Source organism: Columba livia, chromosome 19 (assembly GCF_036013475.1).
Source record: "Columba livia isolate bColLiv1 breed racing homer chromosome 19, bColLiv1.pat.W.v2, whole genome shotgun sequence".
NCBI classification, from domain to species: domain Eukaryota; kingdom Metazoa; phylum Chordata; class Aves; order Columbiformes; family Columbidae; genus Columba; species Columba livia.
The window spans coordinates 6,476,052-6,548,140 of record NC_088620.1 but is presented as its reverse complement, the minus strand read 5'-3'; the positions used below and the strand labels follow the sequence as shown (position 1 = coordinate 6,548,140).

Sequence of the window (72,089 nt, the reverse complement as noted above, 5' to 3'; positions counted from 1 at the left end):
GGCAGCTTTGTTGGCCCCCATTCCTCTGTATCCAGATGGAAAAAGCACAAAGAGAAGCAAATAATGGGGTTGAGTTCACCTCTAGTCATGCTGGTCACATCCCCAGGCTCTCTCAGTTATTTACCCCCTAGCCTCTGCTGGGCAGGGGTCTTTTCACCCTTAAGAGACACAATCAGAGGAGCACTGGGCACCAGCAGTAACACCATGGACACTCTTATCAGTTCCACTAAAACTGTTCATGTTTTGCAAAGACGTCACTGTCCCCTCATTAGCCAACATTCATGGCTAGCTATCCCTGCAATGGGAGTTTTAGAGCCACATAGCAGTGAATAAATCTGGACTATGTTTGAGTAAGTCCTCTGGTAATGTAAAGCAGCACCACTCCATTGCAAATCCTTGTTTACTTTCCTCAGTGTTTGCTCCTGGTGATGCATTGTACTCCTAATCCATCAACGAGGAGGTGGAGTGAAAGAGGGAGAAAGAGCTCGGGAGAGGGAGGGGACAGATGAAGGGCAGTGTTGCAAATTACAACATGAAAGTGATTTTTACCTTTATTGTTCAGTGCTTTTGCCTTTGACACAGATTATTATTTGGGTCTTACTTTGCTTCCAAATCCAATCATAAATGACTGGGTGTTGTAATATAGAACAAAGTGTTCATACCTGATAAATCCTGCTTGGCTCAAGTACCTGGCTCAGTTGAAAGCATGCCAGCAATACTGAGAGCAATTAGTCAAAGTCTCTTCTCTGACCAATCATTTATGCAGGACTAGAGGAAATGTTTGTGACACAGAAGTCATCTTAGTGCTTTCTGCTCCCATCAGCTGTAGACATGGGTGCATCACAGGATCTGGATTCTCCAGCATTTTCATAGTATTGCCAATCTGGACCGAGAGAGACAAGACTCGTTCTCTGCATTTTATCACAGGCTTCTGTGTGCTTGATCACCTGAAGACACAGAAATACTCAGATAAGAATGCAGAATGATCTGTATTCCCAGTACATCTAGTATGCACCTGCATGATAAACAGATTTTTGACTTTTCGGTATGTATCACACAATGAGTATCGTAGAACAACACTATATTGCCCAGAAGGCACAGATTCACAGTAGAAGATCACCATTAATATGATCACCATATGTTTTTGGCTTCCCAAAAGACCTATGTCTTAAGTTCCCCTGCATACTTCAAAGACTTACGAATAATCCATGCTTATAGATGTAGTGCTTAGTGCAATGAAAAATCATCAGGATCCCAGGGGCAGATTCGTACCTCAGTGCTGTAACACCTGAAAAAACAAGTGCCTGAAGAAAATAGAGACTCAAGTGATAAAGCTCTGTCCCCTCTGTGGTGCCAGCTCATGCCACACGCTGCTGTGGAGGGCTGAACAACTCTTTTTGAGGCTTTGGATAAGATCGATCAATCCTTCTCGCTAATTCCTACACATGCTGTCTCTGCAGTTGTCCTGTTTGCTGTTTTGCAAAACTAAGGTCCGGGATTGATTTCGGGTTAACCCACCGCTTGTATAGGGTCTGTGTTTGGTTTCGGTCTGTTTGTTTTCGATTCCCAATTAGTTTTGGTTTAAGTTTACATACACTTAGAGTTGTTTTGGGGTCCGTGACACTGGGCATAGATGTGGCTACAGATATGTTTACAGTCATGCTAACTCGTGTTACAGTTTTACATGACATGCATATATGCATAGCCCATAGTGCATGCACATCTTTCAGCCTGATATTTATATGTGCAATAGTGATCTGGGCAAAACATGCATACACCTGCCTCTTCGTGCTGCATAGTTTAAAATAAACATACACAAAATCCACTTATAAATAAGCACAGGAAGCAAACCTGTACTTTTCCTCTCACACAGATATACACCTTTTCTATAGACGTGCAGCAGACACAAGCTTATGTGTATAATCAATGACACACAGGATCCTAATTGCTTTTGTGAAGCCAGATGCCTGCAGACTCAGCACCTCCATAAAGTATCCAGATCACACCAGCTTTTTCTGCCCGTAGCTCTCCCAATTCCCTTTGTGGAAAGCAGGGCTGCATTAAGAGCTCTCAGAGAGCAGAGCTGTTACTGCCAACAAAATTGTAGACATAGCTTTGCAAGATGTCTAGCAAATCTGTAGCTAACATACAAATCTCCAGAGCACTGGTAAAAAAAAAAAATAAAAATCAGATTTATTTCCAGACCTAGAATTTTGGGATGAGCTGCTAGATAGTTATTTCAAGGCTAATCAGCTGGAAATGATCAGTTTAAGGCATTTTCAGTCTCTGAGTCACAAAGAGGCTAAATACTTCCACTTGTTACATCTGAGGGGCTTGGGTTGGGGTTTAGCCTGCAGAAAAGGTCTTTCAAATTGAGCACACAGGCATTGGGAGGAAAAGCTGCTTCACCTGTCATTTTTGTTGAGCTTAAAGGAAAGATGGGGCAAGGAAAAAGGAAGCCTCTGTGATCACAAAATCAGCTTGTAAGATGGATGAGGCAGAACAGCAGGTTAGATGACTTCTGGGGCCAAAATGGAGAAAACCTGAACTTGCAGTAGCTGGTCTCCTCTGCCTCCTGCAGAGGAGCTGGGAGCATGTGGACACCTTGGGCTTCACTGCGCAATTACTGCCTCTGGTTGTGTGTCCCACACTGGCAGCAAGGACCTTCTCCCCAGATCTTACTTAGCCCGAATCTTGTTTTGTCAATACCATTATCTTACAGCAGGGAATTCCTCGTTTTCTTGTAAAACCCCTGGTATTATTTCTTTGGTCCTCTCATGAATGCTTTTTGCAATGAAAGCCCCACTCTCTATAAAATTATTGTAGTAGGGGCTTATTCAAACAAACAGCATGGAGAAAACCTATCCCTCTCTTACTTCATTCAAAGCACATTGCTTTGTCCTTGCCCACTGTGGGCACACCCGTGGGCTGGATTTTTCTTTCTACTTTATTTATTTTAAGTTTTCATTTGTTTGACTAGTGTCGGATTGACCAAGGAGCAATTGAGTTCCCAGTGTGGCTTATAATACTCAGCAGTGTTTTATCCTTTCACTTAAGGATCAAATGCAATAACCAGGGGACTGAAAAGGTGGGGAAGGATTTAATGGATACTAACAGCACTTGTAGCTAGCAGTGGGTCCTGGTGGCAAAATGTTCCAGATACCAAAAATACAGAAAACCGGAGGGTGTTCTGGGCTGCCGGTGGGGTTTGCTGTACGGTTAGTTTTAACCTCTGCCAAAGCAAAAGACATCAGAGTTTGAAGGCATTAGTGGATTCCCACAGGGATCAGGAAGTAATTTCTTTCCATGCATCGCACAATTAGTCTAGTGAAAAATGGCTTGGGGGTAGAGGTCATTCTCCTCCAAATCAGCACAGACTGGCCACTGCCAAAGGCAGGAAGAAATGCAAAATGCATGGGTGATCTCAGGAGATGTGCAAATCCTGCTCTCCCACTTAATGCAGTAGCCCAAGCTCTCCTGGTAGCTCCCCCAAGGAAAGTGGAGTTCAGCACGATTTCCACATGTATTCATATTCAATAATTGATGAGCTCAGTGAGTTCCTAGAAAAGTAGCTGCTTCCAGCCATTTACTTCATTTAAATGTAATTGTTTGTTTAAAACCATAAAATGAAAGCCCAGAGGGAGCAAGGGAGTTTGACCTACTGGGCCCACTGTAAGAGATCCACAGCTGCAGCAGGGATTTCGCTGCTCTGCAATGCTGACACTTTCCAAAAGTTGCTGTTAAGCCCAGGACTAAAGTGCTCCCCCTTTTGCTAAAGGAGTCTCCACGACATCGTGTCAAATCATGTCATATAACATCCATGTAAGGGTCTTTGTTCTGTTTAATAAGGTTCACCCGTTATATATATTCACCGTCCCCAGCCATCGTGTAGCAAACCAAGCTTGCCATGATCCCAGAGGAACATGTCAGACAAGTGAAGAGATTGGATGCATCATGAAGTCATCCAGATGATCTGTTGGAGCCTCTCTGTCTCATCCTGAAAGTGTGTCTAGTCATGATCCGCTGTCAAGGGACAAAGGCCAGAAAGCAAGGGACAGACACTAGATACCTTCCCTGTGTGACCTTTGTACTGTGATGAGCACGAGAAGCCTTGGTGGTTACATTCTCCACGCTTCCAGCATCTGCAAAGGTGAGATGTGTACAGAAAATACATTTCATCACAAGCTTTCTACTGCTTCCTGCTGGCCTTTCTGTATGGGCTGGAAACACTATGAAAATACCATTAGAAATATTTCAGTCCCCTGCTTTTCATCTGGATCTGAGAAATACAAGGTGAGATGAAAGCAGTGCATAAAACAGAAGTAGTTTCGTCTCCCCATTGCAGGAGTGTGATTTGGATTTGGCATGGGTGAGATGTGCAGGTCTGCAGCAGACTTACCCATCAAAATGCCAGGTGTGCTCCATGTCAGAGCTCTCTGCAGGTTTGCCCTGCAGCCATCATCTGGTTCACTGGGCTCTGGGTCATCCCAGGAAGATGCACCCACTTACCCACGTGCTGGCTGTCCTCTGCTGCAGCTCTTACAGGGATGTCCCAGCAGCACTTGGCAGTCCAGTGCCTCCCCACATCCCCCTTTTCCAGGGCATATCCTTCACCAAACCCCTCCTGATCAGTGAGTGTTCGCCATGCAAACCCCGTCCTCAGGAAACAGGTTCTGGATACACACACAGTCATGTTTCTGGGCTCATTGCCTTTGATTCAGGAGACAGCAGCTTCCCTTAGGAAAAATTAGGCCTATCTGACCAGTCCAGGAGAGTGAAACGTGCTGTTTGCTTTGGCCCTAATGCTGCAAAGACTGAGAGGCGTGTTAACTTAATGCACTGCAAATAGTGCCACCGCAGCTGTTACAAAGGCACACGGTTTATCTTGCTCCTTGTCCTTGCTTTGCAAAGCAGCTTGACCCTCTTTGCACTAATGCATCCCAGACTGCACCTCCAGGTCTGTTCCCGAGCATGTTTGTAACTGAGATAAAGCCTGGCTGGGAAGGCAGGAGCACATCTGGCTGCGGGATGCGTGTAGCACCTGAGGCAAACCCCCACTTATTGTGTGCGTGTGCTTAAACCTGCGCTGTGTGTGCTTGATAGCTGGGTATCAGCTAGGTATATGGCTGTGTAATTATACCGCAATTAAATTTAATAGCTTTGCTAACAGCTCAACTGCAGGAGAGTTTGTCTAAGAATTTTTGTACTGGGATTATTAACCTTTTGATGGCTTCATGCATCTATTTACACTTATATACTGTCCCCTAAAACAATATTTACATTTCTTCCAGAGGTTTATAAAAACATTTTTGTTGTGATTGTTCTTCTACAAGCCAGCGCTGCTCAGTGCAAAACTAATCAAGCAGGGTGTGTTGCACCAGTGGGACGAGTCCTGTGTGCTTGTGTCTGTGATGGGAAGGTCTTGGTCCCATGAGCTGGTTGTTTCTCTGGATGCAGTGGGCTTAGCCCTCCCAAAACACAGCAAGGAATATCTGGGCTTCCCCCAGGAAAAGACACAAGGTAGCATTGAGATATTGCAGAGGGAGGCAGTAAAAGGCTGCATAAAAGCCTAAATGTTGGTTTGAGATGAGTACTTTCCCTTCACCTGCTCTGTGATCTCTCACCTAGTAGACTGTGGTGGGACAGTTGGTGATTTCCAGTGTGAGGACCAGGACCGAACCAAAGCCATGTGCTGGGAAGAGCTACCAGTTGGTCTGTGGCAGCAGCAGGATCATGAGCAGTGGCCCAGGTTTCCATTAAAGAAGATGCTCCTCTCCAGATAATTCATCGCTTCAGTAGGTTCTCCAGGGACACAGTGGAATGTGTCTTATCTCCAAGGCTCAGACTTCCATGCCAGTTTAGCCTACAGCGAGTTTCCATCTTTTTTTCTTGCTCAGTTTACAGGACTCTATCCATCTCTCTATTCTAACCTTTTGTACTGTGTAAGGTCTGTGTTTAGGTGTCCTCATTTCTCTCTATTTATTAAGAGCAATGATTTCTGGCTTGCAGATTGGAATCTGCTTAAGCTTTCACTGTGATTTATAAAGTACTGTCTCTTTCACCATGCCAGGTTTTGTTTTTCTGTTTTAACTTGTTTTCAGCTTCATAATGATTTTTAATCAGACACCAATTAACGATGCAAATAAGAAGAATGGACACTGAGGGATTTTTACATCTACTATATTACAGTTATTTGGATTTTAATAGTTCTGTCCTTTTTTTTTTTTTTTCTTGTATCGTTTGAAGTCCTATTACCACAAATGTTTAGCAACATGTTTAATAGCCAATGTGGAGAAGCAGAGTCAGTGGACATGGTACGGTCCAGTGCAGAGAGCTTTGTCCTGGAAGTCATGATACATTAGGTTTTTATGCAAGTGGTGTTTATGGGCAATTAAATATATTAACCTTTACTCTGTCACTGCATAATACTAAACAAGAAGACGGGTCAGGACTTTGGCTTCAAGAAGTCTTTAAGACTAAGATCCATTGCAACAGCCCTTTTTCAACAAAGATCTAAGCTTTGGTAAACGTACCAAAAAAGAAAACAATAAGGAATAGTCTTTTCACCTTAGCTCTGATGTTAGTTTCCATTTTTATGCATCAATAGTGTGACAGTTTTTAGAGAATATTGGAGTGTTAGGAATTAATCTTTTCGGGGAAAAGAATGAAGTCACTTGGTGATATCATCTGTTTGACTCCAGCTATCTCCTTGTAGAAGATACTGTGTCTTCCAAGCCATTCCTTAGCATATGACCACCCCAGAGTGTGGCAGGTGTCACCTCCTTTCATTAATGTAAACTGTGCTGGAGAGCACCTGCAACACTGGAGGTTTTATAACCAGTGTGCTGATCTGTGCTTCAACTGCAAGGCATGGGTGACCTGGAAGATGTTTTCAATCTTCATATTTGAGGCAACCCAAAGAAATACCATGATATTGCTCTCTGAGTGCTCTCTTCTAATTGAAGCGGAATTCTTGGAGGCTTTTCTCCTCACTCCCATCTATATAATGCGGTTTTCCATGAAATGTATAAAGATGCGTCAATAAATCACTAGGCAAAATAAATATGCAGATCTTCTAGTCATGAATGTTGCAAGAAATAAGCCTTTTTGTAATTGATAATTAATGTCTTCAGGATCAATATCTGGCAGAAGCACCTATAGAGTAAGTCTGAATCATCTATGACTACTCAGGAATAACCGATGCTTTAAAAACAAGCTTGAGTACCAGCCAAGTGTATAAATTATAGCTTTAATATAAGATAGATACCCAATGGCTTGAAATGGGATCTGGTAGTGGCAGGCACTGGCCATTTGGTGCTTCATGAGCACTAACACAATCTTTCATCATGTTGAGATAGATATATAGAGTGAAGAGTATTCTTCCAGCTTGGAATCGTATCTCACACAATTTGGAGGTGGGCTGTCTTGCTTTCTCCTGCCCTTGGTAGTCCTGGGAGGTGCAGTAACTAAAATAATGAAGATACAAAATCCATTGAAAGAGGGTGCAGGAGTGGGCCTTTGGGATGTATTTCTACATGTGTGCAATTAATTCCAATATTCCAAGTAGTGACTGTTGCAGCCCACAAATAGAGCAGGAGCTCCTCTTATATTGTGAATCTGGTGGTGGGGAACTGGTGTAAAGAGCAAGTGAAATAACCAAACTCTCCATTCAACCTTTGAAATTTAGGTATGAAGCTACACCTCACTGTGGAGATTATCCTGTCCAGTATTTTTGATAGATCTCTGTTCTGTGTGTGTGTGGATATGGATATTAGATATTACTTTGTCTCTACATTGATACATGCACAGTAACTGAAAGGACAAATGTAAATATATAAACAAACTCCGTCAGCTCAGATTATGTGCTGAGGCATCCAGTTATCATAAAAAGACCAATAAGGAAGAGTATAAGGATGTTTGACTGCTGGAATGACTCTTGTTTCCTTTTCATTATTCTTAATAAAAGGAGATGGTTCCAAAAAATTGTGTTTCCTTGGTTATTTTTCCCAGGGGATACTTTATAAAACACAGAATGTATCACAGACTGTGTTGCAAGCAAATACCTTATAAAGTGAATATAGTTAGAAAGAAAGAGTAACACAAATGAACAGTAATATTTTTCCCCTTTTACACTTGGTAAAAAGCGCAATAGCTCTTGATATGGATTTAATAGTAGCTGCCCTAAGACTGGTGAGAAAAATAATCTCACAACCATGGTGTATATAACAACTTTTTAAATAATAGTACTGGATCATTAGCAAGCAAATAAGATTTCAACTGTGAGGTATGTTAGTGAATAGAAGGCACATCAGTTAGGTGCCCTAGGTTAGCTGAGAGGAATGTTAAGCTTTGGGTACTAATGAAAATCCAAACCAAAGGGCTAACTAGGGATGTGCTTGTCCAGTGTTTCTCTGGGAGGGAATTTTCAGGTCCACATCCACGGGTACAGCTGCTGACTGGATGCATTTGAGTCTGTAAAAGAAAAACGTTGGTTGACACGAACTTATCAGCAGCATCAACATGGTTGCCTGATGCTCTCATGATCCAACACAAAGGTTTCTGTGTCAGAAGGCAAAAAGGGCATCCTTTGGTGAAAAGCCCACTAAAGCAGGACAGCCTCGTTCTTTCATGACAAACTCCACCAGCCAGGGAATAAACCTGAACAACAGAGATAAAGTTGTATTGTTTCCACTGATGCTAGATGACTTGTTTCAGTAGAAGCCATCCTATTCAGTTACATTATTTTTTACTATTGTTTTTTCCTCAAGGATTTGAGTTACCTTCAAAAAGAATCCTCCCCCTCCTTGCTGCTATCATTCTAGCATCAGTCAGTAATGCCTATAAAAACAACAACAAAACCTGTGGAGGAAAATCATTTTTTTTAAAGAAAAAATATTTTTTTAAAAAGGACAAAATCAACCAGAACTTTCATTTCTTGTTGAGTAACCATATTCCATGAGGCATGGCGAGCAGACATTAAATTCTCACTCGACTCAAAGGCAAACCATTATTCTGTAATTCTGTATGTAAATAAGATGTATTAGGAAATCACTCAAGCAATTAATTAAACAGCTGTTACAGAATAAGTGATAAAGGAAACAGGGGGATGAATACGCGGAATTTTCCTTGCACAGGCATCAGTATGCATGTATTTATTTATTTCTTTACCACTTGTGTAGATGTGCATTACAATTCCTGCATACCGTGGTATCAGCTCTGAGTGTCGTCGGGGGGATGTTATCCCATGTTGTTGGATCCTGACTTTGTTCCTACAAAAGGAGCGGGGAATGAAGATGATTTAGAAGGGGATGGGCATCTGTGGTTGTTGCCGTATGAGGCTGTTGGTGGCATGACCACCAACCTGCATGCATGGCCTACACTTTAGGTGAGGAAGGGACTTTATTAGCTTTCAGAAGCAATCTTTTGTCTTTGAGGGGTGTGATGACATCAGTCTTGATGTCTTCACATGAATGCTTGTTTGGAGAGAAACCTACTTCTTTTTTTTGACCCAGGCCATGTATTTCACACAAAAGCTATGTACAGGTAGTAGGGGAAACAGTCTTGGGAGAGTGAAGCTCTCCAGGAGAAATACCAAAGGATGTTCAAGCCTCAGCCACAGCTGAGGTCCAGGTAAAGCAATGCAAAGAACAGTGGGGCTGATGAGTGATTGAGATGGGACAGATGAAAGGTAGAAAGAAAACAGGTAGCACAGAGATGAGATTTTGCTAAACACAAAAGAAAGGTCCTAAGCTGCTTAAAGACCCCAAGTCTGATATTTCAGATGGACTGTCCTTTCATTAACCTCCCTGGAAACACCAGCTTTGCCCCATCAGTGGGGCAGGATCAGGCCCTTGGCAGGTCTTCCCTTGACCTGGTGCATGCAATACATTTCTGAGGTGTAACAGGAAGAAACTGTAAAGGTTGGCCAGCATGAAGAGAATGCAGAGACATAAAGCTCAATCGACAATTTTGCTCTGCTCGTTCTGCTAGTCCCTCTTTCTTTGCATAGCATTTGGTCTGAATCCTCCTCCTGGAAAGTCTCCTCTCACCCTGAAAAGTCTGGTTGACAGGTATGTTGAGGATGCTGGCTGCTTTCTGACAAAGCCAAAGCAACTGTGGATGCTAGTTATGGTCTTCTGCTCCTATCTCATACTCCTGATGTTCCTCACTAATGGGACTGGGCTCAGACTCATCTCACGTGCACATGTTCAGCACTTTAGGTACAAGACTGCTGTTTCCTTTTCAATAGTCTTTTCATTGCGGTAGCAGGCTTGGCAGGCATCTCCGCATCCATTTCCATTTGCAGTGAGAGCAGCTTGTACCATGGCCTCGCTGCAGGTCTGTGATGGATGTGGCCCAGCTCCAGACAAGGTCCAAACTGGACAGAAACCTTCTAGCTTGCGTGGTGCACTTGTGAGGAAGGGACACACAAATGCCTTGATGGCCTTGAAAGGCAGAGAAGGGCTTGGAAGGAGCAGCATTAGGGGCTATATTCACCCCTCTGTAGGTGACCCTTTGAGAGCCTCCATCCTTTAGCTCAGCAGGATGAATGAGCTGGGTAAGCAGCTGCAGCTGAACCTTGTGTAGAGATGGCAGTGTTGTGGAAATGGGGCCTTCAGAATACCCACAGCAATTTGCTTGGCTCTGGGACCGTATTGTGTCATGTTTCCAGCCTTATTAAAAAGAGCTCGCTGCCTCTCCAGTGTAGGAGAGCTTGAAGACATGAAGGATTGTTCTGGCTAATCAAGGAAGTAATTTTAATTTGCAACATTCAGCTTCCAACTGTTTAACAATAGCAAAAGTTTAACAATGTGGAACTGGGTCTTGCTCAGAAGAGACGCTTTACTCGGTTGTGCACATGTCGCTGTCAGTTTTGGGGCAGGTCTTTTTTCCTGCTCCCTCCTCCCCAGCTGGAGGAACCTTGTGCCCCAACTCCTGCCCCTTGGCAATGCCCTGGGCTCCTACCTGTTGGCAGCATCAACGGAATTTGAACCTGAAGTCAGTAGCAGACTTTTGTGTCAGGGAAAGAATAATTTCTGAAATCCATGTCTGAGTCTCTGCTTTGGGAAACCTGGGGAAAGGAAACTTCCTGACCGTTTGTCACTCTGCTCTGGCCTCGTGGCCTCGTGGATCTGGAAGATCCAGATTTCTTTCTCCGGTCCGCTGAGATTGCTCTTGATTGCAACTCATTATCTTAACCTAGGTGACTTTTAATGTCTTACCTTTCAGACTCTCACTAAAAGAAGGACCCTGTGTATTAAATCAACCAGCAGAACAGATCCTTCTAGCACACGACACCTCTGAAACTTCTGAACAAGAGGAGATCCCAACACTCTTTCTCACCACCAACTTATTCCACCTTCACTTTTTCTGCTAGAGATATTGCACTGTTCTAATGTCACCTTTCCAGGGACTTTAGAAAGCATGAATTGGGCCATTTTCCTGACACGCTCAGCCTTTTGCCTACATCACATTGCAAAGCAGCTGCAGATCACAGACACCACTGTCACCTCCTGGCTTGGAAATGCAGCATTTTCCCCATTTGCTCACTTCCAGAAGTAGGAGAGAAGGGATGCAGCATGGACTGTGACTCCAAAATAACTCAGGGGCTTGTTCTCATGTCAGATCACCTGATCTCCAATTAACAGTCCCAAATAAAGGAAGGACATGGATTTTTTTTTCCCTCTGTCCGCACTGGATAATTATTTCAACAGCTGTCCTGGACGTGGCAGATTTAATAACTGCAAATGAAGGACATTTATCTCTGAAATAACTGTTTTGATAAAAAAATGGTAAAATCAATGAATTCATTACTACACACTGGCAGTAATATGTCGGGGGGGGGCGGGGAACAAGCTTGTGCTGTTATAAATGATTGCAGTCTGCTGGCATTTCAGTGTTCAAGGAGTTGTTTGTGTGTAATGGAAACATTTGTGGCCTTTATGTGGAATTGTAGTGGTCTTGTATGCAGAGCACACCTTCTGCAAAAACCTTCTGCAAAAGGCTTCTGAGCCACCTGCAATTTCTGATCTACCCTCAACAGCAGAGTTTGTAGGAAATTATACCCAGGAAAGCAGTCACTGAACATTTCTTCTCTGCTCACACAATGAGGGAGGCATGGATGGAGAGCTAGGATACATAAACCTTCAGCATGCAAATAAGTTAACCTAGCACAAATCAAATTTTAATGAAGTGACTGAGTTAACTGGTTCTGCTAGGGTTAGTCACAGCAGCAAGTGTGTGAGTAGATATTCCTGCAGAACTGAACTTTCACGTACTTTTTCAACATTTCATTTCATAATAGGTCCAGCTTCAAAATTTTTCTCTGTGCTATTGAAAAATAGCCACTGAAGAAACATAGAAAATATGGTTTTCTTTGCAAAACCTTTGTATTTGTCATTGGGAAATCCTTGCAAAATATTTTCATTTCCAGTTTTGCAACTGCTGTATCTTTCCTCTTCTTTCCCTCCTGAACTTGCCACTCAGGATTGGAGGAGGAGAAATAATTGTTATTAGGTCAAACTTTCATTTACTTTTTGCACGTTACTGAAGAAAGTAAGAATAGCATTTCACTTCTAATACAGATTTTTTTTTGGACAGAACAGAAAAATCAACTAGTTCTGTTGCTCACTTGAGATTTCTTGGGCCACCCAAGTTTAGACAGAACTTGAAGACTTTCATCTCCTATAGAAGCAAAAAGGTTTACCCCAATTTAATTTACCATTATGTGAGGTCAGAAATATGTGCTAAAAGTGCCATATATTATGATCTACCATCTTGAGGCCTTTCAGCTGTCAAACTGTATAGAAATAACTCAAAACATTCAGCACAGCAGGTTCACTGGGTGTTCAGTGTAAACAAACACTGATGGGATTTATGGATGTACCTTCCAACTCTTTTTTTTTTCCTTCCAAAAAGCAGAGGTGGATTTTGTGACATAAACCTGAAAGCCCCTTGTGTGCATTAGCAAAAGTCATTTAGTCCTTGCTCATCACACCTGTGACACTCGACTCCAGCTTGGCAGCTTCTCTCTTCTCATCTGGTTTTGCTTTTGATCTCAATATTCCTTGACGGGGATTTGCAGTGACTGCCTCTCCAGGCTGTTCACAAGAAGCCAATATATGATGTGAAAACTCCAAGCCTGCAGATCTGCACAGCTATGCAGCCATCGATGGACTGGGGCCATCTGACTCCAGTGGAGGATCTGGCCCATCACCGCCAGCCAGACAACCAGTGATGGGCAGCTCTAGACTGGGCCAATTGACCAGACAGCTGTATCGAGGAACACAAGAGCTTAGATGCAACACATAGTCTGAATAAATCTGTGTTGTACTCACCATACATCTGCCCTAGAAAAAACAGCCTCGTCAGAGCGGAGTGTACTGGCAAGAATAGCAAAGCATCCGACATGATGAATAATGTTTACATCGAGAATCCAGATGTCATTTTCCATCCTGTAGCTTTAGAAATAATGGCCTGTTACTTCTTATTAAATCAAGGGTAATCCATTCACCTACAGGCCCAATGATAGCTGTCTCTGCTAATCTCCACTCAGGGAGCTATATTCATCAACAGGAAAGGCCTGTGTTTCTAGTCAACAACTGGAAGCCCAATGATCTTCTGCAATGAAATTTCAAATATCAATTAGTACTTTTAAAGTATGGGTCTGTCAGTGCAGCCCAGCATTTACATAAAACCCAGTTTTCCATCAGTAGCGTGACCTCCTGTGTCCTCAAGCACGCATATCCCGATGTTATTAATTTATTTCACAAACCTTTTTATTTACTGATGATGAAAAGCTCAGTGACTCTCTTCAGTGATGATTTTCCCAGTGTCATACAGGACTTCAGCCAGTTTAATCCTCCTATAGGTGGATCTGACTTCAGAACTGGCCCTGTTTTGAGCTGAGGGTCAGACGAGGTGACCTCCAGAAGTCCCTTTCAGCCCAAGTTTTAATATGATTCTATGAGGAAAGTTGTGATAAGAGCTATGATTAAAATGCTGTGACCTTGAAAAACAATGGGAAGTTCTCTTTAAACAACCTTTATGCAGTTTGTTTTTCGTAGCTGGGTTGAACCACTGGCATCCTTGATTTGACCTGGCAATTACAGAAACGTGCACCTGCTTGCCTTTGTCCTTCTGCTGAAGTGTGAAGAAAGGTTATTTTTCTGTGCAAGAAGAGGAAATTTAGAAAACAGAGATTAAATAAACAAATGTGTGACCAATTTATTATGAGATACTTGCACACAGCAAGATCTGGTCACATCTACTTTCAGATTCTAGTCCTTTGCTGTGGGGCTTTTGGACTGTAATTGTGTTCAGTCTTCTATTTATACAATGAATCTATAATGTAATTTCGTGAGGTACTGAGATGCACTGAAAAACATGAGAGCACTAAGTTGCTCTGCCTAATCCATATGAAACAGTGTTGGAAATCAGCCTGGTAAACATGGCAAGAGAATGAGCAAGGATTTCATCTGGGGCTCTGACACTAATCTGGAAAGGATTATCAAGGAGATTGCCTGAGATGCAGAGCACTTGAACAGAGAGGACAACGAATCCTATTTAAATGAAAGCATTGGATTGCAGGTGGCTTGTAAGCGATTAGCACACGGACTTCATACTGACCAAGCCAGTAGGAGTCTGTCCCTCACAGCCACTGCACCAGTTACATTTGCTGCTCCAGTCGCCGAATACAAATAGCGGTTAAGAGAAACAGATGATTTTCAAACATTAGCTTTTAATAGGGACAGCATGTCTGGTGAGATGAAAAGAATGAAAAGCCCTTGCTGTTCACAGTTGTAATCCACCCCCAGTTGTCTCACTGTCATTTCTCCACCAGCTCAAACACTTGCTGCTTTGGGGAACCTGCATCAACAGGAATTGAGATTAAAGCAGCCAATGCTCTGTGCTTAGTGCCCCAGCAGAAGATGTTTTGCACACTTGGGTTCACACAACGTGCCAAAGGTGGTGATGCTCTTGACCACGCTCCTCTGAGTTCCCTGCTCTGTTTTGCTTCTCTTGTTCACTCTTTAAATTGTATGTTGTTCCTAATAACACATCAGTGAGCAACTGTCCATTTGGGGTGATGTAAAGCAAAGGTCAGGCCAGCAAAATGTTTAATCACAGATGTAACTTAAAAATGTGAGAATTATCCCTTTGAAACTGAAGAAATAACTTGTTCCCTCCTTTTGTGGCAGAAACCTCAGAGCCTTCTGATTTCCTCAGTCTCGTGTGCTTGTCTTCCCCTGGCAAATTGAAGGTTTTGTGGCTTTTGGCATTTTGAACTATAGGATTTAGTTTCTAAATACCAGGAAATGTTTTGTGGATTGTAACATGTGCAGTCCTGTGTTCCTTTATCCATGTGCCTGAAGCCAAGTGTCTAGCCAAGATCAAGAATTTATGCGATGTTTCAGTAACAACTGAACAAATCCATGTTAATTCTTAAGATCTGTCAACCATCCTCTTACTGTTCTCTTTGGGTTTTGGCTACAAATAAATTATGCATGGCCTGAAGTCCCCTAAAACGTTCATAGGTTAGAGGGGTATCATGCAATGACCGAACAACTTAAGTATAGGATCTTTAAAGCCTGACAGCTATTTTTTTATTGCTTCTGACTAAGGCTAATAAAGCTCATGAGATGAGAAATACGTTAACTCTACCACACTTTTATTTTCTAAGGGAAAAAGAAATCCTTCAGCTCATTTGCAAATAGATACTGCATCCAATATTGAGGATCCGAAACTAGCAAAGCCTGTTGTTTGAATGAAAGCTCAACACCTCATTTTCCACTCATCTTGCAAAAAAAATGTGCAGTCCTGTGGAAAAAGATAGAGGAACATTATTCTAAAAATTGAGTGATAGAGAAATAGGATATTTGTGTTTTATTTTGTTGAGCTAGCCCTTGCTGGTGGGTGTTTTTTTGTGGGTGTTTGAAGCTGGGATGTGGATGCATCCTACAGCCCTCACGTAAGACTAGACAGAATTATTATACTTACTGAAACTCAGGTCGGCATTGGGTGTAACCAAAACACTTGTGTTTCTTTTTCCCATGGTGCTCCTAATCCATTCCTCGCCCTGACTTTTGCTGCAGCTGAAGGTGCTCAGTGCTTCTGAAGACCCAACTATTCACGAGGCACATCAGGCTTTCAGCAGCAGAGAGATAATTCAGACATCGCTGGGAAAGCTGCCTGCACCCCTGACTGCCCATCTGTAAAATGTAACTAATTTCATTCACTGGGGAGTGCTGGGAGGATTAATTGGATTTAGTGGCCAGAATGTACTTTACATTGGCTGGGTGGAAGGAGACTGATAAGAGTTGAGGTGCAAATTTCTCAGAGGTGCAAGGAAAAAACTGACCAAGGAGGAGGGCAATTATTTAAAGAGTCAGTGAAGCAAGGAGAAGACAATTAGCATTGGTATCACCCTAATTCACAACAATTTACAACAATGAGGCTGCGCCACTCTTCCCATCAAGGCCAGAATGCATAATTCCTTGACCTTATTATAAAACATAATTAAAAACACGAGCGAGAAGGCTGTTTGTCCACATGGGCAAACAGAAAACTGAAGGACACGTGGTGGAACTGAAGGACAAAGCTTCTTGGGATCCTGGATCTGAAAGAAAACAACAGTAGGTCTGTCAAGTCTTGGGGTACGCAATGCAGCCATCACAGACATTGCCAGAAAATTTGAATCACCCAGCCTTCACCATGTTTCTGTCCTTTGGGAGTCTCTCATCTGGACCTTAAATGCAGGGAATGGCAGTGCCAGTGTCCAAATGAGAAAAAAACCCACATAGCTGGCCCTCCTCTGCACAAGGCTGGGTTTCTTTTTTCCTGTATTCCTGTAGGTTATCTTAGATGTTAACCTCAAGTGTCTCCAGCAATGCAGCATGGAACAAACATTAGAGAAGCAGATGGAATAGCAGGAGCAGCAGCATCAATACCTTCTGAGTGGATTAGAGGCTGGAGTGCAGCTGCCACTTCCCTGATCTTTTATTAGCACATAATGTTATTAATTACAGAGTTAAAGGAAAGACACTGCAAAAGGGGCAAGAGAACAGACCTCTAATGGAATTGTGACTGTTTTATACCATGGCCTTTCCGTTCTTTTCTGTGTCATATTTTCTTATGTGGAGTATCTGTTTTATATAGGAGAATATTTTTTTAAGAAGTATGTGAAGTTAGGGACTTAGGCCAGATCAGTTTGCAATAAGGAAAGTACACCTACCTGAGCTTACCACCTTTAAAAGTCTGCCCTATAGTATTTTTAGGCTGTTTATGGTGCTTCTGTTTAAGAGCTTGTTCAGGAAGCAGTGGACAGAGAAGTGGTAAATTTCCTGGTTAACTGTGATTGCCTTCTTTTCTTCAATTAGGGAAAACAAACAAACAAAACCAAACCAACAAACAAAACCAAGGTGAAAACAAACAAAAAACCCCACAACAATAACAAAAAAAAAATCCCTGTTCTGAAGCACTCCTTAACTCCTCCATCTGTGTGATGTTCCATTCTCAAATAAAAACATTCACAGATTTCCTACTATGTTGAGAGCAGACATGCATCTCAAAGTCCTTTATACACCATATAAATAGCTTTTTCCCCATTGTACAACCATGGAAGGTGATTTGATGGTGGAGGCCAGTGTCAGAGCTGGGAATAAAGAACCCAGGTAGCCTCCATATATGTTCACTCAGCCCACTCTTCCTTTCAACATATCAGCAATGTCCTCAGGACTGAACCCCATTTCTTCAGCACATCCTCCAAACAATGCTCATTAGGTTCTTTGTAATCTTTCAATGCAAGTAAAATTTTCAAAATTTATAGCAAAATTTATCATTTGGAGAGAACCTAACCAGCCATGTCCTAAGAACATGGGAATAGGCACCTCCAGCCACCATTAATGTGGTACAAATCATTCTAACTTTTGATGTATCTGCAAAATGTATATGGGCTGAATATCAACCTCCTTGCTTTTTATAGTTGTTTGCAAAACACCCAGTGCAGTGCAGACATTATTTATAAAACTATTGATTTTTATTATTCATCTTTATGCCTGCCTTGTTCTCTGTCTGTTGGCTGATCACTGTCAGATGCACTAGATTGTACTCATGGATTGGACTGGAGTTGATGGGATTAATTCATTTGATTACATTGAGAGAAATCAGTGGATTTCACATCAAATAGAATCAATAATCTGAATTACATTAGGCAGATGAGCAAACGTTGGACAGGATCATTGCTTGGGTTTTCTTGGGCTGTTACAATGGTTGAGATCAGCGGATTGAATTCGTCTGTGTGAGGTATGGGGACCGGCTCCATTTGAATCGCACTGGTGGGCTCAATAACTCCAATTCCTTTTTAACTTGAGTTTTTACTGATCTTTATTATAATAATTATACCTAGCGGCAATCACCCTCTCTGGTACACACAAAAAGTCCATTATATGACACAGAGATGAAGTGGCTCATTTTCCCCCTGTTCTAATTTGGTAAATGGTGATTACAGAGGTAGGAGCTTAGCGAAACCCAATGAGCCTTGATGCGTTAGTTAGATTTTTAGCAAGTCATCTTTACGGAGACCTAACTGCATGTAGCCAAGGAAGATGACAAGTCCCAAACTCTTGCCTGCTGGTAGTGTTGTTATTCTCTTGATTATCCTTCTGTGTTAGAAGGACAGGACAAACGGTTACGGCATTGCATGTGGTTGTCTTTCTCTTGTCCGTAATCAGAAGTGTTGAACTGCTTTCTAATCCCCGAGGGGAAAAAGAATTCATTAGATTTCATCTTTTTTTTTTCCACTCCTGAATGCTAAGTTTCTCTTCCTTTTTGACTCTCTTCCTGGGGGAAATGTGTGAGGAATGAACGTTTAGAAAAAAATATTATCTTTTGCAGTTCCCACATGATGCTGGATTCCATCTTCTGCATGCACCTGCAGCCAAATGTCACTGTCGCAGAGGGGCAGGGTGTTAGCAGCATTTCCTTTCAATTCACTGATCAAAAATAAAAGATTAGCTGCCTCTTTCCCAGCTTAGTGACATAAAAACTGTGCAAAAGTAAAAGGCAGACAGCGTTGGCAATGAGAAGAAAGTTCAGCGGGTCATGACCGAAGCTGTCATTTGAAAATAAAAGTTCATTCATACTTTCACATACATAACACTACCAGATTAGGGTGCACAAAACATGAGTTTTGACAGGAACTCAGGGAGGGTTAGAATAAAGGATTAGAACCAGAGGCTTCACCTGTGAAACCTCTTCAAGGTCAGCCCAGATATTCTGTATTTATCACACATTTGTGTCCAGCTAGCATTTCTTGTTAAACTGATTGAAGTTTGTACTGAAAAATCTGCATTACTGTTAGAAGGGAGACCAGACTCTTGCTCTTTTCTCTCTTCTTCTACTCCTCAGACTTTTTCTTCTGCCCTAAGAAATGAGGCCAGAGACTGAATCCACAATCTGTGAAGCTGAACAGTTTTCCACCAAGTCTGGTGCTATCGGAACCATCCCAGACAAGGGCGGATATGAAGGAGGGACAGGGCCTCACCTGCTTTTCTCTTCCTATTCTACCTTTCTGCATGAGTGAGTCATTTAATTTCTCCATGTTCTTATTGCTCAAATATACATACAATGAAGGACATTGTGGCAAAGCATGGATAAAAGCAAAACAAATGTATTTGGAAATACAGGCAATGCCAGTGTCTGCCCCTGTATCTTAAACAGTGAACTTTTTTATTTACAGCTGTAATTTACAGCTCTAAGTTAGTGTTTCTAGAAATATTGACTTCATTTTAACTTCAGAGGTCTATCACTTTTTATTACAGAAAGTGGTTGCCCATTGTACTTATGCAGAAATGGAAAGGGACATTTCCTGGTCTTTGTCTGGAAGGGCAGACTGGATTGGGCTATTAAAGGACAAGGGAATATGCCTGGTTCAGAATACAAAACACATAGCAGTACTCGACTTTTTATCTGTTTATACAATGCTCTCCAACCTTATTGAATGCTACGGTATTGGGTCAGTTTAAAAACAGATTAATGCAGAAAGCCTGATTCACATTTTGTGCACAAATAATAGAAAGCTGCAGCATTCGGCTTAATAATATCTCAGTAAATCCAACTTGCAACTCGCTGATGTTGCTGCCCACCTGAGACCCGTGTCTCACCCCCTCTGATGCGCCCCCTCTCCCTGGGAAGGCTCAATCTCATCTCTCTGTGCTTAGCAGAAACCAAAGTAACTGGACTTGCTGCTGGAAAAGAAGAAATATGTGATGTTAACAGTTCATTGAGCTGTGAGATGAACAAGCTGGGTGTTGAAAAGGAAATCCAAGCTAAGAGTACATTTCCAGTGTTAATAAAGCTTTTTCCTTTTGTTGTGTATTTCCAAACACTGATTCTAGAATGGTTGTCATCCGTTTTCTCCCAGAATTAGACAACAGGACATATTTAAGGTATCTTTGACTCATTTATCCTTGCTAAATGATAGCTCTTACTGCTGCATTAGGAGATCTGTTTCCTCCTCTATCTTTTGTTAAAAATTCTGTCGTGTCTACTGCTGTCATTGCCTTTTGCAACAGTGTTCTACAGCAGTTTGGAGTCTGTCGTGCCTGCGTCCCCCTTTAAACACGAAGCAATAAGCCGGAAACGTATACGTGAATTTACTAGGAACAGAAGCAAGATTGCTTCCTTGTCAGAGGGAGATGAAGCAATATCTCTTCTGATACATGAAGGTGCTTTGCTCTATTACACACTGACAGTGTCTTTGGGACCCAGACTTGTTGCTGATGATGGAGAAGACTTCATACAGGAGCAATCATGAAGACAATGGAGAGGACACAAGGAGCTGGGTGCACGTGGTAGGATAGTAACAGAGACAAACCTGCATGGGTGAAGTTTTCCTTGAAAGCCGTGGTTTTCATCAGCGTGTGGTACCTTAGAGAAGATACTTTATTCCCCTTTATTTCCAGCCACAGAGGCATTACTACAAAAGCCACGTTCTTTCCACTTTTTTTTGAGAATTAACATAGGTAAGACAAGTGGGAGGGTGAGCTACTGTTACCAGATGTTTTTGCTCTCCCTCTATGTGAGCAGATGTTGCACGCAGGCCGCTCTCCAATATTCTTGGCAGGAGCTAACTCAAATAAAACTTTGCACTACACTTTTAGATGGTGAAGAGTTTCAGTTGTGGGCTTTGGGTTTTTTTTAGGAGCATTATGTGTAGCAATTGCATAGCCTGAAATGATTTAGAGATCATCTATGTTACAGTGAGACCATTTGGCGTTTACTTTCATGAGCCACAATGGAGACCTCATGCTGCAGCGAGGTTTGTCTTGAATTTGTGTTTCACTGTCACAAAGCCATCATCATCTGCTTTTGCTTCTGAGTTTTATCTTTTGCTCAAGAGAGGAATACTATATATTATTCACATCACATTAGTGTTCACAACATGTGAGGTGCTGGACAAATGCATTATAAGAAAACAGTCCCTGCTGTGAAGAGTTTACAACTCAGGCAGAAAGAAAAAAGATGAAATTTAGAAGAAAAGAGATGTAACATAAATCCAAAATGAGATAAGAAAACATTCAAGGTGTCATGATTAACAGATGTGTTGTTAATTTTATTTTTTTAATGTATTTCCTTTTATTGGCAGAGATAGTTGATTTTTTTTTCAAAACTCACCCTCCTGCTGCTAAAAGAAGTTTAGTGTGAAAACATGAAACTGGTTTTTCTCTTTTTAATTGAAATTTGATTTTCAGAAATGCTTTTAATTTTTTGAAAACTCAACTGCAGAAGTGCTTTCTTAACCTGTTTTTTTTAAAAAAATAATCACATGTTGGATTTGCCTTTTAAAAAAAGAAGCCAAAAAATTTAACCCAGAATTGTACTCACCATAAAAAACTCTCCTTCCTCCTTACAATAATTCCACATTTGGTGTGGCACTGAGACCAGGTACCATGTCATCCGCTCACATCCATCAGCTTGGATGTTCTCATCGCCCTGTGTTCATCCCCCAGTGACCTCCAGACACATCTGCCAGTTCTCTCTGTGCTTTAGTTTGGTTCTTTTCAGCCCTCATGGTGGGTGATCTCTACCACACTTTCTCTTCTGTTGAACACACCTCGTGTCTGTGAAGACCAGTTCGCACATAGCAAACGGGCTTCTTCCAGACCTGCTTTTACCAACTACAAAGCTTCTTTCCATCTCTCAGAAGGGCAAAAATATCCTTTCTTCTGCAGAAATGCTGGCCACCCTTTTCTGTAGTGCAGGTCCACCCCTTGCCGTGCATCTCCCCCATCCTGGGCTGCCCTGGCCAAGGGAAGGTTGGATGGGAAGGACAGGGAGAGCAACAGGGATTTGCACCCTGGAAAACCCTCCTTTGTTACAGCTTTCCTCCCTAATCCCATAGAGAGAGGCAAGGATTCTGCTCTTGCCCTGTGACTCTTCCTGTCCTTTCAATACTCCTTTCACAGGCTTTGTTAAACACCACCCAAGTCTTGTTATTTATTTCTGTCCCCTCCAGAGAGTCCTCCTGCTCTTTCTCCTCCTCTAAAACCTGCCCTGAAGGTCAACACCAGCCCTGTTGTGAGCTTGCTGGGGGGATCACCCACCAGCCTCTCAAACAGAGCTAGAGTCTGGTTTCCATCATCCATTTCTCCGAATTTACCTGCAAAAAACACAGACATGGCAGCTCAGATGCTCATCTGCCCAGCAACTTGCAGTTTTTTACATCAAAGGGGCATACAGCTACCAAACCAGAACAGGAATGTCCTGCCTCAACCTTGCACTTATTTGTAGTGGTTCAAACCACTGCAGAGTACACAGGAGTGCTGAGCCGTGGTGCTTAATAGCAACAATTTCATTTCACTGTTTTAATCTCCTGTGTAATTCTTCTCCAGCATATGTCCCATCCCCAGCACACCTCAGGCCTGGCCTAACGCAGAGGTGACCTACCACCCCATACCCATCACCAGAGCAGAGCTGCACATCCTTCCGCTGTACACAACAAATTTCTTATTGTATAGTTCCAGCCTGCTCCCCCGCCCTGGGGGACCTGGTGGCTCTTTGGTGGCCATACCCTACACCATACCTCCATCTACAGAAACGTAAGTCTACCTAATACTGGCTCTTGGAGGACCTCCTGTCTCATGAAGACTACAAACATGTATCTCTTATCGTAAGCCTGCACATTTATCACCAAAAGTCCAGAGCAAGCTGGTAGCTGTGTAGGTAGCAAATTGTCCATTTAACTATGGGATTTTAGTTGGCTTTTTCTATCAGGTCTTTTTTATAGCAGCCGATCTGCAGCGAGTCCTTGAATCATACAATCGCCTTTGTGCAACTACAGTAGAGAACATCCTTATTTTATTTTCCTCACTGGCTTTCAGTTCAGTAGCATCATCCTTGAGGTGTCCTGTAAAATCCTGAAACACGGATGCAATAGCCTGTGTTTGCATCTAGACAAGAGATGGCAAGTCCAAGTGCTCCGTCACTTTGATGTGATTTTTAGGAGCAGGGATTATATTGCCAGTGCTAACATGGTCTCTTAGGCTATTCATATTTCATTAAATTCAAGCAGACTGCATTGCTGCAAGAAGTGGGGGAGAACCACTGTTTTGTGTCACGTCACAGAACTGAGTACAGAGAGCGGGGACCTGGGCAGGCACTGGGTGTTCTGTTTCATAGGAAACTCCCTTCAGAGGGAAATAAATACATTCAGGAGCAGATGAGGTCCTCTGGTGTCATTTTTTAGTTTCCTTTCAGTGAAATGTAAATGCCAAAAACTTTTTAGTTGGTCAGAACGTTCTATTTTGAACAAGGAGGGATAACATTTACTGACTTTAATACTGATCTTAATTCTTTCTATGTGAAAGATGTACCATCCACAAGGGCAACAGAGCCCTTGTTCGGGTTTGACAACAGATAGATCTGGAGTCTGGTTAGACTGCTCTGTCTTGTCCTCTCCAAAGGAGTGTGGTAGAGGAATTTTGCATTTTCTGGTTCCGGCGTGTCATGGTAGGTTATTTTTTGGGTGCTAGTTTCCTATTTGTTATCAACAGCTCAGTTTTCTACTTCAGCTGAGGTATGTTTGCAGGGCATTGTAGCTGGACTTCCCCTGCTTTGTTTTCTATCAGATTTCTAGATTTTCTTTCTTTGCCTCTCCCCCAGTTTATTGAACTCCCCTTGATATGAAACAGAATTCACCATCTTAGATGTTTTTCTCTCTAAGCTTTTCAGTGTCTCCACTGTCACCTCTGGTTTTGTTTCTCAGACATAGTTCTTTAGGCAATTTTCACAATTTATGGTTGATGATTGTTGCCACTTTTAGGGTAACGTTTGCTTTTGGATGTAAACTCAGGTTTCATATTCGGAAGAGATTTCTATTGGAAAAATGAAAAAGCTATTGAAATGTAAAACTTGCAGGAATAAATCATAGAATAAAAAAAGTGTTGAAGATGTTTTGTTTCATTTATATAAATATACTTAAAGGAGCAAGTGACATTGCAGAGAACTATCAGCAGATGGCAACTTCACCAGCAGCAAGCTCAGAGGAAAGCAAGCTCTGCTGCTTTAAGAATGAGGTATCTATTTTTCTCCAGTGCATAAATCTATAGATTATAGTTATTGCTTGACAACCTGCCACTAATTAAATTATAAATGACATGACAAAAAAGAAACACTTTAAAATCACTAAATAACTTTTTGGGACACTTTTAGTACATTGCAGCTATGCTCCATTTTCTGAAGGAGAGTGACATCTCCCAGTGTTTTTATTTAAAGTAAATTGAAGCAGTGAAGAAGCTGACACATCTCCCTTCACGGGAAACGAGGGTGATTTGCTGCAGGAGTCTCTGCGAACAGCCTGGGCTCATTCCTCATTTCCCTGCTCAGTAGCTCTGCCTGGACCTGCCATCATCCCCCCATGAGCTGCAGCTGATTTAACAGGTGGTGGAACCTTCTGCAGGTAGGAAGAGAGTTCCTGCCCTTCGCCATCTGTCTTGTGCTGAAGGAGAAATAGCCCAAATGGATCATCCACCATGGGGCTTGCAGTTCTGTGACATTAACCACTGCACATAGAATCATTTTGGTTGGAATACACCCTCAAGATCATGGAGTCCAACCACTAACCCAACACTGGTGGAGACCATAACAAATGAAACCTCAGGTTCAAATGGCACAGGCTAAGCCCAGAAATGTTTACTCTTCCCAGGTCCACCTGTAAGGTCCATTGCCTTTAGCAGAAAGTCCATACACCGGTTCTGAAACCCATGTCCCATCTCTGGGTGCTTGCAGAGCCATGTGTCACCCTGCAGATAATTAGCTGATAAAGCAGATTCATTGCCTCCCTTTTTCCACTGGAAAACGACATAAATCATAGAAGATTTTTTCTTTGATAACTTAATGCTGCAGATGTGAAGTGTTTGGGGATGAATAGGATTCAGTGTTTGTTAATGAGAGTTTAATGTCTTCATCTTCTGCATTAAACTGCAGTTAATTAATATTCATTCAATTAGAAAATGTAAAAATAAATTATACAAAATTAAGCTTTACACAGGAAGCAGGTGACCTCATTTCTGCTGTTTTCAGGTGTTAATTAGATTAGCCTCCTTCCTATAAAGGGGGAGGCATCAAGCTTTATTAGCTTTCTAGAGCCCTGCAGTTGCCTGTGGACCTTTTTACCTGGGGCTGTTTGGTTCCAGTCTGCTCTGAGCTGGTGGAGACCCAAAGCTACAGCCAGGTAAAGCACAATGATGGTCTTTATTAGTCTGGGAAGCTTGCTGGTCAGTGGGAAGATTCTCTCTGATGGAGTATTGGTGTTTTTGTGGAGCTGGGTATTAACTGGGGGAGAAGGATATCTGCTCAGTTGGTGGCAAACTGGGAGGAGTTGTACGAAGTCTTGCTTCTAGTCTGGTTCTGCTTGGTGGCTTTGGGTGCAAGATTCTTTATCCTTGTGTGTTTCCACCCCCTTCCTGCTCTGAAAGGATTGTCTAACCTTAGAGTCCTTCAGGAAATGCAGTAAATTGTGGAGTTGAGTGTCTTTGGCTCTAGAGAAGGTGTAGTCCTCTAGGATGAAGAGGTGGTCTAACCCAACCAAGGCTTAAGGCAGTATGAAGCAAGCCAGCCTGAGCTTGTCTTTGTACAGATAGACCAAAGGTGACCTAAATAATCACTATTATTGGTTTATCTAATGTAACTTTGAAGTCATCCTTACCTTGAGTCAGGGGTTGCACCAGATGACCTGCAGAGGTCCTTCCAACTTCAATTACTCTGTAATACTATGTTCCTTCTGTTTACCCAGATCCTGAAGCTATGCTTGTCTTCTGCTGCAGAAATACTGTAGAAGGCAGTGAGAGTCAGTAGAAAACTTAAACTATTATACTTACAGACCTGCTGTGGATTGCTGCATACTGTGCTGGGGTGGGGAGCAGAGCAGGGGGCATGAAGGTTTTGTGCTGTTACCTGTTTTATTGTGCATCGTTCATCACTCTCCTCTTAATCTGGTACTATCTAGCAGCCCTGAATAGCAATTTGCTTTTAAAATAGTGGTGATTGGGAGTGCATCTGTGTGAATAAAGCTTAGAGGTCATGTCTTATGTTTGGAGATCATCAAAAGGAGTAAAACACCCTTGGATAAGGGTGGGTCAAGTAGGGAGAGTTTGGGGAATGGAATTGATTTTGTGTGTACTGTTTAGAGTCAAAAGTAGTACTGACTATCAATGACACTGCTTTGAGATTGCTTGTGATGATAATTACTTCTTGCAAAGGAGGAGGGTGTGATAAATACTTTAGAACAGCTTAAAAAAAAGTTACAACACTACTGACACGAAGAAATGTAGAACCCAATTGTGTTTCACTATGCCGTCTCATCCTGGAGAGAAATGGGATTATTCTTAGTGTGAAACTTCTTATTTGGTTCAGGTCATCATAAAGGCAATGATTTGCGAAGGATATACAAATGGACTACAGTGTTACAGCCACAGGCACCTTGGCAGAAAGGAGGATATTTCATGGAAGGGAGGTCAACGATGCTGCAAAGGACAATTTTTCCTTTGCTGTCTGGTCCTGCTGTGGCCCTTTACAATAGAACACAATAATTCTACCATGGTTTGCCCTGTTGTGAATTCCTGTGATGATTGCCATCCCGTTGCCTTTTTTTCTTTTCTACTGCTTCTGTATGTTGTTCACTCTCCTACACCTCCTCATTAGCTAAAATATCTTAATCTTCAGAACCTGTGCTTGGTTCCAAGCCAGACTCCTGCTTTCTTTGGCTCGTTCCAGCTATCACAATAGTTGGCACCAACTGTTAGGGCTGTGCTTAAGGCCCTAATTCAGGATATTGCTTATGAGATATTGAGGTACTTGTTTGTCTGGTGTAGGTGATGCTGAGAGGCATGGGCTGCTGTAGTGATTCACTGGAGTGCTTTTGTATTCCTCTGTGTTGCTCTGACTGCCATTAATTTACTGTGTCCTGCTAAGCTGCAAGGGGAGGAGGGAGGCTCCCAAGCATCAGGTTTATAGAGTTATTTGGGTTGAATGATAATCCCCGATCACAATATGTGCAACAAAAGACTTCAGCACATCCTTAACTCTTAATGCATGTGTCAGGTCTATTGAAGTCTGGTCCTGTGTGCTGAAGTGCTTTACCGAATTGAGGTGCTTGTCTGGAGTCTTGATGTTACTCATCTTGCTGGACCTGGCATTGTTAGTAATTAGTCCTTCTCCTGGCTTGGAGATGAGCTCCAGGCATTTAGAAGACTGGTAAGGCTGTGACAAGACTGATCTCATTAAAGGGTTAAAAAAAAAAGGCACTTCTCAAGGTTATTGGGTTATCCTCAGACTCATGGGCCAAGAGCAGGATGTTCCTTATCAATTGCTTTCTGCTGTAACCAAGAAAATATGTTTGTCCCTACATATATATATATCCCTCACAAAACCTTGCTGAGAAGGAGGTAGAAGCCTTTGGGAGATAGGAGACCTTACCCTGCATGTTCTGTTTTCCAGGAAAGCTTTTTGTTACTGAAGTCACATCTGCTTGAGCAGAGAGCTGACAAACACACTGCAGCTCTTCACATCCCGCTCTGCAGGTTAGGTTTCTCCCTAACATTATAGTTTTTTCTACCTTATCATCCAGACAATGCCTTTTTTTCTGGGGTAATTGGGAGAACTGGCAGTTGTGGGTTTGTCAAAAAAGGAGAGTAGCCTTGTATTCCCCACCCAAACCCACTGCTGAGTCAAGAAGTGTTTACACTTGACAAGATTAATCTCACCAACTATTTGAAGACTTTACTGGAGTCTTTCATTTCACTGCTCACTCAGGCTGCTCAGGAAGATTAGAGTGATTGCTGATGGCTTTGCAAACTGCTCCAGTGGACACTGAGTAAATATTTTAGGAGGCACAACTGCAAAACACTCCAAATCCAGCCCTTGCAATGACAAGCCTCACCTAACCAGCCCAGTCAGAAGGGGAAATGCCAAACCCTTGACCACAAATCCTCCTTGTTATCCTTTGAAAGACTAGAGTCATGCTCAGATACCTGACAGCAGCATACCCTGATCTGCTGGTGTTTTCTGTACTGTGCTTCTGGGCAAAATCGAGCAAATGTGAGGTCAGAAGCTGGGCAGGCAGCTGGGCATCCACCCATGTGTTTGGTGTCAGCTTGGGATTCATCTTTCTGGCATGCTGAAGACTTCACTTAATCCAGTGAAAATATTTAGAGATACCTATGCTGCTTGTACTTTCAGATTATTGGAAATTTATTGAGTGGTAGGCCTTGTGAGTTAATTGCATGTACATTAAATGAGCTACCAACTAGCTACGTATTTCTGACCAGCAGCCATGATGTTCAGGTTAGACCAGAAGGGATGGATATCCTGCTTAATTTTTTTCTCTTTTTCCAAAATGTGTGGCTGTAAGAATGGAAGGGTTCCTGAGAGCACCTCATGCCCCAGTTGTTGCCCGCTCAACTGAGTTTGAGCTTTGTACTCAAACTAAACCTTTCAAATCTTAATTTAGTATGGATTATTTTAACAGCAAAGCTAGTGGAAGATTTGCTGTTGAGGTCAAATCTCTGGGCAGGACTTCAGCAAAGGCAGTGCTCAAGTGTAAGGGGCAGCCTCTAGGCTTTGGGAAATGAATATAGTATTGCATGTTAGCTCAGGGGAGATCCCACCCCGTGTTTCTTCCAAGTTTTTTCAGTGGGATTCAAATATGGTAGAGATCTTATTTTAAACATTCTGAAGAAAATCCAGCTGCTATGCAAATTCTAGCTTCAACAAAACTAGGTAGCATCTATGATGATATCTGAACAGATATAAGATCTGTCCAAAAGTAAATAATTGGGATTTTTTCCATATGCGTCTCAGATTGTACTGAAAATTAAAATCACTCCTTCTCAGAGCATTAGAGCTTTGTGTGATTTCCTTATGTTTATGAAAGGGCTGTAGCACCCTTCAGTGAAGGTGTCCCCTCCCCTCTTTCCATCTTACAGGTGAAAAGGTGGATGTTCTGGTCTAGGTCTATGGTCTGAATAAGTGGGGGCACTGCTGACTGAAATGCCCTGATTCCTGGTGTGCTGCATCTCCCCAAGTCAGTTCTGCTTATTTCTCTTTTCACATCTTTCACTTCCTCAAGCACACACACTAATGATACTGGTAAAACAAGCATAAAATTCTTGCCATTATATTTATCTCTGTTTCCTTGGCTTCTGTTCAGTCTGAAAAGTCCCACTAAAAACAAAAGAAAAAAAAAAGCTATTGTGTCTGAACTGATTATAGACCATCAGACTTGATGTCCATTTCAAATGATGACCAGTCTTCAGAGATGGACAGATCTGTTCTCCTGGTTGGTGCTGATGGGTCATACATTCCTGCAGGAGAAAATAAGGGAGGGCAGGCTCTGCAGCTTGCTTTTTTCCTTGGGTGAAGGGGACATTTTCTAAATGGGATTTTATTATAGTGACAGTTCTGAGTGTGAATCACCCCATTTATGTGATATTTCCAGCAGCTCCACCAATTATGGCCACCTTTGCCACGAAGAACAAGAAAATTAACAGCAGCTAATGGACTGACAAAGCTTTCAGTGCCAAGGCACTAGCATATGACAAGGCAGATCAGTCCCCACCTGCCTCTTTTCTTATTTTCTTCACTGTCAGATATTTATTATAATAGTTGAAAGGCAGCATTTAGCTAGCATAGCACTTTCTATTTAAGGTGCTGTGCAGAACAGGCCATTCCACAGATAAAGGGAAAAGTATGTTTGAGGATGATATTGGGACTGAAATGGAAATTGCCTTAAATTGGGTTGGCGAGCATCCTTATTATTCATTGGGATGATTTAAGTACCTGTTTTAGAAAAGAGAAAAAAGAGTAAAGGGGTGTGTGGGGGGGAAATATTCTAAAACTGAAACTGTTCTTTGCTCACTCATTAAATACATTCATAACCCAGCAATACCTCAGAGATTCTTCCTCGTGGCAACCTCCATCCCAGCTGGGTTGCAGAAGGATTCTGGGGTGGTCTGTCTGGCACCAGGTTTGTTTGGATCAGTTTTTAGGGGGAATATTTGCTGAATTTGAGGACTGGTAATGGCTAAGGAAGGGATTGTGTCCTTTGCATCAACCTTTGTGTGCGAGTGCCTCGAGAGGTAGGAGAACAGTCTGGTGAAGGATTCACGTGGGACTGTCCTGTATTTGTGGAGGGTATAGCAGACTCTATAATACACAGTATGTTGTGATTCACATCTCTGGAGCAATCTGGAAGCTATGAGCAGCCTAGGATGAAGTATGCTGGACTGATTAATCTCTCAGCTCACTGTGGGGTTCCCAAGTGATGAACATAACCTCTCCCTTTCCAGTCATTGCTGGTGTTTCTATGCTGGGTGCTTCAGGATTTTCATGACAATGCCAGAAAGGACTATTACAGCTGATACTGGATTTTTCCATGGTCTGGTCTGTAGGATTTTTGCCTCATGAGCCTCCAACATGCCTCTGATACTATCTGGCCTCTCATGGCCCTATTTAGAACCTAAGATCCCTAAAGTGCTTTTTTGGAGGTACATGCTAGAATTGCATGTTATGCTTTCGAATTGCAACTGGTTTGGAGAAGTACATAGTTGCAGGTGCTGTGGGGCAGCAATGCTGTCCCAATATTCAGAACAGAAAATGAGGAACTACACTATCTAACTGCAAATGAGCAAGAGCTGTGCTTATCAGAGTGTAATTACCCTGATCTGTGACCTTGAGGGAGCTGAGACTCTGATAAGAAACCCTTGGGAAGGGTATTCTCCTGTCAGCCTGAGAACATGCACAGAGATTAGTTTCTGCTGTTATCCTAGTTTTTCCTTTATTTCTTCCTCCTTTTTTTTTCTTTTCCTGCAGAAAAATCTTTGTGAGGTTTGTGTCTTTTAAGCTTCCTGGGCAGCAATCTGAAGAAAATCACTTTCACATCATTTTTCTGGCAGGGTATTGGATGTTTCTGGGTTCCTCTCCAATGAACTGTGGGCAGCTGTAGTGTTCTAGTGTCATCTGTAGTGGTCTGCTCCTGACAAAACTTTATAATTTGGTATACTCGTATTCCCAGTAGTCATTAGCTCTGCAGCCTGAGCATCATTTGATGGCATTTTAGGGGCCTGAACACGTGGTGTATGAATAGCACTGAAGGCAAAACTGAGATGATGGTTTTGCCTTGGGCATGTGGCTCTTCACACCCTGCTGAACGCCCTTTAGTGGTTTAGTTCAGACCTAGGTTTAATTCTACCCTAAGTTAAATAAGATACGACACTTGTACTCTAGGCTGTACAATGCAAGATGCCTCCTCAGCTACTCAGCTTCTCTGCAGCAAATTATAGCTGCATCCCACCTATCCTATATCATTTTAAACTGGAAGTAGCCCCTTCCATCTCAAAGCACACTTACACACTATATCCTGTCAGTCCCACAAGGAAGGCAGGTCCAGATACCTCTGAAACTGAGTAAAATGCAAGTCCATAGTTTCAGTTTTGAACTGAGGGTATGTAGACGAGGTCCTGGATCCTTCCTATCATTGTAACATATGATGTTGCCCAAAAAGAACTCGAGTTACTGGAAAAAAGAATTAGCAAGTATATCACCAGAAGCTATGCAGAACTGCTTTTTTGTGTGCATTTCTTCTAGCATCTCTGACTGCGGAAACCACGTGGGTACAATTCAGTTTCAACCATGCCTGCTAACCATATATAAACCAACAAAGCCTGGATACAGATGTACACTGCTCACATAAGTTGGCTCCTGTGTTAGGAAACAGATGTGTTCCTTGTAGGCGTCCTAGGTTATTTAAATATCCAGCATCACTGTATTACATATAGCCTTGACATGGTTGTTTTACACTACATTGTTGCTTCTCTAAAATGCTAATAACAGTGCTGTGCCCTCCCATGTTAAGAGCAGCATGTACATGTTATTATTGGAAAGAATAATAATTTAATATCCCATTGGAGCAGCTCAAGAAGGGCTATTCTGGGAAAGGAGAAGCTAGAAGTCTATTCTTGCTTACCTGCATCACCTTGTGTATGTGGCTTTAGTTATGATTGATTGCCTGCACTTCCCAGATTGGTTCCAGGGACACTGTTCATTTCTAGAAAACTTCTAGGAAGTTGAAACCAGAGGAGACTCTTTCCTCAAAGCCTGTGTCTGCATTTGAGGGTCCTCAGTCCCTTGCCTTGCCTTTCTGTGGCCCCATGCCCATAGGCAATAAGCTCAGAGCAGCTTTCTTGCAGGGTATTTATCAGTCTGGGGAGATTCACTTGCTTTAGGGCCTTTGGGAGCATACCTCCTGTTTCCCAGGTTGTGTCCAGAGCTTTAGGGATGTAGTTACATCGAGCCAGGACATGCCCTGAGGGTCCTGAGCTCATCTTGGCTGCTGCTGTACTGACAATATTGCTGCTCTTGAATCCAGACTCAGAAATGTGAATTGACAGCATCCTGGTAAAGCTCAAACCAAAACTGCAGCTTTCATTTTGCTGCTAATTGTTCGGAGTTCTGTGAACTCACGTCTGTGGATGGCACTTAAAACTGCCTCTGCCTGGTACTCCTCATAAACAGATGGAGAGTTTGTTGACGTTTCTGTGACAGCTTGAAAACTTGTCTCCTACCTCTGAGCTGAGCCCTTTCTGCCTTGTCCTCCATCTGCCATCTCATTTTAAAACTAGCAGAACAACTCGAGTGAAGCAATTCCGACTTTTTCCATCTGTGCACAGTTAATTAAGAGGGTAATGAGAGCTCCGAATGAACAAGCCCTGCATTAATTCAAGATATGATTAAGAGAAACATCCCAAAATGAAAAATATATATGTGCCTGCATATATACATTTTTTTAAAAGTTGGAGTCCCTTTTGTCTGTCCCTGTACTTCCCAGTATTATGGCTGTGGATGATTAAAAAAAAATAGGAAAGATGGCTATGAAAAGTTGAGTCTGTATTCTGAATGTGAAATCTGTGTATAAGGAGCTCAAAGGTGCAGGGACTGTTGTAGCTGGGGCTCTGCGTGTTGGGTTCCCCTCTTATGGTGTCTCTGTGTGTCAAGATGGGTGCTTGATAGTGGAAGAAGAAAATGCTGTTTGGTTTTTCATTGGGTTTGAAAGGTGAGCTACAGAGACAAAGGCTGGGAGAGAAGCACAGCTGAGGAATTACTCCAAGTGAAATTAATTTAAAACACATGGTTCTCCATGATATTTGCTGTTGTGGCCATCTCTGGGTGTGTTTTCAGCCAGGCAATATGTGATCGCATGAATATACCTTGGGAAATTATACAAGTAGTCAAGGCTGTCTTGGCAGTAGCTCAATTAGTAATTCCAGCCTAGGCTGAAAAAAGTGGTATGTTGCTTAGTTTAGCACTAGTTTAGACTAAAGAGGCAGCAAGAAGCACAGTCAGGGACCCAGGAGTATGAACTGCACAGGGGCTGAGGATTTCTGGTCCTGAAGAGTTAAAATCAGGAGCTTAGCAGCTGCGGGAGGATGGGACTGCAATAATGTGGAAGGTGAGACAGGACAGGCAAGAAAAGAGGGCACGAAGGCTTCAGAGTGAGGAAGAGGAGAGAGCTGCAGAGCAAAGCGGCAGCTGCCTCCAGTTTTATAGCTTGGATTTGCTTTACTGGGGGTGGGAAAATGAGTGGCACTGAAGAGGCTGAGTGAATTCCTGTTTGGGTTTCTTCCCCCTACTTGGTTTCTTGCAGCAGCAGGAAACACAGAAAATATTTCTAAACAAAGCCTTAAATTGGCTGTTTGCATTTTGCCTGTGAAATTTCCTGCGGCTCGCAAATTGGACTCTCATCCCTTCGCTGCCGGGGAAAGCAGACGCATTAGCAGCAACTTGGCAGAAAAACTCAAATGCAGCCAGCAAAAAGGGGCTCCGTTTCACCTGCTAAAAGGCTTTATTAATTTTAAAAAGTTTTCTGCGCCTCCTGGTGCTCGCTCATTGTGAAGCCTGTTGCCTGACATAGCACGGAGTAGAACCCTTTAAACCCTGCCCTGTGTGCTGTTTGCTCAGCAGCCTGTGAGACGGTCGATTTGAAGAGCTGGTGGCATTTACACACGGTACTGAGGAGACAGCCCGAGCGGAGTGTCCCCGACCCAGTGATTACACAGAGAAACACAGGGTAGGACATAAGCCATCAAAATATGTATTCTTTCTTATTTCTAAAGGATTTCCAGAGTGCTGTAGGAAATGGTGCTGGGAGAGAAATCAAGATATGATCCCCTGCCCCAAAGGAGCATCAAGATTGTCACTCCTGTCAGGCATGTGTCTAATCTGTCCTCAGAACCTCTGAGTGGGTATTTCACGTCCTCCCTGGGCCATCTTTTCTGGTGTTTAACTACCCTTGCTGTTAAAAAGTTTATCTTAATGTCTAGTCTGAAGCTCCCTGGCTGTAATTTAAGTCCGTTACTCCTTGTTCTACCCGACATGGAGACCATATTGATTCTACTTTCTGCACAGCTCTTTCTGAAAACAGATACCTTCCAAAAGATGTATATGGGGTTCAGCCTCCAAGGAGGAGCAGGGACGCAAACACTTCTCAGACCCACACTGGTGACACTTGCATGTCAGGACTCTCCTTGTTCCTCCAGGTAGTTGGTATTTTCACTCCAACAGCAGAGCTGGGCTGATTTTTGCACTGGTTTGAGGCTGATGCAGTGTAAACCAGAATTGGGGAGGGGGTTGCCCAGAGATGGGCTGGGGCCACAAACCAAAACTGAGCTGTTCCACAGTACATACCCATAGTGCCTGTGGTGCGAGCTGGGTTTTACAGCCTGGCTTTGGGGAACACCTGAGCATCAGGAGTTTTTGTACTGGGACGTTCAGCAGTTACCCCTAGGAATACAGATGTGTCCTGTACCGATATCCAGAGCAGCTGTAATTTCCAAATGTCATTTCTGAGAAGAAGATGCCAAATTTAACAGCATTAACAGCACCTGAGACAGTGCATTGCCTTTGTATTGAACGTGTGTGTATATAAGTACCACTCTAAGCAAAACTGAATTTGTAGTCTGAGGTGTTCTTTATGAAATTATTGAAGACTTGTACTAAACGATTGCGTAATTACCTGTGTGTATGTATACATAGGCCAAGCAACAGAAACCTCAGGGCTATGCTACCTGGAAATCCTGGACAAAATCTCTGCTTGGGCAGAGCAAATACAGGCTGGTGTGATAAGCCTGGACAATCCTGTGGGGTTTATAAGCATAGACACAGGAAAACATTGATCCAAACACAACAAATTTCTGGAGTGCCTGAACTCCCAACACACATAACAATCTGCCCCACTGATCAGAGCTTCAGTCAGGCTAATTTTATGAAAAATAAATTGTTATAAATTTCTCCTTTTTGCACTGCAGCATGTGCCCTGCTCTGAGTTCTAAACCTCTGCCATGAGCTGCTCCAATTAAACTTCCCAGCTGAGTTTTCAACACTTGAGAAATATCGTTCATAAGGTTTCTGCTTAATGCTCAAACTTTTGGAGGGTTAATCTTCACATTGCATTTGAACAATAAAACGGACAAGTAGTTTTTGCTCAAATCTGAAGAAAATGAAATTCTTCCTCAGGCTGGGAATTTGTTGTAAGTTTCCATTTAAAAAAAAACAAACCCACCTTCCTACCAACTAAGTCTGAAACTCCTTGAAATAAGGGCTAGTAATGGAAGTGCTGACAGTATCTTAACTAAAGCAGCGTGAAAGGAGTGATATAATAGTTTATTTCAGGTAATGCCATGGTGGTTTTTAATTTACATAATGTCAAAAATGCAATATGTGAACTTTCTGAAAGCAAAAAAGTGGTGATAAAAACATCTATTTATTCCTCCTGCCTCCTTGCAGAAATGAGAGAATGAACAAAGCCACAAGGAAAAACCTCAAGGCCATGGTATTTGCATGAAGCATGCTACACATAATGTACCCTGGAAGTCTTTGAAAGAGAAGCTGACCCTGTATGCTTACTCTTGTCTCAAATCATTTGCTAGTTTAATAGCTTAACATTTGCAAAATGATGTTTAGATTCTTATCCCTTCCTGGCATTAAAATAGAGCGGGTACATAGTGAACGTGAGTAATCTGTGGAGGACTTCCAGGTCCCAAAGTCAATTTTCATCATGGTTTAGCATCTCCTTGCTGTGGATGCACAAGGTGTAGTGCAAATGGAGGAGCCTGTGGGGTCTGAGAGCTCTACTGGAGTTTGGGCAATTTTGGGGAAGATTTGAGGGTGTTTTTTTTTTAAGAAGGCTTTACCTGACCGAGTGGTGTGGGGACACGTCACCTGCTCCCTTGCCCCACGCTCTTGAGCCAGTGGCTACTTGGAGGACTCAAATTAGCATCTTCATCACAGATTGATCCTAGAGGTCAGTAATAACCCTGCTGTCCATCCCAAATTCTGAAATAAATGTGTTGGAGTTACTAAGAGGTTGATGTAAACAGAGAAGGATCAGCCAGCTCCTTCCTAAACAGCAGATCTATTGTACACTTACTGCTCAAAGAAAGTCCTTTGCCTTCCAGAGTAACTGTTTTACATTTATTCTAGAAAAATGCAGTTTGTTATAACCAGTCCACTAAAATTCGAGTTTGGAGTTGCTAATATTGAACCAGTCTGAGTATCTTCTGGGACTAGAGTTAACATCTGTGTCCCCTTGGACATTGTTCAGTTATATGTTATTTTATTATCTGTAGGAAATAGGTCTGTGCAGGCATTGTACAAACATAAGCAAAGGAGCATGTCCTGTGCCAAAGACTTTATATGGTGAGGAGTGGGGGTAAAAAGGAAATTTGGGGAAATTGAGGTGATATGGGTCACCAGCATCTCTCAGGAGCAATGCAGGAATCTTCTCATTGGTGTCAAGTTCTCAAACCAGAATTTTAGCAGATTTTCAGCATGTCAAGTCCATGTACTAGCCCTCCACACAAAGGGGAAACTCCAGCTTGAGCTATTAACACAACCCAGTGTGACACAACAGAGCTTGCAGCCACTAAAGCAGCCTAGTGTGACAAAAAATTTCAGAGAGACGCTAATAGAAATTTTGCATGATAAAAGGATCCACAGAGTAAGAGAATCCCTTGTGACAATATTGTACTTTAAATATCATTCATAAAAATAAAACAAATAAAAGTCAATTGTAAAGTCCAGGACACCATAAAATATGAGTTTGGTTAGAAACACTTAGAAGGAAAATTTGCTTTAAATCTGTGTAACCACCTTGAAGCCTCACACATTTACGGTTTTAATCTAGCACATTAGTGAGATTAGTACATGGGGTTTTTGCAATTAAACTGCATATTTTATCACTTCTTCTACTTTCAAGCTATATAAACTTTCAAGGAATTGCGTGCCTATAAAATGTTGCCAGAGCCCTGCCACTGTGGGAGACAGAAGAACAGAGAGACAGAAGCAATGTGGGTGGCTGCTTCCTTTTTTCTTCTTTTTATTCTTCTTTTTTTCCCCCTAAATGTGTCATTAGTCAATAAAACCAAGGCTTTGTAGAGGCAATGGTGGGATTAGGATACACACACAGGGAGGCTCAGAGCTTGGGTTCCTGCAGGGAACTCTGCTTGTTGTCACAAACACTTTCCAGAGAAGATGCAGGGTGAGTCACCTGTTTTGCTGAGGAGGAAACCAAGATGGCAAAGGTAGCGCTGACAGATTTTCCCAATGGTTTACCTGTTAGCTAAATCCTTTTCTTTCACCTTAGGCCAGGTCACTGTCTGAGAAAGGAGAACTTTCTCCTCCTTGGCCCTTACATGTGCGAAGTACAAAGAGGTTCTTCCCCTTTCTGCCTGTGTTATGTGGCTATTTCTCCCTCTCCTCCTGTGCTCAGTTTGTCCAGGTTTGTCTTATCACCTTTTATATTGCATCTGAGTTTGTCTTCCTCAAGACCTTCATTCCTAGTGACCCATTAGAATAAATCTGAGCTGGACCTTTTATATTGCAAAAGACATGCAAGCATCCATGCTTGCAGTGTTTTTTAGGGTTTCAGAAGGCTGTGCCTTGGTCATATCAACCACAAGCCTTTCCTGCTTGAACTACAGAGCAGGTGAAAGTGCTTGTTTCTCATTTTGCATCAGCCACCAATGTTTTGGAGGGTGCAGGAGTCCAGGCACATCTTCAGTTAGCAGCTGTGTGTGTCCTGGAGAGCAGAGCTACCCTGGATCTGGTCCACCGTGTTGATCAATGGGTCCTGAACTTCCGACTCTGTGTTGGAGTTACCTTCCACCTCATCCAAAGTGCTTTCAGGCATGTAAAAGGGGGCTTTAGCATTTCTACCAAGTAGAAATGTAGACAGACAGATAATGCTCTGAGCAGAAAGAGAGGCAGAAAGGCATGCAAACAAGAAAAGGGCAGATGCCAGCATTTCTGGAGATCAAGGCTCCTCTGCTGTAGGAAAACAAATAAGAGCTGAGCTTTAGGCAAGGTTTGAGTAGTTTTTGAGTCTGTCTGGAATCTGATCCACTCAATCCAGTGCTGCTGATGCCTCTAGCATGGTAAACTCAGCTCCCTTAAATGTCACTTCGGAAGGCGAACAGATGGGAAGTGGAGCTAGAAATATATAATCATGTTAGATTTCTTTTAAGAAAAAAATATTCTAAAAAAAGTTCTTCCTTGCAAGACCTTATCTGCCCTGTATTCTCTTCCTGCCACTCTTAAAACTAACAATTCTGATCTGGTGCACTTGAGTGGATCTTTGTCAATTCAAGCCAACAGCTGAAAGAAAGACCCAACCTGATGAATGCTGGACACTTCCCTGAGACAACAGGAACATTTCAGCACATTCAGTCAGCTGGAGCTCTTGGTCCCTCCCTGAGCACAACTTCTGAACTGACCCCCTAGTAACCAGACTACAGACATGGTTGTGTCTCTGACAAAATCAGCAGCCTGGGGAGTAAGAAAGTGCCAAGAAATGAAAGCCAAGCATTCCTCAATGAACGGAAGGAGATTTGCTGAAACATCTCCAAATAATGTGCAAAAATCTCTGTGTGCTTCTGCATGTAGCCGAGAGGCGGCTTGCTTTTTAAACTCCTGGCAAAACCATTGCATATAGATTGTGAGCCTGCAGATTTTAGGATATAAAGGGCAGAACGCAAATACTCTTGCTTTGTGACAGAGGCAATAATCAAATTCCTTCATTTTATCAGCCTACATTTTCAAAACTGACAAGCAATTTGGGCTGCTAATACTTCCACAAACACACAGCTATGTAGCCTGAAGAGTAGTTTCTCAAAGACAAACCTCTTAAACATGTTGCACAGGAGCTTCTCCTCTCTGTTCCCTGCAAACAGCTGTTGTGACTCCTCCAGAGCTCTTTGCAGAACTCAGCTTGGATCCCCATCTGCTGCATCAAGTGCCTGTGTGATAGGGAGAGGGAAGGACTGGGAAAATAGGGTCTAGTAGTCAGCATAGCATCACTCAAGGGTTGCATCCCAGCTTTGACTTTGTACCCTAGTTGCTCTGCTATAGCAAGATTTGCTATGCCAAGTGCATGCTTAGCACAGGGGTCAGGTACCCATGAAATTCTGCTTCTTTCTGCAAACAACAGAGCTCTGAAAAAGCTTTGGAAACTGAGAAAAACAAATGTCTTGGAGTTCACACCCCTCCTGTGTAGCAGCCTGCATCAGAACTGACACTGCTGGGTTCAAAGAGAGGTAAAGATGCACCAGGCAGATGCAAAATCAATGTATCCTCAAATATCTCTTAAGTATTTAACTCCTGCTGGACAAGGGCAGTCCAATGTACTCAAAAGCTGTGCAGCGACACTTGAGATGTTTATTTCCCTTCCCGTTTGATTACAAACTGGTGGACATGGCAAAGGATCTGCTGGGGATACGACCTTCACACTGTCCATTTGAATAGATAACACAAACCCTTCCACCCCATAACAGATTTATCTCCTTGTGCTTCTCAAGCCCCCCACCCAGATCCTCCTGTCTCATGTCATGGGAGAGAATTGGAGAGAGGAATAAATAAAAGATATTATTTGTGTAGTCTGGTCTCATTTGCCATTCGAATAGCACCGTTGTGTCCTGCAAACCTACCTGTGTTCAGGAAACTTGGGTCTGTGGAGGGGTTGGTTGTGGGGTAGTCTGGTTTGGGGTGGATTTCTTTACCTTTTTTCTTCACTGATTTGTGTCTCCAGAGAAATGAGTAAAGCATTACAGATGAACGTGGCATAGAAGAAAGAACATATGTTGTACATGCATTTAAATAGCATTTATCTTACTTTTCACTGACGCAGTGGTGAAATATGTTCTCTTTGCTTTCAATTTTTAGGGACGAACAGATGGTAGAAAGCTTAGTTTTGGGTATTATGTCCATCAAAATAACCTGTATTGCAAGTACCTCTTACTATAATTGGGGATTTTAGCTGCAGTAGAATCTGGACTCTAGGAAAAGTCCCTTGCAGAAGTAACATGCCAAAAAAAGTGCTGAATGTTGTCCCATTTATATATATGTATATTTTTTTTCCCCTGAAAAATACAGTTCTTCAATGGTGTGGTGAGAAACTCTTGGGCCCTGCTTTTGCTGTGGATGCGGTAAAGCTTAAAGAATCCGGTTTCTGCCCTGGCTCCCACCTCTCTCCGTCCCCAGATGTCCTAACACGCCTCTGAATACATTGTCAGCATTGTGGGGATGGAGGAAAAGAGAAAATGAAATATTTGCTGTAGCTTCTTCAAAAACAAAAGCCCAATGGGCCCAAGGGTGTTTTAACTATTTTATCACTGCTTGGGATTTTCAGAATTTGTAGGAATATCCAATGTAAAATGATTTTGGATGCATGTTATGCCCCAGCCACCCTGCTCTGGGTTAACACATTGTACCAAACCTGTAGGAAGGGAGGGATTCTGGTGTTGTATGATAAAATGCAGTCAAACACTGCAAATAAGCCCAGTCCTCTGCTTAAAGCACTGCAGAAAGGGAGAGCTTGGAATTAAACAAGCTTTGGGGGGAGAGGATAATATAAAATATATGTTTATACCACAACCAGTATGGTGGGAACCTCGTCTGATGTCTGCCTCTAGGAGGGAATTGCTTATATTCTGCTGTGTTTGTATAGACATGTGAATGATCTCATTATGGCTCTATATATAGACAGGCAAATTCTGCAACATTGAAAAGCTGTCTTGCACAATTTTAGAGGATTTTAGTTTTGGGATATTTTTTAATCTTTTTTTAAAATTTTTAGTGTTTATTTAGTTGTGGTGGGTTTTGCTTTGGTTTTGGCTCTGATCTGCCTGTTCTGCTCCTCAGCGCTTTTCCTGGTTCAGCGACTCAATTTCTAATCACTCAGGGTGTGTTTTGCATGAGCTTAATACCTGGTCAGCATTATCCCAGCTTCGCGGAGGAGGGTATGTGAGATGGTGCCATTTCATTCTTGCATCTCAGATTCAGGTCAGTTTGTTGCGCAGAGGGCATCTTCTAGCAATGTGTTTAGGGACTTAAAAAATAAGTAAAATCAAATGAGAAATCCAATGAGGGAGATGTATAATTCCAGCCACCTTGCTGGAAGGGTGCCCAACACACAACAGCTTTTTAAAAGTCACTGTTTGCCAGTAATAGCTGCAGAGTGGCAACTGTGGTTCAGTCTTTTCTCCCTGTGCTTAGAAAAAGAGATCACTGCCTCAAGGATGCTGAAAAATAATTATGGGGAACATACTTCAGACACATCCCTCATTTTTTAGAGATGTCAGTCATTTTAGTCCCAAAATTACAATGTACAATCAATGTCTCTGCCATTTTTCCTTCAGAATTGTTTACTTCAGAACTAAAACATTTTTAAAAAAGAGTGGTGGGTAGAGTTATCTGCATGAAGAGAAGGAATCCAACCAGGCTTATTTATCTACATAAATAATTCTTCTATTTAGTATAGACTCTCTCACATTTGGGCCCTGTCAGACTGGGAGCTATTGTTCTCATTTTGTTTATCTACATACACCAAAGTGTGTATTTGTTTAAATTAAAACTGGGGGCTCAGAGACCTGTGAAATGTTTAAACATGAGCACTGTTAGAAATTGGCGAGTGTGTATTTACCACAGCCCCCTGCTGCTTGATACAAAGTTACTTAATTGTGCTTGTTTGCATCATCTGTTCTATAATGCGAACAGTGTTTTATTCATGTAGCCGGAGCCTATGATTTTACGTGAGGAGGAGATTATTTTTTGCTGGAGTAGGTTAAAAAAGCAGGGTTTGATTCTTCTTTGTTTTTCAAAAGGAGGAAATGTATTTGTTCCTTTTTTTTTAATAATTAAATATTAATGAAATGTTTTGATAGGTATTTTTTGGTTTTGTGGAAAAAAAAATACAGAAAGTTTGGAAATAGAGAATTGCTAAATCTTATAAAAAAAAAAAAAAAATCATTTTTCATCCATTTCATCTATTGTTCTCCACTGTGATTCTGCCATGAATAACTCTTTTAGTGTAGGGTGCTGCCTCTGTTTTGGGTGGCTATAAATGATACTCCATCAGATTTAGTTTCCTTTAAGGATAATACAATTAAGGGGGAGAGAGAAGGAACTACACCTCAGGATTTAGCTTTTGTAAGGGTGTTACATTAGCTGATTTACTTTTAAATATGCCTGGCCACACGGCAAGGATACCAACTTCTAGTGTTCCCTTGGGCTAGGAGATCTCATTAATTAGAAGGAGGAAGCACAGCTTTGTACTTTGTGTGGTATACATACGTATATGTGATATTCAGCAAATAATGTGACTGTTCTGCTATTCAAGTCATAAAATTCAGCAGTTTGGCTCAGATTTGGCTGCATGCGCTTGTGCCAACGGAGGCTCTCACCAGGCACAGCACCTCTTTGGAGAACGTACAGGTCAAACACGCCACGATGGATGTTCAAAGGATGGAAGGATAAAAGCTGAAGCTGTTTACAGAAGTCTTTGGCAGTAAGACTCACAATTCAGGGAAGCTCTAACGTGCTTTCAAGTTCTAATCCCCATCCACGCTGGATTTGCTGTTTTGGAGTGTGTGTAGCTAGGCTTGGGTTCAAGCAAATCCACGCTCACTTGTGGATGGTAGAAGGGTGCCCTTTGCATCATTTTGATAGCAGGACACATCTACAAATTGAGCCTCTTCCTTTGGAAAAAATGTGGTGTAAGACATAAATTTCAAAGGTAACACTGGGGAGCATAAGAGCATGGTTTTAAACTAAAAAGAGGAGATTCAGGCTAGACATGAGGAAGAAATTTTTTACAATGAGGGTGGTGAAATACTGGCTCAGGTTGCCCAGAGAGGTGGTGGATGCCCAATCCTGACTTAAACCCTTCCCACCTCCAAGAAATCTGCATTAAAGCATCCCAAAAATCCACCCCTGACTCTATCCCTCCTTGCACATGGGTGGCTGGGCAGTCACCATCTTTATTCCACAGCTCCTCTTAACTCAAGCTTCAGTGTGACCTTTTGACCTGTAACTTTTGGGGGTGATTCAGTCTCTTTTCAGTCTCTGGAGGTTACGGGTAGAGGTTATGGCTGTAAAGGGTTTTATAGCAAACACAGCAAGAATTCAAATGTGAAAGCCAGAGAGCCCAAACTGCACGGGTTTCCATGTAGTACACAAGAACCCAGTGTAGATCTACTCTGCTCCACAGGCATTATACTCTTTCCCATTTTCTGAGAACAACACTGGGAAACAGGAGTTTTCACTATTGCCCATTAGTACAAGTGTGTGCTGTGTTGTGCCATTACTGTCACTCTGTCTAGTCTTTGGAATAAGCAGAATTTGTCCAAATGCTTTTGGATGTGTTTTGCAAGAAGCACAAGAGTAATTAGTTATGTCTGGATGAAATGGGGAGTGCAGTGCAAACATGCCTATCAAAAGCTCATGGGTGAAATGTGTCAGTCTAAGAGATGATAGGAACATTTCCCTACTGGCAAACTAGATTTCAAGCTTAAAGCGGCATTGTTCCTTTAAAGAATACTTATCACTTCCCTACCTTGAAACATCGTAAAAGCCCTTCTCCTTAACAATTCCAGCGGCATAACTTCAACATGTCAAGGTTATCTATAATTTCTTCATTTCCTTTCAGAAGGGCTTCCTACCTACACACTACATCATGCATCTTTTATTACCACCTTAACGTATTTATAAAATATTGATAATTCATTCCAAATAGCTTTGCAAATGAAGCCATGGGGCGCAGTATTCCCTTCAATTAGCAGCATGCTTGTCTGTTTACTGAGATGACCACATGTTCAAAAGCTGATCCTGAAAATGAGCCTTTAAAATAAGTTGCATATTTTCAGTCCTTGTGCCAATTTTTGCCTCTGGTTATATTCAACATACACCCTGAGTATTTTTTTCTCCATTCTGTGAAGTTGCTTTCAAATTACACTGCATTAACTGGGGACAGAATGGGGTTAGAGGAGATAGTGTTGTTTTATTTTATTTTTAATCTGCATCGTCAGCGTGCAGGGTGGATTTAGCTGGGCCTTGCATTGCACTAAGCGAGAGCAGCACAGGGTTGCTCCGGATGTGTTCTGGAGAACTGAAGACATAGTAAGGTTAGTGTCTGACACCAGTAAAACTAAGTTCTGAATTGTGCACGCAATGTGTAAATTAACACCTGGAATTAATTTAACATCATGCTTCCTAATGAGAAAATAGAAATCATAGTTTATAAAACAAAGAAACACAATTCAGGGGGAGGAATAACTGATAAGGAGGGCTTGTTGAAAGACTCAGCTGCAACCTCCTTCATAAGGCAAGTTTGTTGTTAAATTTAATGGGCTATAGGTGTTGATTGGTAGAGTCATAAAATGAACTGTTAATTTGCTGTTCTAAGAGCGGAGAAGCTAAATTATGCAAATTGCTTTTAAAAACTAGTCTGTTCCCCGCACAGTGTGTAACAAGGTAACGTGGCCCTTTCCACACCATTATTTTTAGGACTCTTCCCCGTTGCCATCACTGGTAAATCTTAACGCTTTGAAGCACTGCGAGGCTTTGATCGCCTCCGATCCGCACCCTCGCCAGCACAGCTCTGTTGGTGCCATGGTGCTGCGTGAGCTGGGAAAGGGGAGCTCCCTCTTGTCACCTGTGTTTGAGCACCTACACAAGTGAGATTTTAAACTGACAGCCCAGGAGAAGCAGCGACACTTCTTGCTTTCAGAACGACACATGGGGAGAGAGACCACGTTGGAAAAAATGAGGGTGTACCTCGGTGAATACACGACTTCATTCATCTGCTTCACAGCTGCCACCTCATCGCTCAAAGACTAGATGGAGACAGCGTCAGCATTTACAGTTTATGAAGAATGAAATGTATCCTGCCAGATCTGGTGTTTCCGATGTAGCTATGAAAATGTCAGCCCTGGTAAGCTCAAAGTGAGCAAATGAAGCACACAGCCCATTAAAATCAGCATGCATGGGGCAATGGGTAGCGCATTTTCTGAGCGTGATGTGATAAATAACAAGCGTGTGCTGTGGATGCACAAAGAGCTGTCTCTCAGGATAATGCTGAAATATACAAGATCTGATGTGTGAGTTGTCCTGGGCTTTTCATGTCACAGTCATGATGTTGGCACCAGCCACAGTATTGTAATGTAAAGATGTAAAATTTTTTACAATGAGTGTGGTGAGAGCCTGGCCCAGGTTGGCCAGAGAGGTGGTGGATGAACCATCCCTGGAGACATCCCAGGCCAGGCTGGACGGGGCTCTGAGCAACCTGAGCTGGTGAAGATGTCCCTGCTCATGGCAGGGGTGGCACTGGATTAGCTTTGATTGTCCCTTCCAACCCAGACTGTTCTGTGATTCACAGTACTGCAAACTTTGAAACTCTGTCCACTACGATATGAAATTTGCTTCTGCTCAGAGCAGTGACCAGTGGACTGTGTTTATGTTGAGTTAACCAGAGTTCATCCTTAGGCCATCTCCTAGTTCATGGGGATGATGAAAGTAGTATTCAGATGAACATCTTGGACTTCCTTAGCTGGTGCCCTGCTAAGTATGTGGTTTCTCACATTCACCTCTGGCCAAGTCCACATAAAAATTCCTCTTCTTCCCAGGCCCCCTGCCAGTTTCTGGGACACACGTGGCTCAACAAGCTCTTGTGTTGCAGAACCACAAGAGCACTACCTGGCAGGGCTGGAGAGAGGATAGAGAATGGGTGTTCACCTTCAGAACATTCATCATCCCCCAAATGAATGAAGCGGATCTTGCAGCCTGTCCCAGGGCACTTTGCAGGATCTCTGTCACGTTTTTGCAACTTGTTTTAGAACAATAAGGCTCAGAGCTATAATTTATTTTTTAAGAAATATGAACATCTGGATCCTTCAAGGAGAAACTAGATATACCACCTTGACTGTAGGCTAGATGTTCTCTAGCTGTTTCAGACTAGGAGTCTTTGTAGGCTGGGGGATTACAGCACAGATGATTTCTTCAATATCCATAAAAATAACTTTGAAGTGAGTAATATTTCTACCCAAATGGCTTTTTTTTTTTTTTCTTTCCAGTGAGTTGGAGTAATTTGTGCTGGTAGGCGAGCAGAACTCTGCATCTAATATTGACACTGAGGAGAGGTATAAAAGCTATTATACCCAGTGCCAATAGCTTCTCTTTTCTAATCAAAACAATGTCAAATAAGTAAGAGAATAGGAATGAAATAAGCCAGTTCTTTCCAACTTGCCCATCCTGATAAACCAAGCAAGAAAGTGTGATGGCATTTCAGATATTTGGAGCAACCAGCTATGAGGTCCTGCAAAATCCTGTGTGGTGTGTGTTTGTTTTTATTATTGTTATTATCATACTCACAACTGTTAAGTGAATTGCTGAGAAGGTTTCAGCTGAACATCCAGCAGAAACATGCCTAGGGCAAGAACAAGGTTTTATTTATTTAACTGCAGAAACAAGGAAGGGGAAGAGAATCTCTCTCATATGTGTCCATCTTCAGCTAAGCATTGCGCATCTCTTTATTTAGCCAACATCCCTTCCCTCTGCACATCTGTGCTTGGCTCATCTGCTCCTGAAAGACCCCCTGTGTCTTCCAGCAAAAATGATTCTATGGAGGGGACAGTCATGCAGGGGAAGGGAGGAACCCCAGGGCTGTTCTTCAGGAATGTTTTAAGTTAGAGGATCATAATATTGCTGGGGGGAGACAGAGGCCAGCTTCGCCCCATCTCCTTGTGCATGGAAGCAAGAGCTCAGACCAGGGGTGAAATGTTGGGCAGTTCAGGCAGTGGCTGCTCCGGAGGAATAGCATAGGTTATTTTTGTTGTTATTTTTTTTCCCATAGCAGTTATGAAGGAATTTGTTTACGCGGTGTGGTAGATGACTCATTTTGAGCATAGACCAAAGCACCTGGAGTGCAGCCATCCTTAGCATAACTGCAGCTATCTCTGTTGAGGCGAAGACTCTTTATATTACAAAGAAACCATCTGTGACAGTTGTGGGTACTTCACCAGTTTCATCTGCCGTGAGCTGATACCTTCTCAGAAACAGCTTCTTTCCTCAGCCATGTCTTGGGCTCAGTAAGAGCCCATGGTGGCCCCTTGGGCTTCAAAAGGAGGTTGATTATGCCATGGCCAGGGCAAGAGCCTGTTCAGGATGCAGGTCTCTCTCCTTGATGTTATCTCTTACCAGAGGTAGGGCCTGTGTAGGAGGTGACAGGAGATTAACCCCATGTGCACCTAGTGTTGCTTGGTGCTGAGGAGCTAAACACCAAGCACAGGAGCCCTGCAAGCTGCAGGTCCCACCATGTCTGCACCATGTATGGAGGATCAGGTGTGATCTCTGCTCACAGTGCTCCACTGTTCTGTTTCCCAGCTACGTTTGAGGCTGCTCTGAGCTCATTCAGATTTGCTGCAGTCTCTTCTCCTTTTATTTCTGGCCACTTTTTGTTCCTCAGTCACTTCCCAGGGCAGGAGGTGGCTTTGGCTCCCCAGTGGCAATGGGGAAAAGGGGGTGAATCTGTTCATGGAGGTGGCTCCCAGTACAGAGCTCTTCTTGTTGCTCAGCCATCAGCATTCAAATCAAGTTATTTTTCATCGCAAGGGGTCAGACCTCATTTCTTTTCATTATATCTTTGATTAAACACTACTCTTTAAGAACACCTGCTCATATCAGTGGTTCTAAGTAGCAGGCTTGGTGTTATTATTCTGGTATCATTGCTCTGAGAAGCACCTCATATCTTGAGTAGCTTTGTTAGTTTCAGCTAAACTTCTCAAAGAGAAAGAATCATCCCAGTGTGAGTGGAGGGCACCAACGTTCAGCCATAAACAATAGGTCTGAACTGGAATACCCAGGAATTTCTGGAAATACAATGTTTGTTGGCATTTCATTGATGATTAAATACAGAATTTTTCACAAATATCATTGCCCTGTTATATTTTATATGTTGGTATATTACTATAGTAAAAGTATTAGGTTTGTTTTGTTTTAACTTAATCTATGTGTGAAATAGAGGGAAGAGAGATGCTAATTTAGGGATTTATTCCTAAGCAGAGCTGGCTATCCCATAGAAGGAGAACATTTCTGTTGGTAAGGTGGGCCAGGTGGTGCAAACTCTTCACTGCTCCACTGCTGAGTGACCAGGGCCACAGTGCCTGGAGCTGTTCAAACTGTTTTTTGTGGTCCCTAAACCAGGGGTGTCCACCAACTGTGTCATTGCTTAAGGGGGTTATAAGCATTTTGGGCTGTTTATTGTCCAAAGATGGTGTACTTGGTTGTAAAAGGAGGAAAAGGATGACGTTTAGCTGCCTAAATAAGGAGCCATTCAGTATGTTCCTCACTCTTGGCCTTACATCTCTGCAAGTCTTTAGTCACATCCCTCGCTCGATGGGTTATAGTGGACATAATGGCTTTCCTTCCCCTGTCCCTGGGGACAAATGGCACCAGAGGGGGATTGGGGATGTTTTTGAGCGGTGCTGATGCCACAGCACGCTCTGCTCTAAGCAAACCTCTCATCCCACACTGCAAATATTTGCCTCCTGCGGGATACAGGGACAATCCTGAGTGCTGGGGAGCGTCTGTTGCAGCAGTGAAAAGACATTAATGAATCTCTGCTGATAAGCGCTATTTGCCTGCTTTGCCTGACCTCCAACTGATAAACCAGGCACACAAAATGGCACATGCTGACATGTCTTGCTGCTCTGCTCTGTTTGAAAAGAGCATTTTTCCTCCACTCAGGTGCATTTGCATGTTTTCCTTCCTCTAGTTTAGTTCCATGTCACTAAAAACATTTTGCACGGCAGCGGTGAAATGGGTTTGTGCTGTCTCGCTGCCTGCCCTGGCTCTCTCTCATAGCGATATTTCCTCTTCTCTCGCAGTCTGTACTTGCTTTTGATGGTCTTTGCATACGCGGATTAAGCTGTGAAGGTATTGGAGGAGTCTACCTGCTTTTTTTTAAATCAAATCCAAGATTAGCCAGAATTGGAGATGGAAGATCAGCCCATGTGAACTTGATTAGCGGGTGCTCAGGGGATCTGAATTTCACATAGCGTTGTGCAGTCACTTGGACTATAATCCCAGCCCAGTGCTTAATGGTATAAACAGTTTTAATAACTCTGGGTCACCTGTCTGGGGAAGACAGATAAGGGATTGAAAATTATGCACATTACCATAGGTAATCTACTACCAAATACTGTTGAGCAGAAACCTCAAGTTTTATTTTGTTCCCCTTATGTTCTTGCCCTGACTGCACAGCAAATAAACTGGAAATTCAGAATTAGAGGGTCTGCTAATTCAATTTGATCTGCAGCCTCTTGCACCCCATTCCCCACAGAAGATGCAAATGGATCCTGGTATCCACCTTGAGACAACAAATCTTTAGTTTTCCCTGATGCACTGTCAGAAATAGGGGAGAAAAGCCTATTTTCAACACCACAAGGAAAAAAGAAAAGTTTGCAGAGGGAGCAGGTGATGTTCAGCTTTATTGTATCAGACAATTATTTGCTAGCAGTTAATATCCACAGTCCTATTTCTGTCCTACAAACCAAACAGTAGCTTCAACTTGAAAGTCATGCTCAGCTTTCAGGACAAAATGCCATCCCCACCCTGGCCCTTGGAGGGAGCAGAACCTGCCATGACCTCTGTAAAGCAATGGGGAGAGCTGGCATGAGGCTCGGGACCGCAGGGTGACCAGCCGCCTTTTCCATCACTTTTTAGACTAAGGATGGGTAGGGATGCACAGCGTGATGGAGGATGGTTTATTGAAAATCTGACCTGGTGAGAAGAATCAAACCCAGCATCTTTGGGTGACCTTCCTGGGCATAAATCTGTCCTCTTGTCTATGAGAGGAAACAATAAATAAGATAGAGGGAATGAATGAACATATTTAAATGCCCAGGAGCAGAACTGATCAGCATTTGCAATGCCATAGGCATGATGGTAGCTTTGGGGCAATGCCACAGGCTACCCGGGCTCCTGGGACTGTCCCTCCTGTGCAGACATACAACAACTTGTGCAAAGTCTCATATGGGACAGCCCAAGTCGGAGCTGCCTGGCCCTGGCACATGCAGATCTCATTATGGGGATGTTGGGTTTTTGTGTTTTGTCTTGTTTTTATTATTCCTCCTCACATGGATGTAAATTGTTTTGAGCCAGGTGGCATCACCTGCCACCTCTTAAGTAAGCCCAGGTCCTGCAGGGTGGAATTGGAGTGGCATGGATTATTTTTGGGTCTGGGTTCTGAACCTGTGTGACAGCTGCCACCCACCAGGCTGGGAACTGCAGATGAAAAGTGCCCTTTGAGAGAAGTGAAAATAAAGAGAAATCGGTGCTGCTCCTGCAGATTACATTTCTCTCTGCTACTAGCCGTGTGACAGACACACCGTGTTCTCTATTTGTACCTGGAACACTCCAATTTCTCCCGATAGTCTTCAAACCTTATTTTTAAAATCTTTCTTTTGACACTTATACAGTGTGACTTGATTTGAAAAATAAAACCTTCTGGTGCTGTTGTTCAGGTCTGAGATTAAACACTTGATACTCTACATAAGGAAATGCTTTTGACGGGTGAATTTAATAGCTATTGGTTGCTAGCAGGACTAAGTTAATTGCAGATGGTTCAATTCACAGGTGAATTGCGGTAGGACCACATAGAAAACTCCCTGAACACAAGAAGACCCCCTCACTATGGATTGTCTCTGAACATCACATTTCATGCTGTTTGTGATAATTTGATAGCATTTTATTTATAAGAACAGGACAAGCCAAGTTACTTTTCCAATAACTCAGAAATGACACAAACTAATTTTTAAAATTTATTGTGGAAGATATTTTTTTATTGCTCTGGAGCAATAAGAGCCATATCTGAGTCATCCTTCTTGCTGATTATGTCTAGTTAGTGAATAATATTGCAGTCTACCATACAAATTTCACATCTCAAAGCTCTTAATATTTACACCTCAAAGTATTTAAGGTGTGCTGGTTGGCACTGCTATCTCTTCCTCGCAGAAGTGGAAACTGAGGCATCTGGACAAGTGGTGCCCAGTATCACCTGGTGGGTCTGCAGCAGAGTGAGGGCAGAAATGCAGGTTTCGGGCCACATTGCAGCTTGCTGCTTGAGTTTGTTGCATTATTCATGGTGCTAACAACTATTAGCACGGCAATAGCCACTACCAGCCCCAAAATGGACCAATCTCAATGTAGTCATATCTGGGCACAGTCTGTATCCCAAGAGGTGTAGAAAAAGTAGATAAGGGAGAGCAGAAAAGTGACACACTCAGCTTTGTCTCTTAAAATCTGGATATATGGTCCTGTGTTCTTGTATCCTGTAATAGCAATGAAAACAATAGGTCATATATCCCTGCTCTTGGATGCCTTGTTTAATGTAAGAACAGTGGGGTTTATTTCACTATGTTAATCTAATGTTATGTTTTCAACTGATCACTTACTAAATTTCTATGCATTATGGTTTGTGCTGCCCTTTGTGTACTGACTCTGCAGTCCATTCCATGCAAGATCTGCCCTGTACTTATGAAACTGTTTGGAGAAGTAGAAATTAGCTCAGCAACGCAGAAAGACACGTGCATGCACAACCCCATTTAAACTCAGGCTGGGAAGGTTAAACGCTATGCAGTCTGTATCACTGAGATACAGTAAATTCCTTTGCAGAAGTATGAGCTTGTCTGATTCTGCAAAAAAATGTAACAGCATCAAAAACATGACACACGAAGGTCAAAGTAACATTGATCCGTGAGAACTATCTGCTACAGTCAGCTCTCTCCTTCTGTCAGTTTTGATGAAGATACTTTATATTTTTAAGTATACATACATATACATAAATGTCAATATAGTTTTAAGGCTTGATTTGTTACATATTGTAGTTGTTGCTTTTGGTGGATGTTGGTGACGCAGATCTTTAAATCTCTGTATGTTTTTTGGCCTAACTAATTCAGATATTGAATCTCACCCTAGGTATGATGAGCCCAATGCAACAGCACTGGTGCAGGTCATCTCATTTCTTAAATCAGCTTTGAAAGTGGGTAAACCAAGGGTAAGAGGAGAGAGAGGTGACCCTATCACATGAAGAAGGAATAGGTGATCATGCAGGAATCTCAGCTCTTGTTGAGCTTTTAACCATTTTTGCATCCCACCTTTTTAAGTTCCACTAAGAACCTGGAAGATTTTCACTTTCATATTGATTTTCCTGGGCTCAGTCCCCTAGTTTTAAAACTACTGAAGCGGTAAAATACCTCCTGGCATTAAGGACAAACAAACTCAGCTGTTGTCATGAATGCTGTTGATCAAAGATCACTTAAACCAACAACATTACATCACATCACCCCTGTTAACCAATTTGCTTAAACTGCCCATGTGCATCATGTGCTCTGCCTGCAAAGACAAGGCAGGATAATACTTAGGGAAATTCCTGCAATATAAATATTATGGGATGATCATAACTGTATGGATCTTGGCGAAAGGTCTTGCTTGAGAAAGCTTATACTCAGTCAATTCTTGGATATTTTCAACACAAATAGTAACTTATGGCATGCAATCGGCTCCCTGGCCTCTTGCCTGAACCCTTCACAGTTTCTGTTCTGCTCATGGACTTCTCCATTTACAAGCACTTTCTTTTATCTAATGCTGAGACTCCATCATGCTTTATTTACCCTACTTTTAGCTTTACCTATACGTTTCCAGCTACATAAAAATCAATAAGTGCGTTGCTAATTTTATCTAGGGGAGAAAAAAGAAAATTTACTAGAGATTTAAATGCAGTTGGCTTGAAAGGCTGTTTTTTGAGGGTTTCTTTTTGTTTGGGGGAGGAGGATTTAGATGTCTAAACTTTACTTTCTTTTTTTCTTAGCAATCAATGATTGGCACAAGCATGGAATTTAAACGTCTATGTACTTAATTATGCTACAGAGTCAATATTTTTGCAACTGCTTTTGATTTGTACCCACCTTTTATAACAGTTGCAAAATTCAGCCCTACTCTGTGCTTCTCTTTCCCCAGATGTGATGGCAGGTCATCTTATATTGACCCTATTTGCCAAGGAACAAGAAGATCCCAGCATTGCTGTGCTTATGTCCCAGCCTTTCCTTTCAGCATACTTTCCACCTCCCCATTATTCTTGCTTGCCTACATCTGTGACACAGTATATTTCAAAAAGGAAATGTATATATTTTCCTTGTCTGTGTACCTAGAGAATAGTGAATGAACACGCAGCATAAATTTAAACAATGAGTAAGTAAATTAAATAAATATTCTGGAGCAATCAGTCTGCCAGCGGTATCTTTCAAAAGCACAACAAATATTCAGGGGAGAAATAACTCTCAGTCCATTTATTTGATTCACTCATAAGAAAAGGAAAAGAAAAATAAATGCTTGCTCTTAATTCAGAATGGAAATGTGCTTTGGAGCAGATGCTGAGCTCTGAGTGTGCCTTTGGACACCTCCTGCAATGCAGAAGCACCTTCATCCTCTGGTGGATCCAGTGGGAATGGAGCATCCTCAGCACTTTGCAGGATTGTGCCTTTTGTCAGGGACTATCAGCAGGGCTTGGAAAGAGATACTTCACGTGCTGGCATGATAATAACTAGATCTAGGAGTAAACCCCTGGATGTAGGTACTTGCTTTAGATCTCATAGACATTGTCTTAATTGTACAGTAAATCAGCATGAGGTGGAAGACATTTGAGCTACAGCAGAGCAGACTGTGCTGGTCTCTGGTGATACTGTGCATTATCAACCCCAACCAAATGCCTTCTAAATAAGGTTTGTGTTTTGTGCCATATACTCTGCTGGGTTGTTACTCAGAGTGATCTGTTAATGCATTTCTGAGCTAGATTTCCTTTATTTCCTTTTTTTTTTTTTTTTTTTTTTCCTTTGGTGGATAATAATCAACTTGTAGAGGGTTTTTAAAAGGACAGAAGGTTATTTCACTAGCATCAATTTTTGCTTTAAATGTACATTTGGCCAGATGCCCAAATATTTAATATCTTTCCCATCTGTCCCAGCTGAATAGAATTGAAGATTTATTGATCTTCCTTTATTTTTTTTTTTTTTTTAATTTTGGCTTAAAACAAGTTTAAGACCTTAAAAAACAAAAGCATCTTTTTCTCCAATGGTATCATAATCTTTGTCTAAGACCACACTGCTGTTTGACGTGCAGCTGGTGCCAGCTGTCTGAGGTTATAAATGATCTTTTTGGAAATGCTTTCTCCCCTGGACACCTGTGACTGTGCACATCATACCTGCATGTGTCAGGAAGAGAGGTGGGGTGTGGGGGGTTGCTCCTTTCAGTCACTGGGAGACCTCATTAGAGAGATTCATTAATGTGTCAGGGATTGCAGTCTGCTGTTTTCAAACACATTTAGGGCTCCCTAATGGCCCTGCTCTTCCAAGGTAGGAACAGCACTGGGGAGGTGATTCACAAGATGTCGGTGAAGTTGCTCGTGAGCATCAGCAATTTGGAGGTAGAACTGAGATTTGTGTGTGTGCAGCACACCACAACCATGTTCCTGGATGATGATGGGGATCTCTGGGCAGGAGCCCAACAGTGCTAATAACAAATGCTTCAGCAGTTGTTTGAAAGCTTCCTCCTGAGCAGTGTGGAGGAAAAGCAAGGTGGTGTTTCCTAATGAGAACAAGGTAAGCCCAGAGGCAGCCTTTGCTGAAGTGGGAGCTGATGGCCAAGCTTGCATCCCATGCAAAACTCAGCTATGTAACTTAGTGGTTGGACTCAACCACTTTTCTCCATCACCTTTTCAGCAAATCCTTATGAAGGAATACAGCAAAAGACAAAAAAACCCCACTTCTTAAGCTGCTGAAGTGATGAAGTTTCGCTCAAGGGCCAGTCCCTCTCATTTTATTCTAGTTCACTATCTGTTTCAATGACCTCCTGCTTTAGCAAGTTCTGCAGCTTGAGTTCAGCCACATAAATTAACAAGATTGTTCAGAGGAGTTTGGTTAACTCTGGTTTCATTCACATAACCCTGAGCCATCACCTGAGGAAAATGTTAGGTAAGTCTGTGAGCAATTATTTGTATGGTATCCACTCCCCATCTACATAATATAACCTGACTCACTTCCATGGGAACTGGTGTTATTCAGCTCAAGCACTCTTCCAGGAGTCCAACTAATGCTGACAGTGCTGTGCTACGGTTTGTCATGTTCTTGTACTGTTTCATTATTGTTTTAACCTTATTATGTTATGAAAACCTTTGCATGGTTTAGTGCACTGGATAAGTGGTGCAGGTCACTAATGTACCTCTAATCTGGTAATAGATAATTAATAACGATTACAGCTTCACCATATGATCCCGCTTCCCTTTGTGAACACTCCAAGTCACTTTATGCCCTCTTGCCAACCATCTGTTTAGAGGCTCTGCTGTAAATGATGCTTTTCTTACATCACCCACTGAAGAGGCATCACACCCCACTGACCTTCATTTCCACCCATCAAATGATGTGTCCATTGGTCCATCACAAGTATGGCACAAGCCTAATGTGGTCTGTGCTGGTGTTCTTAGAGGGGAGCAGTCAGACTAATCCACAGTTTGTTGTTTCTTGAAGCGTATGTCGTTTAGATTGTGTGAACACAAAGGACCAGCTCGCCAGCTTTGTAAATGAAGTCAGATGCTTGTTTGCAGGAGTATCCCTCTTTCAGCTTCAACTGAGCCGTGCTGGTTCATGTACAGGGATCTCACTCCAACGGCTGTTCCTCTGCCAGACTGGGACCAGCAGCCGGCAGGAATGGCTGGTTTGGATATTCAATAAGGGCATCTGTGGCACAGATCCTTGCATGTGGGCAAGTAAGATTTTTTCCACCAGCATAAATGTGTCTAGCATTTATACTAACAAACTTATTGTGCTGTGCATTGACAAGCCGATCCCCTGTGGCAAGAAACATGTGGTGTGGTTTCCCTGGACAGAACTGAGTCATGTTTCATTTCGTTTTGTTTTTTTCACTGTTACTGCGAAAGGAGGATTTCTTTAAAAATCTATTTAAATGTATTTATTTTCCTTTTTCTGGTGTGTGTTTTCTGTTGGTTTCTGGTGTGTGGGGGGGGTTGTTTGTTTCTTCTCTCACAAAACATATCCCTAGGCACAAGTTAAAAATAACTGTGGTGTTATCTGATAGGGTGCACATGAACAGCTGGTAGGGAAGGTGCTGGTGACCCTGCTAGGAAAGAAGGGGATGAATTCAAGGCAGGGTGAGCTGTCCTGGCAGGTCGTTGCCTTCCTTCTCCATCACCATATTTGTACCAGTCACTGGTGAAATGAGAATGAAAGAGCTTGGGGAGAAAGTGTTACAAAGCTGCCTCATCAGACGATGCTGTATTTCTCTTTTGGAACCGTGGAAAGAGATACACCCTTTCCATTTTATTTTTAAATTCCCAAATGAACATAATGCTAATTTGAAGTGTTTCCCAGAATTTCTTTGGACCAAGAGCTGAGATAACTGTGGATTGCATTGTATGTGTTTTGTTCAGACAGCCTATTGCCAAGGAAGTTAGTCCTTAAATAATAAATGGTTAGTGTTGCTATGAAGAGGAATTCTTCACCTGCCCAGCCGACAGGAGCAGCCCATACAGTGCCAGTGCAGGTTATCTCTCTGTTTCCTGTCCCAGGAGAGACTGGTTCTAAGGCCTGTTTCCTTTGGTCTGTGTAATCCTGTGCTTTTCAACTTAGGATACTACGTAAGCTAATATTTTGGTGCAGAATGGAACTTTGGACACTGCAGTGTGGCTACCTATCAACCTTTCAGGTTCTGGAATTTTTAGTGCTAAGTCTGTGTGTAATTTATCATGTGGGGTTTAGCCTCTGCACTTGAAGGAAAAAAAAAATCAGGAGATGTGATATTTTGTATTGATTTCAACCAGAAGGTAAATACAGCAGGCCAAATTCTCTGCTGATTTGTGCTTCCTTAATGCAATCTCCTGGAGATTCAATAGGATTGCTTGGGATGTCAATTAGGCTAGAATATGGCCCCTTTAATACTTGTACGAAATAAAAAAGGGAAAAACTTTTTCATTATTTAATATCAACTTTTGAGTTGGCTTTTCCAAACGGGCAAGTATAAATCAATAAATGCTCTTTACAGATGTTCTGAGACATCTCTGAGTCAGAAATTCCATGGGCTCCTCACAGAGGGAAAGCTGGCTCCATCTTTGGCAGCAGCCATAGGGACACAGAGGGGGGAATTCAGGAATTCTTTATTCTCCTTTCTGCTTGCAAGCATTGTCTATAAAGCATCAGCAAGAAATTCTAGGGAGGTTTTATAAAGTAATCCAACATGGATAGTTCTATTTAGTTTCAATAGGAAGTCTGTAGGAAATGTTCTAGGAAAATCCATTTAGAATTCAGAGGCTAATGTATCACAGCAAATGGCCTTTGTAAAGTTTAGCAGAGAGGTGAGAGAGCGCATGTTCCTTACGTTACAAATGAGACTGGGGTCATATGTATTTACAAATCAGCCCTTTATTCAAATCCTCTTTAATAGGGCTGTCCTTAGCACAGCTTCTGTTGAGATCAACAGCCCTGGACATGAGAAGCAGCCCACTGACTTACTGCTGATGGGACTGTTGTGTCTGGAGACACCAACTTCTACCAGCAGTACTGAGCCAGGCAGGAGGGCTCCTGCCCTGATACCACTGTAACGTGTCAGTAACCCCATTGATTCCATTTTGTTTTGCATTATAACATACTGCTATTAAAAGCTCTAATTTCAAACGTCAAGATGTGGTCAAGAATGCAAGGGCCTTGATATTGCCTCGTGTTGAGTGTGTTTAGATGTCATGTAGACAGTGTCTTCAAAAAGTACAGGCTTTGCCTCAGTCCCAGCTGTTATCAAGCCACAGCCCATGTGGTGGGTTTGGTGGGGGTTTGTTTGTTTTTAATTCTCTCCCACTGGAGATCTGAGAGGTCCTCGATGCTGATGCATCCCTGCTTGTTGAGCACACTGCCACTGACTTTGTTTTTTCTGCATGAGCTGAGAGATAGTAAGTAGCTCCTGAGATCCGGATCCTTTCACCTGCAGGAGGTAATCTAGCCCCCAGTTATTGCTTTTATTTCAGAAGACCACCAGGGGGTGGCCCAATCAGCAGAGTGTCCAAGAGACCTGGGTTCACTCCCCGCATGTCCTGGTGGATGATATTGGTCAAGGCCCATCATCTTGCCAGGGGAGACTCAGTTAATGACACTGACCTTGCATAGAAAATACTGTGAGAGCTGCTTGCCAGCAGTATCCAAGACCCAGTGTTTTGTTTGTTATCATTTGTTATCATTTAAACGATGCTAACCAAGGAGCTGTCAACTACTAGGGAGCATGGGAGGCACCAGCTGCTTCCAGCACGACAAGAGGTTGTTTCTCAGTGAACAAAGAGGCCGCCAGTGTTAGTGGAATCCCACTCCTATATGCCCTCACGCTCACCCTTACTTATCAGCCCATAAATTATTCCCCACTGTTATCTTTGCTTTTGGCTCATCAATGCTCTAGACAAGTGTCTCGAAAGGGTGTAAAAATATACAAAAGATTCTTGCTTGCCCCCACTTGCCTTTACACCTTTTAAATGTGAGTTTTTACATCTCCCACTGCCCATCGCTTCATCACACTGGGTGAGTGTGCAAGGTCATTTCCAAGCTCTTCAGCCCTATGTGTCTACCTGCCCAGCTCAGCCTTGGAGTGAGACGATGCGATTCCTGCTGAAGCTTGTGGCAGATAGCTATTCTGTGCCCAGGGATGAATTTGTCCCATTATTTACAAATAATTTAAAGCAATTCTGTAAATGTTTGCATGCCCAAAGGTCTGGGGATGATTTACAGCTCTCTCAAATTGTGTAGACCCTTGATCCAGCTGTGTCATTCGCAGTAATGGGATGTCTCAGCTGTCCAAACAGAGACATGTTTTAAATGTTAAAAATGTTCTGTGATCGATTTTTTTCTGTTTATAGTAAATGCCTTGATTAGATTCTCTTGTAGGCGCTTCAAAGGCAGACTCCCACTCACAGTCTTCCCCTATTATGAAATCTAGTTCTTTCTTTGCTCTACTTTTTATTTTTCCTTCCCTTAAATGAATTTAGCACTTGTGAAGGGTGACTGATTGATGGCCTTGAGGACTGAGGCTTTCTGAAGCAGCATCTAGGAACATCGTTCTGCTGTTTGACCCCCAGGCAAACAGGAGATCTCTGCAGGCACAGGGGTACATGGATCCCGTTGGAATGGAAAGGCTACCTGAGCCTACAGCTTCCTGACCTCTACCTTAAGGTGTTCATCTTCATGCCTTAATAAAAGGTGGACAACTGTCATCTCTGTTTTACATAGAGAGAACTGAGACTGTGAGGAACCAGGTGATTTGCTAGACCTGGGAGAAATTGCGGAGCAGAGGCTGGAATGGATAAAAGATGCGTCAGCTTGGTACTTTAATCTTAGTTTATTCCTTTCTCAGATCTCTGCATTTCTATAAAAAAAAAAATAAATTGCTAGGCAGGTTAAGGCATTTTCATGGAGTCTGCTCTGAACTGGATTGAGACCATCAATTCATTTCACATCTATCACTAACCAGCCATTAAATGCAATGGCTTTCATTCTCCCTATTGACCTGGTCTGTAATCAGACCAGAGACCTTGAAATGTGAACAACGCTCTACGCTATTAACAGACCCCTGAGCCATCCAATCCCCCTGGTAGTCATGTCCTTTTTTATTTTTTATTTTTAATGGAAATAACTCTGCTTTAATCCATGTCCTCCCTATTGATCAGGAGATCAAGTCTACTTGGTGTGCACTGTGTAAGATACTATGATGCTAACAACAGCTTGTGGCTTAGTATGGAAGGGTCAGTCTAACTTTCAGTAATTAACCTACCTTTTAAAATATTATTTAACTTGCGGCTTGCTCTTCTGAATTTTAGCCCTGTCCGCTTTCTTTGGTCAAGATTGTGAGCATTGCTTCCCCACCTTGCAAACTTTCTCCTGAGCCTTGCACCAGGGTTGCAAGAGGACACTACCTCTGAATCAGCTTCAGGTGGGATGTAGGATGTGCATCATCCTTACATACAGGGAGTTTGATTGCATGGAAATTCCTTGAACCTTGGGTTTATTCAGTTTGACTCTAAACCTTGTGAGAACAGGCTTTCCTTGTGAGATGCTGAGCAGTGCTCCTGTCCCTGACTGCACAATGTCTTTTTAAGCCTGATATTCTATGGTGCCAGGACAGGATTTGAAGAGCATACTTCCAAATGAACTCACAACTGGGAAATGTTCATGTAGCAGGGGTATGTTACAAGCCAGTCATTCTCTTCCAACAGGAGATTTCTGCCTAAAATTAGTCCCCTCTGTGTTATGTACCTGTCTCGCTACATGACAGCGTTATGCAATGGTCCTCGTTGCTATTTATTGTTTCTGACTGAATGTCTTGCGTGTGGCTGGGCTGGACTTTGGGGTTTTTTTGCTGATACTAGGAAACCATGATGCTTCATTCTAGTATTTTATTTCTCAGCCTGTCTCCATTGCTTGGACTGTCCTTTACTGCGTGTAAAGCAGTTCCCTAAGGGTCACCAAGGTATGGTGAGAAGGCTGGGAGTTTGGTGCAATTTAAAATGTCACATCAAAGTAAGGAATTCATCCTAGCCCAGAGATACAGACTTGAGACTGCTTATACTTCATTCCTGATTATTTCTTAGGTCAAGCTCCTTGGACTCTGCCTCTGCCACTGACCTTCTCTGCAGCCTGAGGCAAGTCCCTGCGTTCTTCAGGATTTCTGCCTCTCCTTCTACCTCTCCTTCGTTTGCTTGAACGGTGTGTGCTGGAGGCCAAGCAGGATTTCTAAGCATGTGTATCTTGCCTAGAGCAACAGAGCCCTGATTTCATTTGGGGACTGAGCTGCTGCAGCACAGAAGAATGAACTCATTCCCACCTCTGCATCTCCCACAAAGTGCTTTGGTACCAGAATGAAGTGGCATTTAATGAGCGAGTGACACCGTCTCACAGTCAATGTCAAGGGAGAATGAGGGACATGGTGTGTCTATTTAACCAGGTATTCCTTTCAGTTCAAGTCTGTATTTTTTGGAAATAAAGGAACAAGATTCTTGTCTGGAGTCCCAAGGTGTTAATACGGCAGCAGAGCCTGCAGTCCATGGATCTGTTTCGAGCACCTTGCAGTAGCAGTTGGAGCAGTAATGGGCATCAAAGCATGCTGGGGAAAGCAGGATTAATAGAACCCAGTGGGAGACAAGTCGCATCGTTATCTGCTGATGACGTGATTAGGACTTTTCAACAGAAGCATCGGTGTGTTCTGGGGGGGGCTCATCATCTGGCTTGGGCTCTAACTATCGTTCAATCATAAAATATTTTCAGTTGTTGGCAGGTGGAAAATAGGAGTCTTTTAAGGGAAGATTTTTTTAAGACAGTTTGAGCACTCTTAGAGGACAGTCAATACAAAGGGAGGTCGTACTAATTGTTGAAATCAAGGTTATCTGAAGCCAATGGGAGAAACGCTCACAGTCCCAGACTTTTATCACAGCAAGCCTCAGAAGTCCTGCTCACAAAGCGTTAGACCTTGTGCCAACTCATGCAGCCATCTCTGAAAAGGATGCTTCAAGACACACAGAGCATTATAAATTGATGCCCACATGAATGTGTATTCTCACTCCCTGCAGTAAATGTAAACCCTGTTTTGTTAAGAATTCCTGGCAAGATTCCTCTGTTTCCTTCCTAAAAGCAAACAAGAAGTCAGAGGACTTACAGCAGTACAAAAAAAAAATATATATATATATATATATATATATATATATATTCATTCTATTCAGCCTTACTTTAACAGTCTTTCCCAAACTCACTCTCTATCCCTTAATGTTGAGAGGAAGAATAATACACATTTACCTAATGTGATCAGTGGTAGTTGCACACTTTAATAGACAGTGAGATGTGAAGGGTAATTGTGCAAAGACAGACCTGTATTATTAAGAGATTAAATATTGTGATAGCTTAACCAAAACAACACTGACAAAACCCAGACTTCTGGCTTGTAAACTGTGACTGAAGTAATTCAGTAGACTGGAACAAGTCTAGGTTTGGGGGTTTGAGGGGTTTTTTTATTTTCTTGGAGCAGTACAATTTGTAAGGAAAAAACAGAGCAGTTCTACGGAAGGGTGGCCACCCTTTTCCCTCTATGGAAGCTAATGACTCATCTACCAATTCAACAGGAGTCAGGAGATAGTCATCTTACTGTAATATCTTTTGTCTTTCTCCACCGACACCTCATTGATGGGCAATTTTTCTAAACAACAGCAAAATTGCAGTGCCTGCTTCTCTGTCAATAAATTCCATTATTTCACATAGAGGTTGGTAGCATAGCTAGCAAATGCTGAAGTGATTACATTGAGGAACTACAGATCTGTGGTCTGAGCACTCTATAAATCTATAGACAAAGTTTGATAAAGAGCATTGATACTTTATCTGACAAGAGCCTGTCTAGATTTATGGGGCTCAAAGCTGCTCGCACTGCCATCCTGATTCAATTAATGCAAAAGCACTTCCCGTCTTCACACTTCTTCCTTGTTGGGAAAAATGTGATCTTGACATTCTTCCCCCACTTTAATGAGCAAAATATAAAGTGATAGAATCAGCCAAAGAATAATAGCATGGTTCTGGAACTGGTAGGATAATGCAATCAAGTGTTTTTGGGTTAATGTGCTGTGATCCATGGAGGGTTTGCTTCAGTGTTGGGGTGTCATCAGTTTTCCCCTTAATTTTCTGTAGTCCTAATGATAAGTAACAAAATCAGATGAAATTGTGGCAGGTTTAAAAAATGTTGTACTTGACTTTTTCATTTGTTTTAAAGTTGCTAGGATTGAGGCACTGAAAGACAGCGAGAAAGAGTAGTTTATGCTTTAGTACAACAGCGATGTAGCTCATATGGGAGAGTGTCTTTGGTTATAATACCAGGGTAAGTGATGTTACTGTCCTGCTTTTGTTTTCTGGAGGTGACAATGTGATGGGAGATTAACTTGGTGCAAGGACTCTATTGGGTGTAGCTTTTGAGGAGGTATTGTTGAAACCTTGATTTCTTTTGAGGACAAAGAACTTCTGTTTGGACAAGCATGTTTCAGCATGTTTTGGTGAAGTGTGTTGTTACAGCAGCCTCTGTCTCCTGCTGTTGCTTTTACAACAGATAGTTGCAATAATGTACTCCTGTAACATGCTCTGGCTTTGTCTTGATTTGTTTTATTGAAGGAAAGGTGTCTCTTTAATGCTTGTTGTTACACTGATGTCTCAAGCCCGCTTTTACATCCCTTAAAACCTCCAAGTCCTGCTGGTGTGAGAATTCAGGACTGCTTTCCTGTTGGGATGCAGCTTAAAGGAATGTTAGAGTTGGATATAACATCTGGCATCGGTGCGTGCTGCGCTTTTGTGTAGAGGCAGTATCTAGCCATGGAGAAATCATGTAAAGCAATTGACCTGCTAGATTAGGGTGCTTTGCTCTGATTTCTGTCCAAGAAGGAGGAGTTTCTCCTGACTGTGCCTGGCTGAAGTTTGAGGACTGAAGTGACACTTGAGAAGTGCAGAAGCATCACAGTTACCCCCAGGGCAGGGACAGATTCACCCTGTAGCATTGCCACTGTACTCTGGAGATTGCTCGCTTTCCCCTGACACCACGTAACTCCTCTCTGCTCCCTGACAGGAATACAATTTACTGCAATTTACTATAAATTCTCATAAAAGCCCTTCTCTTGTGACACACTCAGTCAGAAACCCTAAAAATGACTGACAGGTTCTTCATAAATATTTATGATCTTTTAAAAAAAGATTGAAGGGAAAGAAAAGTTAAATTCTTCCCTCAGTGAAGTTTGGTGGTGGAGACTTTTCTGCAATGGCCAGGACCACCCTTGCTGGGTCTGGAGCAGTAGAAATGGTCTCACCTGCCCAGATGAGGTGGCCCTGCTCAGGGTCACCTGTGTCCCCAAATGCACTGAGGTACAGAGAGCCCAAACCAGCCAGTGTGGCTGCAGTGATGGAGCTACATCCCAATGGCAGCCTAAAATCCAGAGGAGTGTGGTGAGACTAGAAGAGCGGGAGGCCTTTAAAACCCTAAAAAACCTGCCGCAAAGTAGGCAAAGCTGCTTTTCTGACTGCCTTTGCACAGGGCTGCTGTGCTTAGTAATTTCTGCTCTATTTTGCAATGGGGAAAGATGATTTTGAGGGTCTCTTCCAACCCAAATGATTCTGTGATCCAAAGCGGGGGTCCCTCAAGGCCACATATCCCAAAAGAAATGGGTGTTCGAGCCCATTCACTAAGTCCTTTGGGGCTAATTAAGAGTTTATATCTATTTTCTTTTGCTACTTTGACTTTTTGTTCAGGTTATAAATAGTTAGAACATTTTACTGCTTTTCATTTGGGAGGAAAAAAGCAGCAAAGGTTTGAACCAAGGAAAGGTGTTGGTGTCTGCGATACAGAGCCAAGCCAGGAAAGGAAATTTGAATGTGGTAAATTAAGAGAATGTTCCTCAGATGAAACTGCCTCCTAATCATAAGTCATGTGATGATAAATTTCAGTTGAGTGACAACAATATTAACAAACTGAAAAAAAGATTGATGTGCATCACAGGTCCATGAATGCAAAATAAAAGGGAAAGGCTTGCTAGCCTGTGATAGGCAAAGTATAAATATGTATCACTTGGTTCTAAAGTGAGTTATGATTACATTTTCCTACTTGTACCTGAAATCTGTAGAGGTTATTCATCTTATCCCTATATCAGCCATGACAGTTATAGCCATGCGGTGCATACGGCATAGATACCTGTTCAGCAGATAAATCAGCAGGCATGAAGAGACCTGTTGTTATCAATTTGATCTTCAGAATAAATATACAAATATGTGTACGGTATTGTTGTCACTGAGAACAATTTCCCTTCTTCTTGCTGATACATTTTTAAGAGGTTGTTCCAAGAGCCACTTTCCGACAATGCCAGAGGGAGATGGAAGGAAGCAATGATCAGGCAGGAGAACTAGATTTATGGACTGTTGTCTATTTTCTTTTTTTTTTTTTTTAAACCCACTAGCATCACTTGTCCTCAGAATACAGTGCTGGCTGGATGCAGCATAAGTGTAGGGAACAGAAGCGATGGGGACAGTTACGGTCAGTGAATATTTGTAAAAAGAATCCATTCCTGATGAGGCTGGGAGTGGTGTTGCCTCTCAACTGGTGCTAAAGAGCTCAAGGTTTTACGGTGCGGCAGAGACTGTAGTTTAATCCTGATTTACCATGGCAGTTCAGCAAGGAGGAGGGACTCGTACAGGACTCAGCCAGGCAATTCAGATGCCGTCGGGACCTGCTCGCTGTGTGCAGAACAGAGAAGCTGGGGAGGGAAAACCAGGGGAGAATTCTTCTCCTTCAATGGCAAGTCAAGTCACAGCGACAGGCAAAAGGATGTGGAAGTGCTGGGACCATGTCACTGCATCATGAGCAGCGTCTGGGCAGGAGGGACGTTGGGTTGTGTTCAGATCTGGGTGCAGGAATAGAGGAACTATTATTATGGTAGCAGAGACAGCAGCTTCACCCAGCATTGAGGTACTGGACTATCTCAGCAAACGGGAGGTAGTGAGTGACTCCAGTGCCATAAAAAGGCACCTGCATGTGCACCTTGAGATGAGTCCTATGTCCCAGGCTACAGAGGCTCATCCAGCTAGAAATGCTGATGGTACTGAAGTGAAGATGTTGAATTTACTCCCTTCCTTCCTGCTTTACTCCAGTTTTACAGATGAGGAACTAGAGATTCTCTTCATCTTTACCTCTTAAAAATCTCAGCACAATGCAAAAGCAGCAGCAGCCACACAGCCAGCCCTTGCCCAAATTTCATACATGGGACCAAATATCCATTAAGATGATAATACAAAATAATCACCAACCTTGACAGCTGTATTCTGTACTCTTACTTTTCGTAAGTCTGGGGGCAAGGAGGCTTACTCTATATAGTTATAATTTCCAGGTATGGCTGGAATACTATCTCACGGTGTAGCCTATGGGGAAAAGGCTTATGCCTGAACTGTTTTGTATTTTAAATGCTGTTTCTTCTGGGGAGGCTTTTGTTAGTGAATACCATACATTTAGCTCTCATCACAACTGTGCTTAAAGTCCCCAGTAAGGATAGAATCTCAGATTTGCCAAGAGGTAACAAAATATTGTTTCCAAATAAAGTATCACTAGGACAGGTCTTTGATAGCTACAAATCATAACCTTCAGGCTCCATCCTATCTCACAGAACTTACCTGTTGGGCAGCCTTGTGTCATAAGGCTCTAACACCCACAGGTAGACACCAAGCTGGTACCTCAGATACCCTGTGGCTTGGTGCACACCCATGTCATCAAGTTTTCTGACCCTCTCGAGCTACAAAACCAAGATTGTGCCTTCATTTCTACCAGCTGCGAATATTTCTAGAAGTACAGCTAGGCTTTGATTTTTATTTCCCTGAGGAAACCTCAGGATTTACTCGGGGAAGTCAGAGGTTAATAAAGATGTGTTAGATTTGGAAATGAGAAGGTGGCGTGGAAGTGCTGAAAGCTGGGAGTCTGAGAGACGGGGGAAGCAGCAAACTTGACTCTGAAGATGGGTGAGGACGTCACTTGTGAGGCAGCTGGGATGCTGCCTGCTGAGTGTGTTTAATGATATGTAGGGAGAGCAGATGAATTGGGTAGTTGGTTTTTGTTGTTTTTTTTCTAAACTATGATACTTTAATGAAAAACAACGCCTGTCCTTCAGCTGCAAGAGCTATTCCTGTTCTTGAACTGTGAAGGAGGAGGAGTGAATGGGAAAATGCCACATGAAATTGTTAAGCTAAATTCAGAGACGGTACATTCTGGCCAACAAGAAAGATGTAACCGTATATCACAGCATTCTGTTAATGAGGATTCAGTTTTAGCCCAACTTGTCTGTAATGAAAAACCCTAACATTTAATTTCCATAGAGCTAGAATTAAGGCTGATTTTAACCTTAGTGTTCTCTACACATTAGCTTTTTGCTATGGTGTAAATCTCTGCTCAAATAGCAATATAGAAGCCATCCTCCTACAATAATAAGTGGGTAATGCTGACTCATAACTCATTATACTGCGTAATTCCAGACCGCAAATGTGCAGCCTCCATTGTTGGGATTACTGTTGCTGAAGAGGTACCGGTTCTTTAGTAAAAAGGTTTATGAAAAGTGACAATTTGTCACGAAATGAGATTTCTATGTTTGTAGTAAAGTGTTGATAAAAAGGATGTAGGTAGATACACTTGTTTTGTACCCATAAAAAAGGTAAAAAATTCTATTTTTCCCTGAATTTATTTCTAACTATATTAATGACATTGTCATGGCAATTTAGGCACCTATTTTGTGTTCTCCAGTACCAAAATGTCTTTGAAAATGTGGGCCTTAGGCATTAAAGTGATCATTTTGCAGTTAAAGCTAAAGCAATTCTCTACCACCTGAGACACAACGGACAAATCTTGTGTCCCTGTGACACTCGAGCACACTCTAAATCACCACTTTCACTCACCTGCAGAGCTCTTTTGCATCAGTGTAAAAACAGGACTTGAAACGATTGCAGATGAAAAGGGCAGAAACTGCTATTAACGTTGATATAAATAAGTGAAAGCTGCAGAAAAACACATTAGATGTGTCCATTTCGCCCCCTGCCAAATTGAAGATGCTGTCTCCTTCAAAGGAGGTAGTGGGGTTCACCTCTGGAACATCTGGAAAGTGCTCAGAGGGTCTTGGATGGAAAATACAGAGGACTCAAAGAATTGTTGCACTAGGGCTGCCTGAAGAAATTAGGAATCCTAATGTCAATTAGAACCGCGTGAATAATTCATAACAGATCATTTATTAACAGAATCCTGCTACTTTTTTTTCCTCCTGTTTGCAAATTGTCTGTAAGCAGATGGTGATTTTTCTGGATTGCATTCATTTTTCAAACCTATTTACTAAATTATTTGGGGGAGTAAGCTCTGCGATGTGTCTCGTTCAGGAGGAGTTAGCTGGGCGTATTTAACGGTCAGAATTCACCGTGGTAGTGTTAGTTTTCATTGGACATATTGATCGCCTGGTGTGTTTCTGTTCCCGACTGGATGTGTTAACATTTAGAAACGGGACTCCAGCGCGAATGCTCATACGCTGTATTACAGCTCCTTGCGCTCCTCCATCTGTATGCTGCATCAACCCGCCGTCTCTCTGTTTGGAACTTGCCTTTGCATAGAATTATTCAGAAATGTTTAAATCAGAATAATTATTCCTGAACAGCTCTCTCTGTGAGCACTTATTCTATAATAAGAGTGCTGTGTACCAGTTTAGTTTAATCTGCCTGAAAGTGAGCTAAACCAAACAGGAATAAGGCATACCAACTGCAAAAGGAAAGGTGCCACAGAATTTAAATTCACAGCCTATCTCTTGCTTTTAAACACAAAATACCTTTTCTAGGTCAAAGAGGCCCCTGAGCAGCGAAGTTGTGGAAGCTGGAGGGTCAGAGCAGGGGAGGGAACGCTCTGCAAATACCTTATTCAACACACCCACTGCTAGAGATGCTCAAAGGGACCTTGAGTCTGACCCCAAACAGCTGGTCTTTGGTTATCCAAATTAATTCCCATGTGTATACAAACCCTTTGGCTGAAGTGCTCTCTCTGTTTCGGGGATGTGCAGCTCCCAGCACAACAGTGCTTGGTCCCTGGCGTGCGCTGGGGTTAATGAGCATCACGCAGCAAGGGCAGAATTAGGGTGAGACACCAGAATCCCATGACCACCTCCAAACCTTTGTTACTAACCCCTGAATAGTATTACCCCTCAGTGAAAGGAAATAGAAAGACTATCAAAACATTGGTGGATAAATATTCCTTCTGCACTGCAAGCTGTTGCTTACAGCTAGTATTTTTTGGATAATGATCTGCTTTTAGATTTTCTCCAAGATGTGTATTCCATCTTTCTGACACTGTCTCAGCCTTATCTCTGCTCATTTTTTTTTTTTTGCTTCCTTAAATCTTTCTTTACCTTTAAAATGCTCTTTCCCTGAGCAGTTGCAGACATATCATTGTCGCTGTGCTCTTGGCATGCAGCTGGACAACTTGGGGCGTGGTGGGAGGTTGCTCATAGCAAACTGAAGATCCAGCTGCAGGTGACCCACCTGCTACCTTAAGCATCACCACATGTGGTGGCACCGCATCCACGCACCATGCGGTAGAATTAGGCCAGAACATAGCATCAGGGGAGAGTACTTTCTTAAAGGAGATAAAAAACAACAATAATAATAATACTAATACATTTTAAAAATTAAGAAACTTATTAAAAAAAAGTCTTTCAAGTCAAAAGTAGGGATTTCATTTTCTCAGACTCAGCAGGAAGGCTCCCTGTGCAATCACAGGTGAGATTTTCATGAGTTGCATTTCAGTAAGAGCTTCCACGGTATTGAGTGTGGGGTTCTTCTTTCCAAACTTTAGCTGCTTATGTTTGGTACTGGTGAGCTCAGGTTCATATACAGACAAAGGAGAGAAAGTGCCATTATCAGGTGGACACCTCTGCTAGAAGACATGAGTCCCTCCCCCTGCAACAAATCTGCATTAGATCCTTTAGTGAGGCCAGCAGGAATATGGATTGGAGCAGGAATATGGATTGCAGAAGGAAAGATGTGATGAAAACAGGGAAAGACTGCCTGGGAAGGTATAGAAAAATTGCTGAATATACACATACATAACAGGAGATTAATTTAGTGCTTTAAGAATAGTCCACCAACTCTGAGCTTCCCAGGGGCTGCGAGAAAGGGGGAGCAATTAAGAAGAATGTGGAAAGCACAGAGTAACTCAGCAATGCTTCTACATCTGTCCTAGGAGAGAATTGTGAAGATACTGGGGGGATTTGCAAGAATTAAAATAAAAGATGTTCTTAGAGATGAGAAGTTATAAGTGATGTTTGAACTAACGAACGTGAGAGTAACAAATTGCCGAGGAGGACACTGGCAATTAGAGAGCTTGCATGTTAATGTGTGGCAGGGTGGAGATGTTGAGTGCAGAACAAGCCAGGCTGCTCTGACAGCTGCGCTGCACCACTGGCGCCAACCCTCTGAGCAAGAGTTTAATTCAAAGCCTTTGGTATGTCCCAGTGCTTTGACCCTCTGTCCTCAGTTTCCCCAGAGAGTCAGTGCCAGGCTAAGCTGCTGCTTTGGGGCCGGGCACAGGAGCCTGGTCCTCACTCCGAGAGGGATAAAGCAGCAAGAATCCTTGGTTATACCCTTGGTGTCCCATTCCCTCTGTTCCTACAAGCTGCTCAGCTCAGCCCTTTCTGTGCGGTGGTGACTGAGCCCGAGATGCTGCAGCCCCTGAAGGTGTCGATGCAAAACCTCAGCGCAACACGAGGCTTTGTGTCCACCATCTGGAGGAAATATTCCACTCGAGGCACCACGCACAGCTGAGAAAACCTTCCCCAGAGACACCTGCGAGCAGAGCCAGGCTCTCCCCATCCCTGTATTTTCATCAAAATGTTTCCAGCCTGCAACAGGGACTTAAAAATGAATTTCTGCAGGTTACTTGCCAACCTTTCCACAACCAAGTCTATAAAGAACAACAGCTAATGTTTCTTCTGTGCTTGTGTGTCCCGGGAAGTGTATGTTAATATAGCCTGACTTTATTATCCTATCTGAAAAGATATTTCATTTTACCAGTTTTTACTACACAATCTCAATAACTGGAACTTGTTTAAAGGCTCACTGCTCCAGGAAAATGCATTACATCTTGGCTTTTAAATCCGCCAGCTCCCATTTATTGGTATTAATAATACATTGGGAAAGCTGTTCTTTTTATTTTATTTTGATCCTCTGAATGTTTGTTTTTTTTTGGTAGCTCTAAAATCAAATATTTTAAAAAAGAAAATGTTTTCAAGTAGCATTTCTGTATCCTAGAGGTAACCACACTCTGTATCCCATTAAGGAGTCATTTGCAGCGCTTAGGAAGGGGAAAGGCAAATTAAAAAAAATTAAAAGTAGTAAAACTGTTTCATAATCATTTATAAGCCCAAAGTGTCCAGGGAAAAAGTTTTTAATAATAAACAAAATACCTAAATTAGTTTCCATTTAAAGTTTAGGCGTCTTTAATTTATAAACGCTATTTAAGCAGGGAAATGTTGATGAGGGCTGGAGTAATTATTCGCATAAGTGGAAATGCAAAACTTTGGTGCTTCTACACAGTTC

At 42.4% G+C, this 72,089-nt stretch overlaps 1 long non-coding RNA gene across 1 annotated transcript; it reads left to right on the top strand.

Moving 5' to 3' along the window:
* The first annotated feature begins 25,646 nt into the window (after positions 1-25,646).
* Positions 25,647-62,645, top strand: LOC110358557 (uncharacterized). The gene is made up of 2 exons (XR_002413132.2): positions 25,647-25,732; positions 61,565-62,645. It is a non-coding gene; the product is annotated as an uncharacterized LOC110358557 (long non-coding RNA).
* The last annotated feature ends 9,444 nt before the right edge of the window (positions 62,646-72,089 follow it).